The sequence below is a fragment of the Neovison vison genome, chromosome 11, assembly GCF_020171115.1.
Source record: "Neovison vison isolate M4711 chromosome 11, ASM_NN_V1, whole genome shotgun sequence".
NCBI lineage: Eukaryota > Metazoa > Chordata > Mammalia > Carnivora > Mustelidae > Neogale > Neogale vison.
In genome coordinates, this window is record NC_058101.1 from 11708194 (window position 1) to 11780282 (window position 72089).

A 72089-nucleotide genomic window follows, 5' to 3' on the forward strand; every position below is an offset into this window, starting at 1 on the left:
GTGTTGCACTTATGGTACCAACATGTGTGGGGGTTGTGGCTGCAGTCGTGGTGGCAACAGTAGCAGGGGGTGTGTTTGCTAAAGTTGTAGTGACAACTTGAGTGGTGGAACCATCTGTTGCTGGGAGAGTGGCGTCTTCTGCTGTGTTTGCTTCAGCTTCTGAGCTCTCCGTGGTAAAATCGGGTGCTGGGACAGTTGTAGAGGCAGCATCTGTTGCTGAGTTAGTGGTTGATGTCACTTGGACTGTGGTGGCAGCCAGAGTTTCAGGTGTTCTGGTGGTTGCATCTGATCCCTTAGTTGCCGTGGCAGATGTACCAGTTGGGGCAACGGAAGTAGACATTTTGCTATTGGCTGTAGTGCTAGTGATGGTGGCTAAATTAGTAATAGCTACAGCTGTTGTGGTGATTGCATTGGTCGGGCCACCAGTTGTAATGTCTTCTGTTCCTGTTGGCCTTGTGGGACGTTTTGGTTTACGACAGGGTGGCTTATGAGACAAATGAGGTCGGTGATGCTGCTGCTGGTTTGCATGGGGATGTTGGGCACTTGGCCGTCGTTTTGGTGGAAGTGGATAGATTTGATGAGCCGTTAGTAGACACTTATGTGGTCGATTTAGTTGTAGACAGGGATGGAATTTAAGTGGTACATGTAGTGGAAGTGGTTTTGTGACTTTGTTATGTGGGAGCTTTTTCTGTGGACTTTGAACAGACTTAGATCCTTTGCATTTAGATGATTTCAAGGTTTTTTTGGCAGGTATAGATTTCCTTTTTTTTGGTTGTTTTACAGTTTTGCCTGCTACAGAAGGTGGTCTTTTTTTTCCTTTGAGGGGTTTAAGTTGATTTACACCTTTCTTAGGAGGTTTAGGCAGTCTTTTTTTGGATTTACTTAGCCTCTTCTTTGCTGTTAGAGAGGTGGGCTGCCTTTTTTTAGATGGTTTTATAGATTTACTCTTTGCAAGAACTGCTTGCACAGTCCTTTTACCTGCTGTGGGCTTTTTCTGTGTAGATTTCTTTTGAATTTTCTTCTTGGCTGGAGATCTTTTTGGTCCGGCTTGAGCAGATTTAGACCCATTGAGTAGTTTTCCAGCAGCTGGTTTAGATTTTTTTAGGCTTTTCTTTTTGGCCAGAGTTTTTCTGAGAGCTGGAGATTTGCCGCCTTTTGTTTGTTTTGCCTGCCTCTTGGCAGTTTTAGACGAGGAGCTTTTCACTTTATTTGGTCTTTTCTTGGAGGCTGGTTTTGTTTTTAGTACTGATTTCAGTGCGTTAGGTTGATTCACTTGTTTCTTGGCAGGTGAAGTAAAGTTTTTGGGTTTCTTTGACACTTTATTTTTGGCTTTAGATATTTTCTTTTTTGTTGCAACTTTTTTTGGCTGATTGAGCTTTTTCTTGGCAGATGTAGATGCTGTCTTTTTAGGTGTGGTTAGATTTTTCTTTTTGACTTTTAATACTGCTCTCGTTGCTGTTGCTGTAGCTGGCCCTTTTTTGACTGGCGTTAACTGTTTATTTTTTTGTTTCTTTAGACTTTTCTTTTTGGCTGAACTTTTTTGGGGGGCTGCTTTAACTGCTTTTGCCCGATTCTGTTTTTTCTTCGCAGGAGATGGCAGAGTCTTACGAGATTTAGTTGGTCTTTTCTTTGGAGCTGAAGAAGTTTTGGGGGAACTTTTTATTGTCGTGGACTTAGATTGTGTTTTGGATACAGACACGGTTAGTTTATAAGTATTCTGAGATTTCTTCTTAGTTACTCTTCTTTTGGGAGTTGATTTAGTTGTGCGTTGTTTTACCTGTTTCTTAGCAGGCCTAGCCTGGATTTTCTTGGACTTCTGTGAACTTTTCTTTGAAGTTGAAGTTTGTTTTGATGCCTCCTTAGCCACTTTTGGGAGATTCAGCTGCTTCTTGGCAGAGGTGGGCAGGATTTTTTTAGATGCATTTTGACTTTTCTTTACAGATAGAGATGGTTTTGCTGCTGCTGTCCGTTTTGACTGTTTTTTGGCAGATGTCTTCTGATTTTTTTTCGGCTGTTTTAGAGTTTTACTTGTGCTCCGTGGAGTATTTCGTCTTGTTAAACCAGATGGAAGGGGGGTCAGGCCTTTCTTGGCAGAGGTCAATGTACTTTTCTTAGGCCTGACTTGCAGACTTTGCCTTTTTGATGTCAGGACAGGTTTTTTCTTTTTGCTTGATGTCCTAGGATTTAAAGGTAATTGGCTGGCTGCTTTGTGTGGCAGGGCAGGTGAGGCAGAGGCACGAGAACGGGGTTGAGGTTTCCTACTGACTTGCGAGGATGGAGATCTATTTTGTGAGGTCCTGGCGGGCGAACTTTGTACTGGTCGACTATTGATTGTCTTTGTTCTTGGCCGGCGCTGTGACGGCTGACTCTCGCTGAACTGTAGGAGGACAGAATAGAAGATATTACCAAATGAAGTATTCATTCAATTAGTAGAGAAGCTGTTCTGCTCTTTAGTTTAAAACGTGCTTTGGTTTTAAGTGCAATATAAATTTAGAATAAACTGCACTATAAATTTAAAAGAACAAGGCACTATATGTGGATACTTAGAGAAAATATCTCGGTGTTAACTTTTAGTGCTTTTAGTATTTACTAAGGAAATCCAACAATATACAGAAATCTAATTTGGGGAAATTATTGGTTTCATAAAATACCCCGTTAAATATGAAAACTTGTTTTTCGCTTAAAAATTACAGGATGGAATCATTCTCATCTCCTTTAGGAATTAAGAAAAGAATCAAATAATAAGGCAATCATTTTACATGAATCTCAGTGAAAGTACTGTAGCTAAATGCTACTTTAGAATTACACAGAAGTATTTGGTGTTGAATTCAGAAAGTTGGATATTAAAAACTGCAACAAAAAATGACCTTCTCTTGCTTGCAAAAGCTTTATCTGAGGAATTAAATCTCTGAGAAGAATATGACAGAGATACAATAATAATGGCAGAAAAGGAAAGGATCCTTGAATGAAGCATGGTTGTTAAAATATCACGGAACAGATACTTAAAGACCATCTGTAATTCTAAAAATAGTGGATACTATGCTCTGATTAAAGAGAGATGTAAAGAACTAAGTAAGTGGTATATAATTAAGTCAGAGGAGCAGAAAAAGGTAGTTTTGTTTTGTTTTTAAAGTAGGCTCCTCTACAAGCATGGAGTACAATGTGGGGCTTGAGCTCATAATTCTGAGATCAAGACCTGAGGTGAGATCAAGGGTCAGACACTTAACCAACGGAGCCACCGAGGCACCCTGATTTGTTTTTGTTTTTGTTTTTTAAACAAATAAAAAAACACAAAACTCTGCAGGAGAGATAAAAGGGTAAAGCAAAAGGCCACAAAATTCAAAATACCAAAGATCGTTCAAAGATGTACATAAAAACCTACTTGCACAAGCCATGTTTCAGATGAGTCAAATGTGTATAATAATTTCTATTTTAGATATCAATAAAGGTTCAAATTCAAAGGACTAGGAGGAATAAGAGATTCTCAGTGTACTTATTATCTATTGTAGATATCAGTAGAAGAGACTATCTTCTTTTAAATTGTGTTTAAGTCTTGTGTGGAAGAACATGTTGTAGTTTTCGATCATGAGAACATAATAATAGACCCAGAGGTTGAATGAAAAACAAACTTGAGACATGGGTAAACTCACCCTCTTTTTCGCCTTCACAGGGGAATCTCCTTACAGTGGAGGTGGTGAGAGAACAGGGACCAGTGGGAGAAGTGGAAATCTTGGTCATTTCTTCACAAGTTTACTTCCAGTACTCCAGATTTATCTGGAGATTTTCTCCTACCTTATCCTCCTCAATTAGAAGTCATTCTCTACCTCTTCTCTCCCTCTTAATTTCCCTTTTACCTCTCCCTTAGCTTTGTTTCTTCTCCTCAAATTTCAGGTGATTTTTATGGTATTAAAAGTAGAAGACAGTTGTTCCTGTTCCTACCCATCTCATGTGACTGTGTCCTGTTTATAAAAATACAATGCTGAGTGAAATCAGTCAAGCAGAGAGAGTAAATTAGCATATGTTTTCACTTATTTGTGGAGCATAACAAATAGCATGGAGGACAAGAGGTGTTAGAGAGGAGAAGGGAGTTGGGGGAAATTGGAAGGGGAGGTGAACCATGAGAGACTATGGACTCTGAAAAACAATCTGAGGGGTTTGAAGTGGCGGGGGGTTGGGAGGTCGGGGTACCAGGTGGTGGGTATTATAGAGGGCACGGATTGCATGGAGCACTGGGTGTGGTGAAAAAATAATGAATACTGTTTTTCTGATAATAAATAAATTTAATTAAAAAAATACAATGCCATAATCTCACTCTAAACCCCACCTCTGTGTCAGCTTTCAATTTTAGGTAGTTCTTCTTGTATTCGAATGTATAGAATCTTACCGGGAAACAAATGGCAAAGACCAAGATGAGCCCTGTCAGGACTGAAGTCTTCATCCTGTCCTTTTAACCCCTAGAAGTGAAGACACAAGAGAAAAGATTTGTTATGTGCTTAACAATGAAAAAATAGATTTTTCCAAACTGTCTAGTGATACAAAATGAAAATTTTAGTAGCAAGTTTAAGAGTAAGGAAGTTTTATTTTTTTCTCTAAAATTAAGCTCAAAATGGGGATGTGAAATGAATAGATGTCTGTGTATGTTTTGAAAACACTGTCATTATTTGAAACCAGTAAACATCGGGTCTTTCCATTTGGTATGCTAATAAGATGATTATTTTTCTTTAAATTCTCCCTTGAAAGGAGACCGTCATCTTCTATCAGGAGTTATAATAAGAAATCCCTCACCCATCCATTATCCACTATTGCATGTGTATTTACACACACACACACACACACACCGTACTTGTTCTCTTCCCCCAAATCCCATCATTTAGGAAAATCATAGCAGTCGTGACATAAAGAGAGTTCTAGGAAGGCACATGATGTGCTGGGTTGAGTGGCCAAGTTTTGGAACTCATCTCCTATGTGCACTATGTATCGTTTTATTGCTAGGACAGTTTCCATGGAATCCTGAGATTCTAGGATGTTATTTACTTTTGCTCTCCCCTCCCTCATTTTTATTTTTTTGGTCTACAGAATCCTTTACCTGAAAATGTTTTATAAACTCTTATTGTATACTTGCCTATTGATAATTCATTTTTAGATGATGTGCACATCACAATTTAAATTATATATCAAGTCTATTTCTGGCCTGTGTTAGTCTAGTTTTTAAGAACCCCATGTTGTTGGGGCACCTGGGTGGCTCAGTGGGTTAAAGCCTCTGCCTTTGGCTCAGATCATAATTCCGGGGTCCTGGGATCGAGCTCCACATCAGGCTCTCTGCTCAGCAGGAACCTGCTTCCCCCCACCCCCTCTGCCTGCCTCTCTGCCTCCTTGTGATCTCTGTCTGTCAAATAAATAAATAAAATCTTTAAAAAAAAAAAAGAAAAAAAACCATGTTGTTCTTCCTAAAAGAAGACAGTTTTATGGGTGGAAAATGTACAATATTTCCATGATGTTGTATTATTAGGATGAGTATACAGGAAAAAAGACTTGTGATTCCAGAATTTTGTGAAAGGAAAATGGAAAATAAAGGCAGCCTGTACCTGCCTTAGGAATTACCTTCGGAAGCTCAGTATAAATGAGCTGGTCTCTAGTAGCTCATGGATTGTGAGCCTGTGACGGGAGTCTGAACTGAGTCTGTTTCTGTCATCGCCTTCCTCCACAAAACCGTCTCTTCCGTGTGGCCCTATTTTAGTGAATGACACAGCATTCACCTGTGTTAGCTTCAGCTAGAATCCCAAGTCGGTCTCGATTCTTCCTCTCATTCTCCTGAGTCCATCCATCACTGAAGCCTCTCTATATTTTACTTTCTAGACAGAGTTTTGAATCCGTTTTTTTCTCCTCATCTTCACCAACAGCATGCTAGCTAAGTTAGCATCAGATCTCACTTGAGCCACTCCTTAGCTTAGCAAATATTATTACCTATTAAGTAGTAGGCACTGTTATAGAATATGGAGAGAGAGAGGAGTTCAGTTCAGTGTCCCTGACTTATTAAGTTTTCATTTTCGTGATTACCAAATAGTCTCTTAACTATTTTTTATTAACATGTAATATTTTATTTTATTTTTATTATTATTATTTTTTAAAGATTTTATTTATTTATTTGACACAGAGAGAGAGAGATCACAAGTAGGCAGAGAGGCAGGCAGAGAGAGGGGGAAGCAGGCTCCCTGCCAAGCAGAGAGCCCGATGTGGGGCTCGATCCCAGGACTCCGAGATCATGACCTGAGCTGAAGGCAGAGGCTCAACCCACTGAACCACCCAGGCCCCCCTTATTATTATTATTTTTAATTAACATGTAATATTTTATCTGTTTTAGGGGTACAGGTCTATGATTCATCAGCCTTACCCAATTCACAGCGCTGACCACAGCACATACCCTCCCCCAGCCACCCCACCCCTCCCACCCACCTCCACCCCAGCAGCCCTCAGTTTGTTTCCTGAGATTAAGAGTCTCGGGGTTTGTCTCCCTCTCCGGTTTCATCTTGTTTCATTTTCCCCTCCCTTTCCCTATGATCCTCTGTCTTGTTTCTAGAATTCCTCATATCAGTGAGATCGTATGATAATTGTCTTTCTCTGACTTATTTGGCTTAGCATAATATCCTCTAGTTCCATCCATGCTGTTGCAAATGGCAAGATTTCGTTTTTTAATGGCTACATAGTATTCTGTGTGTGTGTGTGTGTGTGTCACATCTTCTTTATCCATTCATCTGTCGGTGGAATTCTGGGCTCTTTCCATAGTTTGCACAGCTTTGTTTTTAATTAACTATAGTCACTGTGATTTTTCTAAAATATAAATCTGATTATCTTAGCTCCCTCATTAAAACCTTTCCCTGGTTTCCCATTGCTCTTATCCTAAAGCCTCCCCCTACCCCGAAAAAACATTCTTCAAGTGGCTCTCTAAGCCTTTTGCAGCCGCACCTCTCACTGATCTTCAGTCCCATCTCTTAGTGTCACCTACATAGTGTGTGTGTGTGTGTGTGTGTGTGTGTGTGCGCGCGCATGCGTGTGAGACAGAGAGAGAGAGAGAGAGAGAGAGAGAGAAATACTCTTCTCTTTCTCAAAGGTCCTTACATATTCTGTTATACAATTCAATGTAAAAGCCTTTTTATTCCACCTGCTGGAACAACTCCAGTCCAAGTTAGCCAGTGATGTGTTTATTGTCAGTCTAATTCTTATCGGACGGAATGAAATTCTCTCCAGTGTTTGAAGGTCCTTCCCTCTTCTCTTGGCTTTTTTTTTTTTTTTTTAAAGATTTCATTTATTTATTTGTCAGAGCAAGCACAAGCAGGAGGAGCAGTAGGCAGAGGGAGAAGCAGGCTTCCTGCTGAGCAAGGAGCCTGATGTGGGGCTCCCTCCCCAGGACCCTGGCATCGTGAGCTGAGCTGAAGGCAGCTGCTTAACCATCTGAGCCATCCAGGCATCCCTTCTTTTGGCTTCTGTGAAACCACCTTATTCTTCCTACCTCTCTGAAGTTTTGTTTTGTTTTTAAGGTTTGTGGGTTTTTTCTTTTCCCTACTCACCCACATTATGATTCAGGCATCAGTCCTATTTTTCTCTCCCTCTTTAGCAACGTCTCTGCGTGATCTCCTGCCTCTACTTGGAAACAGCATCTATCTGTATGCTGACTTCTAAGTTTATTGATCAAAATTCATATATCAAACTCTTTCATGGACGTCTCCATTTTGTTGTACCATTATACCTTTAACTCAGCCTGTCTGAAATTGGTTCGTTGGTGTCTGCTACCCTCTTCTTGATTAAGAAGCCAGATGTTAACAGAGAAAAGATTTTGGAGTAAGAGCACCCTAGAAGCAGTGTCGTTATCCACACAATTACCTTGGGAGGGGTATCTCCTTTGGATCTTGGTGAGAACTTGCTTCGTCTTGACTCAGCAATGCCTCTAAGACTTGATACCTGCAGGTGTAAAGAGAACTAATTGAATCGTTCTTCCATCTAATAAGGCACCACGCCTTCCCTTTGCACCTCCTACTTTCTGCCTATTGGTTGTGGTACGGAGTAGGAGCTAGGGAAGAAACGTGTATAAGGAATTATTTCAATTTAATCTTCAAACATTTGCCCTTTGGATTTTCTGACTTGGGAACATTGAGAATTCTATCTTTTACTTTGAAGAGATGATGATAAAATCTGATGAGTTAACAAAATGCATAAATTAACACTATAGCTTATATGGATATTGTTCATTTTAAGAAAACTGTGGTTCAGTTTCTTACTTGCAGTTATAAAATAATTTATATATCGTCAAATGTTCCCCAATTTTTGGCATTAGAATGACTTTATTTTTGCAGTTTGTTTCAGTATTTCAAAGTGTAATAGAATTGAAGAGGTGAATGTCTGAGAGAATATAATAAGAGAATATAAATAATCTTTCCTTCACTGCGTTAAAACACTTTCACTTAACATGTAAACTCAAAGTGCCCATGTTAGGGAAATTTGTGAACTATGTTTACTCTGCTTTCTTTTAAAAAAAAATTATTTGTCAGAGAGAGAGAGATCACAAGAGACCACAAATAGAGCAAGTAGCAGGCAGAGGGAGAAGTAGGCGCCCCATTAAGCAAGGAGCCTGATGCAGGACTTGATCCCAGGACTCTGGGATCATGACCTGAGCTGAAGGCAGATGCTTAACCTACTGAACCCCCCAGGTGTCCCTCTAAATACTTCTTCAATTGCAGGTGAGGAAATATAGATAATTTCCATTAGGCATACTTGGTTTTATTAATTATATGTAGTTTTATATTATACATTTTTGCCTTTATTAATTTTATACTGGTTTATTTACCACTTTTATGTATTCATTTATATGAAACCACATGCCAGAACAAATGGCAAATCTACTAGCTCTGAAGAAGTGTAGCTGAGAAATCACCAGTATATTTGAGAAAAAAATGCAAAAAAAAGTTTTAAAGGCGATCCTAGAATTCTGGAGAGAAACCGAACTTGGAATCCGGAGATTTAGGTTTATCTCCTAGTTCTGTCATTTTATTTCTGTGGAACTCTGGTAAATTCATTTGCAAATGCCATTTTCACATCTCTAAGATGAGAATCAATCCCGTTCTATTTACCTGCGTGTGTTGCTATTACAATTAAATTAGAATATTCATTTACTTTGTAAGTTCTATAGCACTCTATGACAATATTGATTGTAATCTAACTTATCTGTATATAGAATTTTTATAACTTATTGTTTATAGATGTATTTAATATAACTTTTAATCTCTGCATTACTGGATTTGAAATGGCAGTTTTTAATTACTTGTTCGTTCAACAGAGACTTACTGGACATCCATCTATAGAAGGCATTGTGGATTCAATAGGAACAAGCGAGACCTAGTTTCTGCCCTAAGGGGCTAGGGACTTACTGGAAAGAAATGTTAACACAAACAGTAAAGAGTGACTTTGATCCATTGATATCTGGTTAATAGAGAAGGCACACTTCCACTTAGCCATTTCTTTTGGACAAATTTTCTTCATTCAGTACCTTTTCTTCAAGAATCTTGGGAAGGTCAGAAGTCAGGGTTTGGCTGCACTTGAATAGTTGGGCACCTGCATGGTAATTGATATCATAATAAGGGCTGTGCAATAACAATGCACAATATTGTCTTTTCTGAGAATTGAGATAATCACTTTAAAGTTAATAAAATTATATATACTTAATACTGATACACTGATTTGACTCGTAATAAGGTTGACCTCCTTCTCTCTTATGTTTGTCATTACTTTGGAACATTAAACATAACACTCTCCTTTATGACGTCAGTATTATAGGTGTTCCAATTTATGGTTTTTATTTTGATTGAATATTGGAATATGGTGGAAAGGACATTGGAAGCTAAGAACTTTGGTCTGCCTATTCCCTAAATTTGAGTTTATACTTAATTTTGTAAGGATAGTTCTTATATGGAAATTGCAACAAATAACATAAACTCTGTGTTTATGTAAAAATTATTCATGCCTTCTCCAAGGTGAACTCAAAGATATTCAAGAAGTTTTAGAAAAGTAGACCAAGCTTCTTCCAGTCATGAATAAGATAAATTGCACAGTTATTAACATGTTATTGATATGGAAGAAAAAGATTATTAATTGTTTTATATTTAAACACCAATCAAGATTAAATAAATATAAAGTATCTGCAAATATTCTTTTTTTTTAAATTTTTTAAATTTTTTATAAACATATATTTTTATCCCCAGGGGTACCGGTCTGTGAATCGCCAGGTTTACACACTTCACAGCACTCACCAAAGCACATACCCTCCCCAATGTCCATAACCCCACCCCCCTTCTCCCAACCCCCCTCCCCCCAGCAACCCTCAGTTTGTTTTGTGAGATTAAGAGTCACTTATGGTTTGTCTCCCTCCCAATCCCATCTTGTTTCATTGATTCTTCTCCTACCCACTTAAGTCCCCATGTTGCATCACCACTTCCTCATACTAGGCAGCCATCAAAAGAAATGAAATCTTGCCATTTGCGACAACATGGATGGAACTAGAGCGTATCATGCTCAGCGAAATAAGTCAAGCGGAGAAAGACAACTATCATATGATCTCCCTGATATGAGGAAGTGGTATCTGCAAATATTCTTATGAGGGTCTTGGGTATTAGGATGGTCTTAGACATTTTCCTATCAGGTTGTCTTGAAAAAGTAGGAGAATAATTACATGTGGTTCATATTCAGTAATTAGAGAAGGGAGTTTCAGAACAACTCACCCATCTGATCTAAAATGTAATGTTTAAAAAAGATCAAGACAATGTAACCTTTTAGAAAATTTGAAAGGAAAATAAATATACATGTTTTTGAAGAAAGGATAAAAGTGATTGGATAAATAGAAGCGACAGATTAATTACAAATAGTGGGTAGCCATTGAGAAATAGGTGAAATTTGCAGGTTTCGTGTCCTTTGAGGGACTAAAGTCTAATAAAGTAGAGGTATCTTTATTCTGATATATATGTGCATATACATAGTCTACAAAATAGAATTTTTATTTCAGTTAATTTCAGTGTGAAATGGTTATGTTTTGTGTTTGTAATGATCTGATAATGCTCATGGTTTTTCACTCACAGTCATCATCATTCAACTCAGCATTATTACCGTGAACAACCTCAAAACTATGACCTTTTCAAGGATTGCTCAAGCATGATTTCGTGCCATAGTTTATAATTTAAGGAAGTAAATGTTTGTTGAAGGAATAAATGAGTCATAATTTAATATTTTAACACTTGATATGGTACTTGTTCTGTTGAAAAACCATATTTGAAACACCATACTTCAGTTAGAGTTTTGGAACTATTTGGGCTCTTAATTCAACAGTGTTGAAGAAAATTTACTTACAGTAAAGTAAAATTCACTTGTGGTAAAATAAAAAAAAATCCATCATATTGCCCCAAATTCCTATGACCTTATAATGTACAATGGCTTTATACTATTTTCTTAGAAAATAGAAAAAGAGAAATTTAGAGTTCATTTTTTTGTGTTAATATTGTTATTTGTAATTACAGTTACAGTATCATATTTCCCTTGACAGAAGAATTGTATTGCTGCCCTTGGTTATATATTAATATGTTTTTCCAATCCACACTCTTTTCTTATCATGCCCTTCATACCTAAATATTCATCTGTTCTTCCATTCTTATTTCATCTTGAGACTCGTGAGATAATCAGAGAATGTCTTTCTCCTTTTATTCCATGCTAGTTCTCTCTAGTCAGCTGAATCTAGCAAGAAGTACGCAGGTCAGGAGCTCGGTGAGTCACTTCACACAGGTGAGCCTCCTGGGGCAGAGAGGAGGAGGTGGAGAGTGGAGCTAGAAGTACCGGGAGGAGATTGAGCACAGTCATGAAGTCATGCACGGGCCCTGCAATTTCCAGGTCATTCTGATATGCGTACCATTCCATGTCACACAGAATGATGGTTTTCCTCCTTTTACTTGAATAAATAGCAGTTTACCAAGAGCCAAAGTGACCACGGCTCCTTTATTGCTGAGGGGAACCAGCCCTTGCTCTTAACGCTTGTTTGGAGAACCCAAAGAAGAAATCCTTTGAGTATCCAATAATCAGCCAATCCACAGCTCAGGCAGATAAAAGAACATGGCAGATTTTAAAATAGGAGGAACTTGATATCTAGATGAATTTGAATTAGAAGACACATCTAATTGACATCACAAACAAATTAGGCATTTGGTTTTGATGTTTTCTAAAAATAGGCCCAGGCACATTTCATAAAGAATAATTTTGTAAGGAATGATGGTTTCTAGAGGTGCTACTTTGTAAATGTATAGAGGAAGGATGGTTAGGTCAACTAAAATTTCATAATTATTTAGGCATATCTCTCTATCCCATCTCGGGCATTAATGAACTGGCTTTCTTGTCCACCCGCCTCTCTGGGACTATGAACTTAAAATTAAACTGCAGACAGTAATGGTTAGTTAAGGTAGTTGCTCTGCATTGTCCATTTTCAGTTGAACTATTGTTCTATACTTCAGTCCAAGCTAGCAGTGTTTTGCTACGATTCTTAAAAACTTGGAGTCTCTCATCAATCTATCAATTCACTTTTATATAACAGAATCTTCCACAAATCTCTTTAAGATAAGCTGACCCTAGTTTGATTTCCTGCTAAGACTGCTGAAGAACAATACCTTTAAGCTTTCTAGAAGCTTTATGGCTTGATTAGAAAGATCTGTGAGTCATACACCTAATCTTTTTTTTTTTTTTAATTTAAGTATGGTTGATGCACAATGTTATATTAGTTTCAGGTGTACAACACAGTGATTCAACTTCTCTGTTTGTTATGCTGGGCTCACAAGTGTAGCTACCATCTGTCACCATACAATGCTACTATAAGACCATTCATTTGGCTGTGCATTTCATTCCTGTGACTTACTCATTCCCTAGCTAGAAGCCTGTTTCTCTCACTCGCTTTCACCCATTTTGTCCATTCCCCGCCTCCCTTCCCTCTGGCAACCATCACTTTGTTCTCTCTATTTGTAGGCCTGATTGTTTTTGTTTATTCATTTGTTTTGTTTTTTAGATTCCACATATGATTGAAATCATATATGTTTGGCTTTCTTAGTCTGATATATTTCACTTAGCATAATACCCTCTAAGTCTATCCATGTTGTGCAAATGGCAATATGTCACACGCTTAATCTTTTAAAGGTCTCTCTGTGTAACCAAATAGTACTTGGAAGTACATTTTGCTTTCTGAGATTTTAATAAAACTTTGAAAAAATTACATCCTTGGTTCACAACCGTATTTTCCTGACCATGCCTTGGACTTGAACATTGTTGCATTTCTATACATCCTCAACAAAGAGAATATAAAATTTAAAAATGATTGCCATTTACAGTAGCGTAAGAAATGAAATAAATATTAAATCTAATGATATGTTCAAGTTCTACACTGAAAATCATAAAATCTTATTTTATTAGTTTTCCTTTTTGGGGGTGGGGATGAGGGGCCAAGGGAAAGTGAGAGAGAGAATCTTAAATAAGCTCTGTGCTGACAGAGCCCTATGCAGAGCTCGACCTCACAACATTGGCCTCCCAAACTAATGACCTCCTGAAATCAAGAGTTGGACACTTAACTGAGCCACAAAGGGACCCCCCCAAAACATTAATTTCTTACATAACAGTTCTTAAAATCAGAAATCTGGTACAGCTATCACTAGACTACAACCCCAATGTTGGTAGGCTACATTCCTTTTTGAAATTCTAGGGGAAAATCCGTTTCCTGCTCATTTTGGTTTGTGACAGAATTTAGTTCCTTGAAATTATAGGATTAGGGGACCATTTTCTTTTGGCTGTGTCTGAGAGCCATTGCTAGCTTTTCTGGTCTGATACATTTCTTGGCTCATGACCCCCTCCCTCAGTCCTCAAAGCGATGCAGTCCTTCTGGTGTCATATATCTCTTACCCACTGTTCTTTCTTTTCTACTTGTAGATTTATGTGATTAAATTGGGTTCACCTGGATAATCTGTGATAATCTCACCATTTTAAAGTCCTTAATCATATACGCAGAGTCTCTTTTGCTGTGGAGGGTAATTCACGAGTTCTAGGGATGAAGGGATAGTCATCTTTGGGGCCATTATTCTGCCTATCACAGTTATTAAACAGAATTAAAAATAACCTAATAAAATGAAGCAGTCTAACCATATTCATGAATTGGAAGATGATAGTCTAAAAATGTGGGGATCCTTGGTGGTTCAGTTAGTTAATCATCTGCCTTTGGCTCAGGTCATGATCCCAGAGTCCTGGGATTCAGCCCTGCATCAGGCTCCCGGCGAAGTGGGGAGTCTGGTGCTCCCTCTTTCTCTGCCCCTCCTCACCACTTGTTCTCTCTCTCTCTTTCTCTCAAATAAATAAATAAATAAATAAAATCTTTAAAAGATTACTCTAAAAATGTGAATTTCTATTGTGAATCAAAGCCTGTGTGAGGCCTAAAATATTGTGGAAAAATTTATAAGAAAAGAAGGAAAAGAAGAGAAGAACCTTGGAAAAATGGAGAGTTGTTTGAATGAATTTACACATGTTGTCAAAAGAGAAATCTATAGGAATTGTGAAAACAATGTCATTTCACAAAAAAAAATGATATGAAACTAGGAAATAATGATAATTAAGCTGGAAAAACATAAGAAAGGCATTTGATGAGTCTTCCAAGAGATATTAAAGAAAAAATAATGCTTCAGATGAAGGGACCCAGTCTCAGAAAAGCAAATAATAATATTGTTATATAATCTGTGTTTCTGAATAGTCTTGTTTGGGAAACTGGGTACTTGATGTGTGAGTAGAAGGTCTCTATTATTAGTCTTGGTTTTTAAGAGAGAATCATAGGAGCAAATTCACTGAAAGCAAACAAGTCTGGGATATAATCCCTCTCCTGACTTAGTCTTTCAAGGACACTATGTCCGTACATGTGTTCTGGATGGAAGATACGGAAATGGAAAGGAAGTGCAGGCCTTATTAATCTCACAGATTTAATTCCTCCTAACCTGCTTAAGAGAATTTCCCAAATCCTTCTGTGCTTTCTGTCCTGCTTTTCCTTTGAATTCTCTGCTTACTGTCCCCCCACACCCGCTTCTAATCCAAACAGGTAGTAACTAAGTGTATTCACTTCCAGTGTACAGAATCTTTACAGAGAAACAAGTGGCAGTGGCCAGAATGAACCTAATCAGTGTTAGAGCTGTCATTTTGTCCTGTTAGCCTATATAGGTTTCTAAGAAAGAGAATTCTAGTTATTATTTATGTTCTATTTCTCTTATCTAGTTAGTTACTTATGTTCTGATCCCCTCTCAGAATTACTTTTTGAGGAAACCCTTCACTTTCTCACTTTCTCACTCTTTGCTCTTTTAGTACTTGTGACGATTCTTCATAATGATTATCAAATTCATACGTGAGTGTATGTAATTGTGTTTAAAAGCTGATTTATGTCCTAGATTTTAAATTCTACAAGGGCAGAGATTGTGTTTATTTTGGTTAACAATGCATCCCACTGTGTATTTCAGTGCTTAGTGCACAGAAAGTCGTACATAAATATTTGTGAAATGACTCTTGTGATGTTTATCACTGCAGATATGCAGAAGCCTAGTTCTCTTTCCTCAGATTTCATCCTACATGATGCATAACTAAACTTCTTGTGGGTAATCTGTTCAACTACCTCATCTCTGTTTCTTTCATGGATTTATATTGCTAGCATTTAAACGTGTTGAAAACCTTCCCTGTCTCCATCCGACATTCAAGCTCTGTTTACTGTCTTTCTCTCTCTCTCTCCTTTCCTTTACTGTCCGTCTCCTTAGAAGACATCAGGCAATAATCTCAATTTTAACTTCTTCTTTAACACTCTATAATCTGCTGTATTCCCCACTTCCCTGAAATTGCTTGTCAGGTTTGAAGTTACTTGTCAAATTTGCTTGTGACATTTTTGTTACTAATAAAAATGGGTATTTTTTAGTTTATATTGTAGTTAACCATTTTTCAGTAGTTGATACTTTGACCAGATCTTCTCTTCTCTTCTTGTCCTCTGTTGAATTACCCCTTCCTGGCTTTTCTCTTAATCCTCAACTTCCTTCTTGTTTCATTCCCTTAGAGACTGGTGTTCTATGAGATATCATTGCATTTCTCCTACAGTCTCCTGTAGAATCCTGCAAGTAGTCACACATTTCCTTGGTATTAACACCATCTGTATTGGATTCCTTCCAGGTCTCTTGCGAAGGATTCAGTGGCTTAATGAACGGTTTCTGTTGTTTTTATCATCGCTCTTCAGACCCACTGTGTGCCCCAGTTGACCTCCTAACGTTTCCAGGCCTCTTTTCTCCCCCTGAGGGATTGGTAGAGAAGCTTATAAAGAAATCTGAACCAAGAATGTTCTAGAGCTGGGTTTATCTAACTAGAAATGCTGGTAGCTGTGCTCTCCCTGGATCCTGATCCAGAACTGTTCTTTTTCAAACCTAAACCAAATGTCTTAATGCCTTTAGATGATTATAAGGGACTGAGTCATTTTCTCCTTTGATAAAGTAATTCAGTTTTTTTCTCGTCCCTCTAAGTTTTCTGGGGTAGGTGGATGGTACTGTTGAGGATACAGGACAACAGTTCATGTAGATGAGATAGCTCCAGGTTCATCTCGAAACAACAGCAACCATATAAGTAGGTAATTCCCAAAAAGGAGGATTTTTTCTTTGCATATTCTTTCTCAAGACCATATGAATCCTTGCATTTGTTTAGTATAGAATGTGATAATATTATCTTGTAATTTCTACACTGTCATTCTTTTTTAAAAAAATTCTATCAAAGAAAAACATTTAGTAACATAGTATTAATTATATAGTAATTAATATATATTCCTACAGTTTTAGTACTTCAATCAACTAATTTTGCATATTTTACTTCCATATATTTTTAGTAAAGCTGAATAATCAATGTATGAAAGTAGTCAAGGAGAAAACTGCAATCAAAATTCTTCCAGTTGCTTAAAATGTGTTGGAATATTTTCTTAAATAATTTTATTTGGAAAAATATAGAGAACATCTTTGTCATCAACATGATAGGATGAGCATATCAGAATTATTTTATTAGTAACTACTTTAGAGTTTTTTGAAAATATTTTTAATTTTATGAAGTTTACTTTGCCTAGATATTTGTTATTTTATTCTCATTTACCATTTTTTCACATGTAAATATAAGATCATAAGCCAGGACAGATGGTAAAAAATTCTGTGCCTGAGATAATGCAGGTGTGAGAATTAATGGGTGTATCTGAAAATTCATTGAAGAAATAACTTGTAGTTCTTGGATGGTAAATGAAGCTGTCCTTGGAAGGAGGAATTCTGTATTTTAATCTTGCTGCCACTTAGCAATTTGATGATAGGGAGATCATTTTACTCCATCTGTTAAAAAAGGATGATATTTTCCTAATTCACATTACAAAGTGTTCTTAGATTTAAATGAGGATGTTTAATATTGAATAAAATACATTGTAAAGTTGTTTGTAAATCTGGTTAACAACCCTAACCATTTACATATTGAATTGAATTAGTAGCTGTTCACCTTAATTGACTTGAATGTAAAAATATTGATTATAACTTTAAATCTCATACTTAAAGCATTTTTTATAATAAATCCCATTCATTCATTCAAAAATAGTAAATAATTTTTCTTTTAGGCTGTGACTGGTACTGAGAGTACATCAAAGCCATGATTATGGCACTAATGAAAGATCAAGTGGAAGAGAATAGTCTCCTTTTTTTCAAAGGGATCACTTTTGGTAGACCCAGCATATTTCAACTGGGCAATTCCTCTGCTGTTAGAGGAACATGTCTTCTAATTCACCTTTGCTTCAGAAAGCCTCTTGATTTGAAAGTCTGCTGGATAATTAACAATGTAGTAAACATGTTAGTAACAGAACAATACATAATACTCTCTCTTCATGAGACTTGACATCATCAGTTCAAACTAGAAAGGTCACATACACTTAAGAGTGTTACATTGATTTGACCCATAATGTGATTTGCTTTTTTTTGCTTATTAGTTTTCCATTTGCTTTAGAACACTAATCACTATATATCCCTTTATGAAGTTCATAATTATAGTTTTGTTATTCAGATATTGTGACATAGCCAAAAGGATTGTTGGGTGAAGAGATTCTTGTCAGACATCAGAAACACAAGTTGTTTTGTTTAATAACTTTCTAGAAAAGGTTCTTGATCGTTGCTTTAGCTGTTCCTCTGTGTAGCATGCTTTCTTTAACTTGGGGTCCACTTGGCTAACAATATTTGCAGTGGGAAAAAATCCCTTGTTAACATTATATGTTTATCTTTGTTTAAATATTTTATTATTTCTTCCTTAATGTTAACACATTCAGATATTTAATCAAAGATAACATATTTGATTTCTTATTAATAAAAACAATTAAAATGATAACTTAGAGTTTATTTAGAAACTCCTTAATATTGATGAGTCCTAGGGCTGCTTGTTTTGATGCTTCCGTTTTCTATCTATAATAACTACCTTGCTAATCTCATCTAGTCTCACAGTTGTAAATGCCATTTCTATGGCATCAACTTCTAAATATATAATCTTGCTCCCCCTGACTTCCCGTCTATACTCCACACTTAAATATCCAACTCTGTCCTTGATAACGCTATTTAGATCACTGAGAAACATCTCTAAGTCTGATGCTTTCAAAATGGAGCTCTTAATCTTCCTTAAACTATAATCAACACCTGCTATATTTTTAGCTTTCACCATCTTTTCAGCTTTTCAGACCAAAAACTTGGGTCATTGTGACCTTCTCGTTACCTCATACTTCATATCTAGTCAATCAGGAATTCCTTTAAAGAGTATCTAGGATCTTTCTTCTTTTTGCCTTCCTCATCCAAGCCACCATCATTGGCTTGGAGAATCTGGTTTATAGTAATGGTCTTCTAATTGGTCTGTGTCAGACCAAGTTCTCATAGCAAGGATGTGATAGTTTTAGGTCAAACCATTTCACTGCTTATATTTGCCACTAGTCGTTTATAGCATTCCAAAATCAGAATATAAAATGTTTGTAAAATATCTATGACAAACGTCTTTATATAATACTGTGTTGCTTTCATTCATTTCATGCCTAGGAATCTATCCCATAGAAATGAATTTGGATCCCAACAATGTGTGTCATATAGCTGTTTGTAAAAGAAAATAGAGAATATATATCTACCTAAAAATAAAATTGGTTACATAAATTATGATGCATTAATAATATAAAGCCTTTTATATATGATGTTGTTTAATGTCACAGAACTTGTTCTTATATGTAGAAACCATATTTTATAGCAGTGTGAGATATACACATTTGGATTAGAAGACCATTTTTCCTCCTTCTGGGAGGAAGGGTAATTGTGTTTTGTTTTCCTATTTCCTAGAGTTTCAAAATAAATGACTTCTCTTCAAATAATATTTAAAATTAAAATATAAATGACATAAAATACTAATTTTAGTTTAATCCAGTTATTTAAGATTCCTTCACTCTGGGATTCCTGGGTGGCTGTCAGTTAAGCATCTGCCTTTGGCTCAGGTCATGATCCCAGGGTCCTGGGATCAAGTTCTACATTAGGCTCTTGCTCAGCTGGGAGCCGCCTTCTGCTGCCTTCCACTCCCCCTGCTTTTGCTCTCTCTCTCTGATGAATAAATAAATAAATACTTTAAAAAAAAGATAAAATTTCTTCACTCAAAGATTAACTTGCTTTCAGAAAGTTTTATTGAAGGTAATGAGCACTCTTGAGAAACTTGAAAGTACACTGACAAAATGCAGGGAAAAGTTTTATGGTCCTAAAAATATGTCACATTTATATTGAAGATCATGCAAGATAATAAACAGTATATGTCTTATGGCATTTTTATTTTTATTTATCATTTAAGGTTTAGATATATCTCCAAATGCTTAAGATGATTTTAATTAGAATTAATAAAAAACTATTTTAATAAAGTGTTAGAATACTTGATACATTAGAATACTTGATTCATTCAAGTATTAGAATACTTGATACATTCAAGCATTTAAATAATGGAAATCCAAAGGAAGATCTTATTTATCAAAGTCGACTTAAAGATAAATATGTCATGTATTTTATACTTTCACATAGATATATAATTAAATGTTAAAAAGTAGATAAATTACTTACATACACTTGTGTGTTAAAAAAACATAGACCTCTTTCTTTTTTTTTTTTTAAGATTTTTATTTATTCATTTGACAGAGATCACAAGTAGGCAGAGAGGCAGGCAGAGAGAGAGGAGGAAGCAGGTTCCCTGCTGAGCTGAGAGCCCGATGCCGGGCTCCATCCCAGGACCCTGGGATCACGACCTGAGCCGAAGGCAGAGGCTTAACCCACTGAGCCACCCAGGCTCCCCCCCATAAACCTCTTTCTTAATTTCAAACAAAACATGATAGAATTCTTGAAAGAGCTGTTGTTATACCTTCTAGTCTCTTATGAACTTGTAGTAAATGAGGTGGAAGTGATATTTTAATCAATGGGTGATATCTACTAGCAACAATGTACTTCTTTACTCAATTTATGGCAAATTAAACTAATGTCTACACTAAATGATACTATATTCATGTGAATGTCATCACTTTAAAGTAATAATAATTATCTCTGGCAATATATATAGTAAATAAGTGAAAGTCAATGAACTTGCAAATATGAGACTTTGTCTGAACTAAGACATTTTCAGAAATAATAATTGAATTTAAATTGAAGACCAGTGCTGCTGAATCTCTGAGAACATTTATCAATACCTAAAATGTTAGGTTGAGCTTGAACAAAACTTGGAAGAAAATATAGAAAAAAAATCATGCTTCAATAAACTTAGAACTATTTCTTTATGCCTTTCTATTACTTATGTAGGTTCTTTAAAGATTCCAGTATTGATAATGATATTCTGTTTCTCCCCTCTTATTATATAATATTAAGATACTTAGATAAAAATGACAAGATCTTTAAATGCATGTATTATTATAGTATGTCTATAAATTAGGAGATACTAATAATAGTTCTTAATCTGACATTAATACAGATTTTTTTACTTCCACTCCTGGAAAACTAAACAATTTAGAGTGTGCATTTCTTTTTATATCTTTTCGTCCTCACTACCATATCTTCTTCTGTCTCAAACTACAGTGTTTTAATATTACCTCAGCATTTTACAGTTTTATTGAATAACTGCAAATTTCTAATGATAATAGATTTTTCTAATGCAGTATCACATCTTTCATTATATTTCCAGTATTAGCTACTCTTCTTATTTTTTTAAAGATATATGCACCCTATGTTTATTGCAACATTATTTATAATTGCCAAGAAATAGAAGTAATTTAAGTGTCCATCAGTAGACGGATGGACAGAAAAAATGAGATCTTGCCATTTGTAATGACGTGGAGTAACTAGAGGGCATTATGCTAAGCAAAACAAGTCAAACAGAGAAAGATAATCATCACAAGATCTCATTCATATATGGAATTTGAGAAACAAAACAGGATGGTAGGGAAAGAGAGGAAAAAGTAGAACAAGATGAAATCAGAAAGGGAGAAAAACCCAAGAGACTCTTGATCATAGGAAAAAAACCGAGGGTTGCTGGAGTGGAGGGAAGTCAGGGAATGGGGTAACTGCTGATGGACATTAAGGAGGGCACGTGAGCACGATGAGCACTAGGTATTACACAAGACTGATGAATCACTGACCTCTAACTCAGAAACTAATAATACATTATATATTGAATTTAAACGAAAAAAATGAAAAAGAAAATGGATGGGTAAGGAAAATGTGGTATGTACATACAAACACACAAATGGAATATTATGCAGCCATAATATAATATAATATCTAGCCCAAAAGAGATATGCCATTTGAGACACCATGGATGGACCTAGAGGGTATTATGCTAAGTGAACTAAGTCAGAATGAGAAAGGTGAATACCATATGATTCCACTCCATAAGTGGAATCTACTAAAGAAAAAGGAATAAACAAAAAGTACAATCAGGCCAATAAATATGAACAACTGATGGACGCCAGAAGGGAAGGGCGTGGGAGGTTTGGGCAAAATTAGCTACTGTGTTTAATTATTCAGTGTCATAGTTCTCAGAAGCATTCTCTGAGCTTCATAAAGAATCATGGAAAACTCAATTAATTATTTGCCAAGTAAAATAGTTCATGATAAAATTTCACTCAAGTGAAAAAAAAATATTTACAGATTATAAAATGAAAAGAGTATTGAGCATCTTAACTGACACCAGGAATGAATATTTTAAATTGGACATTCAGGTTGACTGGCTCTTCTGGGCAGTGGACAGGCACGCTGTGGAGCCAGACATACTTGAGTTCCATCCTAGCTGCCCTGCTTAGTAGCAGTGTGAACTTGCAAAAACAGCTTCCTTCTCCATGTCTTAGTTTTTTCTGTAAAATGGGCATGGTGATAATTCTTATTCCATAGGATTGTTTTAAGGATTAAATGAATTAATATATGTGAAATACTGGGATGTCTGGAAGACTCAGTTGTTAAGCATCTGCCTTCGGTTCAGGTCATGATCCCAGGTTCTGGAATTGAGCCCCACATTGGGCTCCCTGTGCAGTGGGAAGCCTGCTTCTCTCTCCCTCAATCCCCCTGCTTGTGTTCCCTCTCTCACTGTGTCTTTCTCTGTCAACGATATAAATAAATCTTTAAAAAGATTATATATATATATATATATTAAATACTTACTATAGTGCCTAGTCCATAGTAAGCACTGTGGAGGTGTTAGCTATTATTATTATTAGAAGTAGTAGTAACATGGTAGTAATGCAGCAGCAGCATATGTTCATATGTTCTGTTAATTGGGGTTTGGAGAACAACAGAACTTTGGAATAATGGCCCTCAAAATTGAAAAGTATATTGGCAGATGAGGTTGGAAAGCAAAGTAGATTTTATGAGATATTATAAATCAGTATATGCTTCCATATAGTCTTCCATAATTATCTCCCAAGTGATGCATCTGTCACATATCTTTTTTTAATGGGGTTGCAAGTATTGCTCTGAACGGTAGTAGAAAATTACAGTAAATTATTTTGTGTGTCAGCAAATCAATAGAGGGTTTAAAATGAAAATTTATTAATTAACTGCTACAGTGCTACATATTTGGGTCTCTAGCTTGGTTTTTTTTTTTTTTTTTAAAGATTTTATTTATTCACTTGAGAGAGAGAGACAGTGAGAGAGAGCATGAGAGGGGAGAAGGTCAGAGAGCGAAGCAGACTCCCCATGGAGCTGGGAGCCTGATGTGGGACTCGATCCCGGGACTCCAGGATCACGCCCTGAGCCGAAGGCAGTCGTCCAACCAACTGCGCCACCCAGGCGTCCCTCTAGCTTGGTTCTTGATATATACTCTTGAGCACACCTTTTTACAAGCTGTGATTATAGCATTATCCACTGCATATATCATATTAAAATATAATCATCACTGGGTTATCACTATTTGGAGATGCAGTGATTGTTTCTTTTTGAAGAGTGCTGTCAGCTTTGAGGAAAATGTGAAAATCTATATGATCATCATCACCATTAGGGCTGAACTTATTAAAAATTTTTCTTTTAAGTAACTATCTGAGGTGATGGATGTGTTAATTAACTTGATTGTGGTAATTATGTCACAATGTAGGAAAGTATCAAATTAACGCATCATAAATTTTAAATATATACAATCGTGTTTGTCGATTATACCCCAGTAAAACTGGAATAAAGATCTTTTTACATTCTCCTTACCCTATTTGGAATTAATTTGCTAAATAACAAGTATACCTTTTTGATAAATCTGATCTTTGAACCATAATAATTAATACAGCATTTTACCTTTTCATATAACTTTGATTACATCCCATTAGCTTGATTATTTCATCTCAGTTTTGTTTTTAATTCCTTATTAATATTGCTTAATTACAGTTTTGTCCCTTGGAAGAGTAATTGGAAATTTTTGGCTAGACTTAAAATTAATTTTTGGTTTTGTTGTGTTCTAGCAAGAGATCTCCACTTGTAAGATTTCTCTGTTTTTAACATGTGGGGAAGTTATATCTGCGGCCCAATCTGTGCCCTGTGGGTACTTGAAATGATGCCATGCTCTCGGTTTTTAGGACCCAAAGGTGTACAATCTAGCTCAAAGAGTTAGAAGAAAGGGGATATGTGTAGAGTCTATTTCAGAGTAAGTTTTTCCCTGCAGACTGACTCTTCCAGTTTTGGTGTGTGGTGTTACCGTCCAACTAGTCATCCAAGCCAAAAAATGATAAGTTACTTCTTCACCACTATCTTACCAAATATACCATTACCAAGTTCTACTGGTATTTATTACTTATTATCTCTCGAAATTGTTCCTTCAGCTTCCCCACTAGGCCTTTACTAGCTCTCACCCCAGGCCTAAATCACATCTAAGGGAATTCTGCTTCTCTTTTCAAACATTTTACGTGATCTCTTAAGAGCAAGTATTACAAATTTAAATGTCGAGAGGACCTAGTTAATAGTGAATCTGTGAAGCAGGCTTGGTGTAGACTGAAGGAGAGTCTGCCTCGTTTATGAAAGCAAGGAATAGCCATTTCTTACTTCAGTTCACTGATACTCAAAGGACGGGTCAGGGATTAGCTGAAGAGCTTTCATCACAATATAGTGCTTTTGTCAGCAAGAAAATCTTACTGCTAAGTAAATGAATGAAAACATGAATAAATCAATTGATATAAAGGAAGCTGAAAAAAAAAAAACTGTGCGCATTAACAACATTGATTTATGTCCTTCACTCTTGACTGGCCTGTAACAGTTTGTGGATTCGTAGCCGGTTTGCAGACAACTCTGAGTAGCCTTGTTGTGGTTGGCAGTTGTCATGCAAGATTACGTGGCTGCAATACCAGATCATTTGTGTTTTGGAGGAAAATCTGGACTTTTATGAGTTCTCCTGTTTTTTTCTAAATGTTTTACTTATTAGTAACTAATTCAGTTGTTAAAAGCTCTCGTGAAATCAGAAAAATTGAGAAAGTGAAACTTCAATCTGTTCTTTAATGTCCAGTTCAAATAGCACCTTTTTCATACACTTTTGCTTTATTTTTTTCCCATGATTGCTGCCCTGGTCTTCTCAGTCGGTAAAAAATTGCCTCTTCCACTTTGGATTGTGCCATCACTGGTTATATACTTATGCTATGTGCCTGCCTTTAGTCTGAGCTCCCTTAGAGCACTGTTACTATTTGGTTATTTTTTTATTTTTATTTTTATTTTTTTTAAGATTTTATTTATTTATTTGACAGAGACAGAGATCACAAGTAGGCAGAGAGGCAGGCAGAGAGAAGAAGGAAAGCAGGCTCCCTGATGAGCAGAGAGCCCGATGTGGGGCTCGATCCCAGGACCCTGAGATCATGACCTCAGCTGAAGGCAGAGGCTTTAACCTACTGAGCCACCCAGCTGCCCCCACTGTTACTATTTGGAATCTTTCTGTATTGTAGTGCTTAGCACAGAGCCTTGCTATTTGTGGATGCTCAAAATATGAGGTTGACTGTATTAATTTCATATATGCAGTTTTCTGAAATTAACTGTTTACATAGTAATGCGCCTTAGACAACACTTTAGATGTATAAAAGTTTTAAGTGCCTAAGAATGAGAATATCACTTAGCAGCTATCTTGTAGATGTATGCGTTCATGGAGCTCTGGAGCAGAGTCAAATTTAAGCCTGTTCTTAGAAGATCCTTATGATATTTCTCACCTATATACAAATTGTCCTCGAAGACTGTAAAAAGAAGGGACATCTTATCTACTAATTTGGTTTGCTTTTATAATACCCATCAGATAGCGAAGGTGTTCCCATCCAATATGAGTACACCGATTTAAAATTTGTCTCTGGGGTAGTCTTGAGAAAGGGATGGTTAAGATAAAAATTGATAAACCTAAAATAGATTCAGCCTTAGGAGAAAAATAATCTTTTTTTTTTTTTTCAATTCTAAATTGCTGTTACATATATGTCATGTGACACCACATTGTAGAAATGAAGAAGGAATTTGTGGTGGGAAATGGAAATACTAAATGTGACTACAGCCTTCCAGGCGATCAGTAGATTGATAGGCCTCTCTCTCCCCCACCGCCATCTCCTTCCGTCTTTCTCCTCTTCTCTCACACAGGTACAGGCCTTAAGAAGATGATTAAGGGGCGTCTGGATGGCTCTGTTGGTTAAGCTTCTGCCTTCTGCTCAGTTCATGATCCCGGAGTGCTGGGACCGCGCCCTGCATTGGGCTCCCGGCTCAGCAGGAAGTCTGCTTCTCCTCTGCCCTTCACCCTACTTGTGCTCTCTGTCGCTTGCGCTCTCTCTCTCTCAAATAAAATCTTAAAACAAAAAAAGAAGATCAAGCCCTTACTTGATTCTCAGAGGATATAGAGGATTTAAGGAAGTGTGAAGGTTTGGAGAGAACGGACAGGGACAAGATTTATCAGTTTCGTGCTCCTTAGTCCCAGTCTGTGACTGTGCGGTTACAGTGGTGGTGGGGGAGGGGCTGGACCCAAAGACGTCGGTGACATTGTCCTTGCAAGACAGCATCTTACCGGATCTAAGAAGCTCTTTCTTGGTCTTCCACGGCTGCTCCAGTGCCATTCCAGCACAGAAATAACTTAGTCTTTTCTATATGAAGATGTATTTACAGACTTCTAGAACCCTCTTGGTATTTACCAGGGCCAACTTCTCATTTGGGGGAAGAAAGCATGTTTATTTTCCAGGTTCTTGAATAGTGTCTCTGCTGCCAGTTTTCTAGTATCCTAGAAATTTCATATCCTGCATAAGGGATTCCTATTGTTCTACAGGTTACACCTGTAAGTGTTCATTACCTTTCATAAAAGTAAAATTCACCAAGTTAATAAATGATTATTTTGAACTCTAAGAGACAGATTTTAGAGGGATAATATAGTGAAAGTCAGGGAATGGAAGATTTCATTGCTTAAAAGGGGAATTAAGAGGATTTGGGGGTTCTTCGGGTGCCTGGCTGGCTTGGTGGGTAAAAGAAAGCATGTAACTCTTGATCTAGGGATTGTGAGTTTTGGCCCTATGTTGGGTGTAGAGATTACTTTCAAAAATATTTTTAAACAATGCAGTGACATTTCTTACAGTGTTTCAAATATGTGAAATGATATGTGGGCGATAGACAAAGAAGAAAAAAGTACAACATAGTATGCTTAAAGAATTACATTGTATTTTCACTGCTCAAATCTTTAGTGTTTCACACCTTTTTAAAATTTAAATTCAATTAGCCAACATACAGTACATCATTAGTTTTTGATGTAGTGGTCAGTGATTCATTAGTTGCGTGTAACACCCAGTGCTCATCACACCATGTGCCCTCCTTAATGCTTTGATTATCGATTGGGGTATTAAGTCAGTCTTTAGGGGTTATATGCAGTAGTTACCCCATGTGGGTTCTGGGTAGTGTTATTAGTGGTAGATTCTGAGGCCTTTTATTTAGGAGAAGTGGCTGCTGGAGTTGAAGGAGTAACAGGGCCTGTGGCATTCGATTCTGGAACGGCAGTGGGATCTTCATATTCATATTCATATTCAGAGGCTGGATCATAATCTTCAGTGCCATAGGGATACTCTTCAGTGGTGGGGACGTCTTCAGGCACAGTGTCAGTGGTTGTACTGGTAGCAGTGGTGGCATCGGGGGGAGCAGAAGTGATAGCGGTTGTACTGGTAGCAGTGGTGGCATCCGGGGGAGCAGAAGTGAGAGCGGTTGTACTGGTAGCAGTGGTGGCATCGGGGGGAGCAGAAGTGATACCGGTCACAAGCAGAGCAGTGCCAAGGGTGGAGGTGTCAACTCCTGGAGCAGCCGTGGTGGTTTTCAGAGCCTCTGCAGTGGCCGCAGTGTCAGTTCCAGTGCCACTGGCACTGTTGGTGCTCACTGCAGTGCCTGTGGGGCTGGTCACAGGAGCAGTCACAGCGGTCTCTTCCACGGTGGTACCACTATTGGTGGTGGTGCTGTCAATTGCAGAAGTGGTTGCTGTCGCCATAATGCCAGTCCCAGTGGTGGCTGTGTCCTCTTCAAGGATGGTGGTCTCTCGTCCGGTGGTGGTGGTATCAGCAAGTTGGGTGATGAGCTGAGATGCAGAGACGGCAGTAGAAGGTGACAGGGTGGTAGTAAGAGCTTTTGCACTCGGTGCAATTTGAGTCGTGCTAGTAGTAATACCGTTCGGACCTCCAGTGGCTGTTGTGCTGATATCCGCAAAGGCAGTAGTTGGTGCTATGTGTGATGCAGGAGTTGCCGCTACAGAATTCTCAGATGGCTGCTTTTTGGGTTGATTTTGACAAGGCTTATGAGGTTTAGATAGAGGAGTTTGAAGCTGAGATGGAGGAGGTTTTATTAGACAAGATACAGGTGGGTGAGATTTGTGCACAGGGTGCTTGGGAGCACGTAGGACTGCTGGATTTGCTGGAGACTGGTTAACAGATTGCAAGGGTCTCTTCTTCCTTGGTTTGTTTTTGGAAGCTGGACGCTGACTTCTGGCAGAACTGCATCCTTGAGACTTGGCTGTGAACTTAGCAATTCTTTTTGAAGTGGACTTGGAGCCTGGTAAATTGTTTGGTGGAGATCTCTTAGAAGAAGCTCTCTTTGTTTCACTCTTGGAAACTTGAGATGTTGGCGGTTTAGACTTAGGAACCAGATGGCTCCTCACTGCACCTTGGGAAGATGACCGCTGTTTAAGCGCAACTGCAGCAGCTGGAGCCTTTGTTTTTTTTGTCTTGACTGCTGATTTTCGTGTAGTTTTGGCAACGGAAGACTTTTTCCCTGTGTGGCTGGAAAATGATGTCTGCTTGGTAATTTTTGACTGTTCCTGCTTAAGCTTAGTAGTTTTCTTCTTTTTTATAGCAGTTTTGGTGGGAAATGGTTGTTTGGACTTAGACTTGTTAGCTGATAACCGCTTGTGTGCAGGCTTGTGGATTAAGTTCTGTGTTTTTGAAGTTGATTTTGATTGTGGCTGTTTTTGTCCAATCTTATTAGCTAAGAATTGCTTTTTGGTAGAGGGATACCTTTTTGCGGCATCTTGGGAGGATAATGAATGTTTGGATGTAGACTTGGAAGGTGAAGATTTTTTAAATTTAGATGCTAGGGATTGGTTTGGTAAAACTGATGAAGATGATTTTGGTTGAGTCTTAGTAAGTGAAGCCCGCCTTGATGGATGCTTTGATGTTTGGGCTTGGGCCTGTCTTAATGCAGCCTCGGCAGGTGAGGACTTGGGTTTTCTGGTTTTGGAAGATGAATTCAGCCTCAGGAGCTTTTGTCTTGACTGGTCATGAGTTTTAAGACTCTCGCTTGTCTGCAAATAAAAAAGTATATGAATTTTTAAAAATGTGTGGCTTTGGTCACAATCAGGTCACATTGATTGAATTTAAAAATATTCACTAGTAAAAATAAAAAAAGCAACCATTTTTTATTTTTTTCAGATTTTATTTTTTAAGTCTACTTTTTGGAGCAGTTTTAGTTTTATAGCAAAATTGGGTAGAAGATATTGAGAGTTTCTATATACTCCTGCCTCAATATATGCAGCCTCCCCTACTTCCAGGATCTCACAGTAGAGCGGTATCTTTGTTACAGTTCATGAACTTACATATGCACGTCACTATTCAAAGCCCATAGTTTACATTAGATTTCACTCTTACTGTTACCTTCTGTGGGTTTTGACAATGTGTAATGGGATGTGTTTTATAGAATGCTTTACTACACTAAAATTTTTTTGTACTTTACCTATTCATTCTTCCTAACTCCTGGTAACCACTGATCTTTTTACTATTTTCATAGTTTTGCTTTTTCCAGAATGTATTATGGTTGGACCTATACAGTATAAAGAAAGATTGGTTTCTTTCACTTAGTAATTTACATTTAAATTTTCTTTATGTCTTTTCATGTTCTGATAGCTCATTTTGTTTTTAAGTACCAAATAATATTATTATTTGGATGTACCACAGTTTATTCACTCATCACTGAAGGATATCTTGGTTGCTTTCAATTTTGGCAATTATGATTAGAACTTCTATAAACATCCGTGTTCACATTTTTGTGGGGACATAAGTTTCTGATTATTTTATAATCCCATTACATGAATATATAGAAAGGGATATAATAATCAGGGTTCATGGTAATTTTTTAAAGCAATAAAACATGCCTTATCCTGGTTACAAACACAATGATATTTTACTCTGAGATTTCTTTTTGGCATAAGATTGATATGAACCTCTTTATCTTTTTCTAAATGAGAAAAAAAAATTACTTGTTGAAGATCACTGAAAACTTACCAAGAAGAATATAGTAAAGTGCAGGATGATTGTAGACAAGATGAGGATCTTCATCTTTTCTTCATAGACTCTAGCAAAGAAGGAAAGGAAAGGAAAGACAGGAAAATGGAAAGGAAAAAGGAAAGGAAAAGAAAAGAGAAAGGAAAGAAAAGGAAAGGAAGAAAGGAAAAAGAAATTAAGAATAAAGACAGTCCATATTTAATTGTGTAAATAGTATAAATTACTTTAGTAAATCATGATATTAAGACTTCTTGAGGAGCAATACTATCACTAAATAATTTACTGTTTACCCAAGACCTTTCTGCATCCTTTATAAAGTTCTAATAACATGAGAATAATTCAAGTAATTGGGGTTAACAGCATAGTGCTTCTTTAAATATAAGGAAAAGTTCATTATTCAAGTAAAAATTATTTAAAAAAAGTTTTAGTTAAAAACATTGTAATTCATACTTTTAGGATGTTTAAGCCAATACTTCCACAGAAACCTGGAAGAGTTGAAACAAGCATTAAAGTTGGCACCCACTTTTTCAGCAGAATGTCTTAGGCAGAATGAAGCATTCCTACTAAAGCAGTTTTTACTTAACAAAGACAAACTTCCTTTGTGATTTTTATTCAAATTACATTTTATCAAAGGTTGCTGTTTGGCCACAGAACTTGAGTAATTCATAGGTATAAGCTTTGATTAAACTGCAGATAAAGTGAAACTCTGTCTTTTGATGGTATATGAACAGTTTCCATAGTAATTAGTATAATAATGTTAGAAACAGTTCAGTTTGTCTTAAGTTAGAAGACCCTTTCAATGATTAATTTAACTATACATTTGTGTCCAAACTGTGTAAAGCCCAGAGTCTAATGAAAAATCAATGTCCCAAACTCTTATCCGTGTTATATACCTTAGAAAATTCTCCTCTGTCTTCTCGTCAGATTTTATCTTCTCTTAACCAAGCTGACTTCTCTAGTAGACGTTGTCTCCAAATGAAAACTGGTAAGTGCTCTTTGAATAAATAAACCTTCCATCCCTGGATGTCCCTCCTACTTATTTCCTGTTGGGGAGAGAGGCTGAGAAATCTCTAATATCATTACTGTTGGCAAGGGTTAACACTGATTAAAAGAAAGTCAAATCTGTTGACAACATCTGTTCTTTCGTGGATTCTTTTTGTGGAAATATGTTTCACTGATAAATTTTAGAAAAAATAATTTATTTCTTACAAAATTTTTATTATTTTTACTATTACTTGAAATTGTTAAGTTTAGGGGTGCCTGGATGGCTCAGAGGTTTAAGCCTCTTTCTTCAGCTCAGGTCTTGGTCTCAGAGTCCAGGGATCTAGTCTCATCTGACTGTTTGCTCAGCAGGGAGCCTGCTCCCCACCCCAACTCCCGCTCTGCCTGCCTCTCTGCCTACTTTTGATCTCTCTCTCTCTCTCTCTCTCTCTCTCTGTGTCAAATAAATAAATAAAAACTTTGAAAAAAATTGTTAGTTTAAAATTTATTATTTCTACAGCATGAAATACTTAAAGGCTTTATTCATTAAAGTTCTGTCTTAACATCCCAATGATGGTTGTAGGTGTTTTGTAGTGAATGATTCAAAAGAAAGATTTTTAAATTTGGAAAATAACTATGTTAATGCCAAATACTAATTTTAAAGGAATGTATAAGAGCTTAATCTTGCCTTAAGGAGTTTCTGGGATTTTTCAGTGTATTCCAATAAAATATACACATAAAAGAATACATTAGATCTTTTAAATCTGTTTTTGTTCATCAGCCGGACTTTATAATTATGATTTCAATAATATGGGCACTTGGCCACTACTCAAGTGTATTATATTAGGAGGGGAGCATGCCACCATCTCCTTCTTTTAAGTAGTCTGCTAAAGTTAAGATAATATGTAGTGTTGATACAGCAATTTAGTTATCATTCTGTTGACATTCAGCTTTCTTTCCTTGAAAACTGAGAGTAAGTTATAAAAACATTCTCTCTGTATACTTTTATATTGCTGTGATTGGTGATAATGATTTACAGTAATTCTCTTTTGAGTTTAAACTTGGTTTAATAATATATCGCTCACTGGCTTTGGTGTCTGATTCATGATCACTAATAAACTGCTAAGGTCAACATTTATTTTTCTTTTAGATTTTAGCAAGTAAAGTCTAGGTTATTTAATCCTCTTAAATGGGTATTTCAACTTCAGTCATTAACCGTCCACTTATTCCTTTATTTACTTATTTGTTTAACAAATGCTTGCTTAGTATCAGGCCCTACTTTGGAGAATGTAGTTGGTGGGCAGAATATGGTTCCTGTGTTCCTAGGTCTTATAGACCAGCAGGAAAAGTAGACATGCAGAGTTTGATGAGTACTAAGGGGGAAAGAAATGGCAGGGACAGGACGCTGTGATAGTACCTTAGTGGGTCATTTGATCTTGGAAGTTCAGGAAAGGTTTTCTTAAGAATGTGATATCCAGTGAGTGGCTGGGTGGCTCAGTTGGTTAGTCATCCAACTCTTAATTTCAGCTCAGGTCCTGATCTCTCAGGATTGTGAGATAGAGCAGTGTGTCAGCCTTTGCACTGAGTGTGGAGCCTGCTTAAGAGTCTCTCTCCCTCTGCCTTTGTCCCTTCACTCTTCTTCCCCCTCACCCCTCTTGTTTTCTCTCTCTCTTTAAAAATAAATAAATAAAGCAAAGCTATGTGGATTCAAATCCCAGCCCCACCTGGGGAAAATTACTTCATTTCTCTTGTGTAACAACAGCAGCAGGAGCAACAACAATGACATGTAAGCCAGGGGCCCATATTAAGTGAGTAAATATATGTAAACAAATAGAAGATTGACTGGTCTATAGTATATATTGTATAACTATTGATTGCACATTATGATTAAATATCATTGTTCTATACCCCACAATAATTCTTATAGTACCTTGTACCTAGTAGGTGATAAATGTTTTTTTTTTTTTAAATTAATAAATAAATTCTACCTCTTCCACATTGTTACTTTGTTTTTCAAGAAATGAATGGTTATTAATGGCCATAGCAAATGAAGCTCAGCCATACCTTGCTCCTGTCTATGCCTCTCCTCCAGACTCTAGAATTTGAGTGAGAGAGCTGGGGAAAGGCTACAGATCATTCCTAATAGCACATGTGTTGAGAGTTTCAGGAGAAGATTAGATGGGTGACAGGTCAGCAGTTTGTAAGGGTTGAGTGATTTGTATTTTCTCTGACAGGAAGGGTTAAATATGGAGCCAGCACCGAAACCACCCATTTATTTACCTTGCAATATGTGTTTAAGGGAAAACCCTATTTTTGGACTTTGAGTATTCACCGATGTTTGTAGACTGGACGACCTCATTTCCAGAAACTTCCTGTGTGTGTGTGTGTGTGTGTGTCTGCATCACATGCTCATGTTTATGTTTGGACAGATGTGAGACTATAGCTTCCAGTCTGGAGGAATCTGGTCATGTAGGTCTAGTCTCCATCAACTTCTGTAATTTTGCCATTATCTGTGTTTGTAGTTGTGGTCATCTGTAGCCTCCCTGTGCCCAGAATTTACTCCCAGGAATGATACAACATTAGAACTACATTGGAGCACTTAACTTTTACCTTAACTCCAGAGTTTCCAGGGCTCTCAAGGGTCACATTGTGGTCCCTTGGATTGGAACACCATAGCTTAATTCTTTTCTGGTTCCAGTGACTTAGTTGCAAGTTTAAATGTTCCAGGGTCATCCTGGAGAAGATGTATTTAATCACTGTTTGTGGACCACTTTGAGAACTGGATAACATTATGAACTTTGTCCCCAGATAAACTTGTTTGCTCAAACTCACACTAAATTTACCTTGGAAATATATCCACAGACTACTCAATAAGAGATCCCCTTGCATTCAAATGGCTTTATTGTGCAAGAAACAAAAAATTAAATGTGACATGAATGTAAAATTTGAGGGGAGAAGAGAAAGGAGCCAAATCCATCAAAATCACATTCTTTCTTGAATGAAGGAAGATGAATGACCAAAGGAGAGTTTAGAATAATCATTTGGTTTCATCAAGACCTATAAAAAATGATGACAGTTTAGAGATTTAGTTCATAGTATGTTAACAGTTTTCACGTACATTTTATTTAAATTATTTGTCGCTTATGTCTGTATCCAAGCCATTTCATCAAATTAAATATTTAAACTTAAATATTTAAAATTGTCTTATAGTAACTGAAAATAATTGACTTTACCTAATATTGACATCAAGACAATGTCCTTAACATGTTTCTTTATAAGTGATATTATATACTGGTTTTAACTTAGAGATCTAGTTTCATTAATTTTGAATAATTGTAACTATTGAAATAATGATCATTTCATTAAAAGCATAATCATGTAATATTTTAAATCAATGCAATATCTGTTACTTTCTTTCATGTTGTCTCCATTAATTTTCTTATTAAATTTTAGTAAGTTCCAAATTTCCCCAACATCTTATCTTTTTTTTCCCCTACCACATATGTCCTATTAAAGAGCAAAGAAATAGTACAATTTACAGATACCTTGACCTAAGGAAAACATAGTGTGTTTTCTGTATATTAGACAGTCCATATAGAAGTAGACAGCATAGTAATTACACTTTACTATCCAAAACCAGACAAGTTTTATTTGGTTCCCAGTTTTGAACTTCTGGGCTGTGGTAATTTACTTAAGATCCGTGGGACTATTATTTTTCTTTTGTAAATTGAAGATAGTAACATGATCCATATGGTTGCTATAGAAATATTCTGAGATAACTATATAAAGTTTTTATCATTTAGTAAGGACAGGATACTGTTTAAAAGTAAATTTTGGCAATTATTGATTTTATTTTTTTCATACAGTTTGTGGGCTGACCAATTTTTACAGTCATTTCACAATATGCATTGTAGAAACCAAAATTAAGAGAAAATAAAAGTTCAGAAAGAGTAATGACTTACCTATAGTCACAAGATAGAAGAAACAGCCCTCTCTGGTCTAACGCTATTCCCCTGTATCACAGGTCAGTGTGTTGTATTTCAGATTATATAATAATATAAACAATGTGATGCACTGAAAATATTTATTGCAAAGAACTCAAAATTTTGTAACTTTCTCCCCAAATTATTGCACACTCCGGTCACTTTCTATTTTATTGAGCTTTCTTTTTAATTTCTTTCTGTAAGTTCAAGTTTTTAGACTTTGTCATTATTCATTGATCCAAATAATAAATGGAAATGTTGGCATCATGTCTAAGGTTCTGAAAACATTTTTAAAAAAAGATTCTGAAAGTATTCTTTTAGTGTGTATGTGCTTTTTAAATTAAAAATTACAATTCTTCCATGGGCTCATCTTAGAATAGTAATTTTGAGTGCTTAAACTTCATGGATCCTTTCAGAAATGATGTCTGAAATAAAGAAATGCATGGGAAACATTTCCTTTTGCTTGATTCAAGGCAAAATTAGAGTGTAAGAACATGGTTAAATGTTTAAAATGTATTTAAAGTCATATTCTATATAGATAGTCTCAGAAAATTTATTTTTGAGATAAGAAAAATCACAAATTTAACATAGTATTTTACTCCATTTTCTGTGTGTATGAATAAGAATGAACTAAAACTAGTAGATTCTAGGAGTGTTCCAGTGGTTGAAATAAGATTTGATTAAAAAAACTCTAATTTTTCTGCATTTTGTAAAATGAGATGTTTCATTTCTTATTGGAACAGAATCTAGTATATCAATGCTATGGTACCATCAAATTAAAATTATAATGAACCCATTTTACCTGCTCCTATAATGGGCTTAATTTATCTATTATACTAGTTCAGATATTATGATTGTACTGATAAGTCCATGAATCTTGTCTGTACTATTTGCTTTTGTCTTTTGCTCACTTACCTGTGTTGTCTTCTTTGACGTTTCCTCAGAGTTTTTAGACCGTAGATGAGGTAACTGGAATTGTGGTAGTCTCAGTTGTGCTTGTGATGGTGAATTCTGAGGAAGCATCTGAAGTGACTACAGTGTTCACTGTTGGTTCAGTGGTAGGAATAAATGTAGGCTCCACAGAAGCAATAGTATTGATGGTAGGGATGCCTGTCTTATCCTGAATCTTCTTTGGGGTAATGGTAATAAGTGATGGATGTAGGTGTGGGGGACGTACCACGGTGGGTGGGAAGGCATTTGGCAGTACTTGCCATTGAGGAATTTGGGCATGAGGCCTAACTGCAACTGGTTTTGCATAAAATGGATAAGGCACATACTGATGATTAATTGGTACAACTGGTATGTGTGGGTAGTAAGTAGGCTCGTAGCGAGGATAGTTATTCAGCACATAATGAAATGGGATATACTTGGCAATTTTCTGATTGAACAGGCTTTCATCATTCTTGCGGCACTGTAAAAAGAATACATTATGCAGATGGTATTATTGTAGGCTAGAATATAGAGATATCTTAAAGTATGTATTTTAGTGTTTGACATTGAGTAACTACAATATTGGAAGTAGTGAACTCAGCAACTGTATTTTTTTTTATAAGACACAGATTTGTACACTTCCCTTCTATTTTTTGATTTTCAACAAATACTAAAAATAATATTAGTTTCAAACAAATTAGATGAGGTAATCCATGAGGTAAAACCTCGTTGCCTAGGTCTTGACATACATGAAAAGTGCTGAGTAAATGTTGGGCATTATAATAAGAACAACAGCTAGAATAATCTCATAGAGATTTTTGACCTATGGTGCACAAACATAGCACAAAGACAGGAATATATGTGCATATATATATTTTCATATATTTGTGTGTATGTATATATGTATTCTTACTACATATTTGTAAATATTTACAAATTTTATTTATCTAGAGACTAGGCTGAGGGCACATTTATTTTTTTTCTAAACTAATTATAGCAGAATAGTAAAATAATGTGATGTGGGAGGATTCCTGGATTTGTGCTTTGGATTCTTTTCAGCTTACGTTATTCACTAAAGATCAGTTAGGGAGGGGCGCCTGGGTGGCTCAGTGGCTTAAGCCGTGGCCTTCGGCTCAGGTCATGATCTTAGGTCCTGGAATTGAGCCCCGCATCAGGCTCTCTCTGCTCAGCAGGGAGCCTGCTTTCCCCCTCTCTCTCTGCCTGCCTCTCTGCCTGCTTGTGATCTCCATCTGTCAAATAAATAAATAAAATCTTAAAAAAAAAAAGATCAGTAGGGAATTTACCATTTTTATTTGTCTCTGTTGGTTGTGTGCATTTATACAAATACGTCATTAGGTCTTTCCAAAAGTAAAACAAATCAACAAAATTATACTGCAAAGCAAGTACTTCTCATGAAAGGAGACATAAGTAAATGTGTTCTTTCAAACATATGTATGGAACAAGAAGAGGAAGTAAATGTAAGTGTATGAGAAGTATTCAGAGACGGATCAGAGAGGGAGCTTTCCCCAAGTCTTCAGTGAGGAGAGATACTAAACTTTACATTTGTTTTCCTTTATTCCCAATGTTAAACTCTGGGATAGGTTTCTCAGGCTGCAAAATATACATGAAAACCAAAAGCACATGATTTGGGTTAGAAGAATCCAAGATTTTCATATGAATATTGAGGTTGATTCATATGATTGGTTGCTAAAGTGGTATTTTTTTCAATGATTATTAAATTATTTTGTGGGGTTTATTAGTTTTTAGGCAGAAGGCACTTAAATATCATAGAACTTGGTATAATATTATCCTTCAGAGTTCATGTCTCTTCTAGAAATAATTAAAATAAACTTACAGTTGGTTGTTCCTGGTTTTGCACCTCTGCGCCCTGCTGAGATCACAGAAACAAGAAATAAGTTATAAAAAAGCTTTGGGCAGAGTCCAGATTTTTTTTGTAGTTTTAAAAATCTTTTGTACAAAAGACAAAACATGATTTCTTTGTTTTTATTTTGATATTATAAAATATTATAATGCATTCTCCATGGTTATTTAATCTATAAGGCTTGTGAACCACTCAAGCAGTGACAGCAATAAACTAATTAAAATCTTTAAAATCACCACTGTGGAGAAGAAGAATTTAAGTTTGAATATAATATGATCGTCTGACTCCTACGCAAAAAATATACACGACATTTGCCTAAATGAAAAATATGAACAACATATTTTGTATTGAATGTACATTGGAATTTTTTTGTTTTTTGAATATGTATTGTTAAAACAAAGGCACGTTGAGTATATTTTTATCTGCTCTCCTAAGATGACATATGAGGTTTATCTAGATTTTTAAAAATTGCCTTTCACATAACATTAGTGTATAGATATTATATAGATAATAGTGTTTTTTAAATCATCTTTCATTTATTTTTGCAATAATTCTGGATCACAACATGTATAGGGAATCGGGAGTGAGAAAACGATTTACGTAAGCATCTATATAAAGCTTTCAAAACTCACAAAGTCTTTGTAAAGTTTTGAGATGAGGTCATAATGATGTGGGAAACAAAAGCAAAAGAAAAATTATTAAATATTCTTACTACTTATAGCCCATTGACAAGTTCCCGAAACAGGCAGAGTGACATTCCTGTAGGGACTCAATTGCCTCAATGCTGACACTTTGTTAAGGGCAAAAGGCAATCTTAGCTTGAACCTCAGGATCCTGTAAGTCTACTTTAACATATAAAAATTCCTTTGGAATTTCTTTTGTCACTACTCCTCCAAGATTCATGCTGGCAGTCATCCCCCAAGCATATAACCCACTGATATACATTGTAGGGTCTTATGACTAAGGTTTTATTAGACAGTAATAAATTACCTTTTCCCAGAAATAGCTAGCCCCCCTCAAAGTCCTGAAAACTTTGTTTCCAGAATTTCTTAGAGACGTACACTATCCCTAACCCCCTCTCAGCTTGAAATGACCCCCGTGCAGCTCTTCCTGCCAAGTCCTGTCCTGATGCTTTAATAAAACATCCTTTTGTACTAATTTGTCTCAAGAATTCTTTCTTGGCTTTTGACTTCAAACCCTAATGTCTTTACTACATCAATAACATTATTATTAGTTTTTTAAATGATCTAGTGTAGGACTTTCACACATACTCTTTGGTCTGAAAAGACTAGAAACCTTTTAGAAGATGTAGGTACAGAAAATCAGAAGTTTGATAAAATATTAAAATTCAGGGTATGGTGAGATAGAGATTTCTTTACTCTGAATGTATTATATTACTAGTTAAAAATTTAAAAAGTCGGTCACCTGGGTGGCTCAGTTGGTTAAGCCACTGCCTTCGGCCCAGGTCATGATCCCAGGGTCGTGGGATGGAGTCCCGCATCGGGCTCCTTGCTCAGTGGGGAGCCTGCTTCTCTCTCTGCCTCTGCCTGCCTCTCTGCCTGCTTGTGTTCTCTCTCTCTCACTCTCTCTCTCTGATAAATAAATAAATAAATAAAATCTTTAAAAATTTTTTAAAAAGTAATAGAAATATTATAGAAAGTTTGCCTACACTCAAAAATTCTGATAATCTAGACATTCATCTAGTATCAATTTGTACATATGTTCCTGGTATATGTTCATTTTAGTGCAATTCAAAAAGCATGATCTCATATTATTTTTCAATTTTCCTCCTGTTTTATTATAGTTGAAAAATGAGTAATAATTATGTCATGAAATGTTTATTGCTAACCATTAAGCTTCTTTAAAAAAAAACTGTTCTATTATAAATAGATGAATAACATCTTTATAGCAGTGTCCTTTTTAATAGTTTTCATAGAGTCCTTAAGATAGTTTTTAAAAAATGTAACTTTAGCAGGGGGGGACAAAATTATTTGATTGGGATTATCAGATTTCTCTACCGAAGAGTTGTGCTGACTTATAATGCCTCCCATAAGCTGTAAGGGTGTGCAACTCATTCCATAATTGTTAATAATAAATATTGTCCTGACTATATTTAGAGAGAAGGAATAAATTAACACATAAGAGATACTATCACAAAATACATATAAATTTGACTACTCATAAGATTGAATGGTAAAATCTATAAACTTTCACTGTTTTTTAAATTATGTGTTCATGTCCCTGGGGCTTGAAGCCTCTGTGAAAATGGGAAGGAGTGGGACGCCTGGGTGGCTCAGTGGGTTAAGCCGCTGCCTTCGGCTCAGGTCATGATCTCAGGGTCCTGGGATCGAGTCCCGCATTGGGCTCTCTGCTCAGCGGGGAGCCTGCTTCCCTCTCTCTCTCTCTGCCTGCCTCTCCGTCTACTTGTGATTTCTCTCTGTCAAATAAATACATAAAATCTTAAAAAAAAAAAAAAATGGGAAGGAGTGTTCGGGAGCTAGAGCAGGCTCAAGTTGCTCAGAAAGAAGTTGCCATAGAGCAGGCAGTTGTGGATCATGTGATACAGTGATTTATATTAAGAAATATATATTTGGTCTTTAATCTAGTTTCTGGACAATTCTGCTCCTAAAACCCTTGTAATTTCCTAAGTGATGGGAATGCATTGGGGAAGAAAGTATCTTTTATTATGTTAATAAGGTGTCATTTGGACCCCACCTAAGGATGTGGGTCAGTTGTCAGAGAAACTAACCACTTGATTTGAAGGTTGGGACTTTTAGTCCCATCCCTGATCCTCCAGGGACAGGAAAGAGACTGGAGGTTGAATGGTTCCCAGTGGTCAGTAAGTCATCCCTATGTAATGAAACCTCCTTAAAAGCCCAAAATGATGAGTTGGGAGAACTTTCAGTCTGGTGAACACATGGACATTTGGGGAGAGTGACTTTCCTGAAGAGGGCACGGGAGCTCTGCACCTCTTCCCACATACCTTACCCTACGCATCTCTCCCATCTGACTGTTCCTGACTTACATCCTTTTATGATAAACTGGTAATCTGGTAAGTAAAACACTTCCAGAGTTCTGTAAGCTACGTGGCTAATTAACCAAACCCATGAAGGAGGTTGTGGGAACTTCCCATCTATAGTCATTCTTCAGAACTACAGGTAACAGGCAGGGCTTGCAACTCATGTCTGAAGTGGGAGATGTTGTAGGTCTGAACCCTTAACCTGTGGAATTTGACAGTACCTCTGGGAAGATAGTGTCAGAATTGAGTTGAATTCTTCAGCACTCGTGGTGTCCAAAAATTACTTGGTGTTGTATGAGAACCCACTGTCCCCAATACATATTAGAATTGTGTCTGGGAAAATAATTTTCTTATTTAAATTTTAATTCCTGCCTCCCAAAGAGAAAACCCAAGTTTGAAATGTGCTGGTGGCCACAATAAAATGGAATTTCAAAGAATAAATGAAATAAAATAAATTTGAAAGGCATAATCCAAATTTTTAAAAAGTTTGACTCTGAGAATTTACCTGAAGAATTACTTAATAGATATTGAAAACAAGTCTAAATTCAGTAATAAATGAATTATGAAACAAGGGCTAGTGCATTTCAAAATTTATAATCTAAGAAATGGTCATACAGCTACTTCTGTTTGTCTTCTTGCTCTTGCTATTGGCAAATAAGTGCCTGGGATCCCTGAATGAACATGAAAATGAAACAGAACAAAAGCCAAAACAACAATGAAAGCAAGTAAAAGAGAAAAAAAAAAGTCTAAATCCTTTTCCTTAATTCCATGGCTTTAACATACAGCATGTAATTCAAGAAAATACCTGAAAACCATAGAATTGTTTATGGATATTATCCTCGGGGAGGAGTCAGTTGACATTCATGGGAAAAGTATAACAAAAGACATAATATTTGAATGGTGAAGGCAGATGTGTCAAGGTCTTTGATACTGGTAGAAAATCTTTAACCAAGCTCCTTAAGTTTTAAGGATTTAGTCCCTAAAGAAAATGGATCTGTGTAAGATAGGAATTTAAAGGAATTTCTGATCCTGAACTATGATTTATATATTGATTCTTTAAGAATTATTTTAGAGCATTTTATAACTTAAAAATATTTCCACTATTTTTCCCCAAAATGTATTTTCTGTATAGTATGAGAATTTTAAGGGTTTTTCATACAGAATAAAGTGTTATTTAATTCCTGAGAGCCAAAAGCATATGCAGAAGAATATGACTTTAATTTTGTAATATAAAATAAATAAAGTTGCTTTGAGAAAAATATAGCTAGAATGCATTTTTTTTGTTCCATGAAGTGTAACTGCACTTATAAATTTGCATAATTAGAATTTTTAAAAAAATATTTGATGGAGAGGAAGAACAAGCAGGGGGAAGAGCAAGTAGAGGAAGAGGAAGAAGCAGGCCCTCCCTCGCACAGAGTGAGCAGCCCAACGTGGGGCTCAATGTGAGGTTCAATTCCATGACCCTGGGATCAGGACCTGAGCCGAAGGCAGACCCTTAACAGACTGAGCCACCCAGGCGCCCCAATTAGAACTTTTAAATAAAACTTTCTTAAAGTCTTACTACAAATTGATTAGATGAAATTAACTCACCAAAAATGGCACGGCTAATGCAACAATATTCACAACTAGGAAAAAGCTCTTCATCATTGCACCTAAAATAAAAATTAAAAAAAATTTAAGTTAAAAAGCTCTTTTATGGGGCGCCTGGGTGGCTTGGTGGTTTAGGCCTCTGCCTTCGGCTCAGGTCATGATCTCAGGGTTCTGGGATCGAGCCCCACATCGGGCTCTTTGCTCAGCGGGGACCCTGCTTCTCCCCCTCTCTCTCTGCCTGCCTTCTGCCTACTTGTGATCTCGGTCTATCAAATAAATAAATTTAAAAAAAAAAGCTCTTTTATAATTTAAAAGTGAGTTGGGACAATTTTTATTTGTTTGTTTGTTTTTGCTGAAAGGGAAAAAAGCTAGATTTATGGGTAGATTTAGCCAATGTGGAAAATCTATTTTATCGTAAGCTTTAGAGAAACCAAACGAGATTATCAGGGATACAAACTTCTTTTTATTTAAGATTGTTTGTTTGTTTGTTTGACAGAGAGAGAGACAGCAAGAGAGGGAACACAAGCAGGGAGAGTGGGAGAGGCAGAAGCAGGTTTCTTGCTGAGCAGGGAACCCAATGCAGGGGCTCCAACCGAGGACCCTGGGATCATGACCTGAGCAGAAGGGAGACCCTTAACGACTGGGCCACCCAGGTGCCCCAGGGATACAAGCTTTACTAACACCTAGCATCAATTTTAGGAAGAGAGTTACAACATACACAAATCAGGGCAAAGGGAAGAAAGTGGAAAATGCCACAAGTGGTTTTATGCAGATAGAAGGTATCAGTTAAGAGAATCATCAAATTCTCTGTGTAGGAGATGGCATATAGATGGGATTTGTCCATGGAGAGATAAATAGAGACAAAATGTTTCCAAATGGGGGAGAGGAGAGAGAGGAGAGGAGAGAGCGGAGGCAGCCTTGGGGATATCCATGGACATTTTGAATGGAGTGAGTTTTATAAGAAGAGAAAGATAAAGTTGAAAAGAAAGTTTAGGACAGGAAAAGAGAGGCCTTGAATGCCAGGTGAAAGAGTTGGGCATGGTTTTTTAAATAATAGAAACTAGTTGAATCATTTTAGATTGGAGAGTGTTGAAAGTGTACATCCCTTTGGAGGACTGCATTCTAGCCCAGGTCCTATCTGCTTGTTTAACTTTGGCCAAGTAATTTCCCTTGCCTGGACCTTCTCTTTCTCAACTATAAAATGAAAGTTTAAGTTGTTTCTAAAATTCTGTAATTCCTTGATCGATCTAATGGGAACATGTAAGGGGGGGAATGGATCCTTAAACTGCATTCTTTATAGTACACTTCTGTAGTAATCATAAATGATGTTATTGATGGTTTTAATAAGAAATGTAGATAGGACGATTACGGTAGCTTTGAATATATATAAAAGAATTAGCCTTGGGGCGCCTGGGTGTCTCAGTCGTGAAGTGTCTGTCTTCTGCTAGGGTCATGATCCCAATGTGCTGAGATCAAGGTCCCACATTGGGCTCTGCTCAGCGGGGAGCCTGCTTCTCCCTCTCCTACTCCCTCTGCTTGTGTTCCCTCTCTCGCTGTCTCTCTCTGTCAAATAAATAAAAAATATCAAAAAAAAATAGCTTTATCCTTAAAAAGGAATATAGGATTGTCACACCTGCTTATTTTACCCTTTTTTCAATAAATTATCTTTTTAGAAAGATTTGTGTAATACTTCAAACTTTTAGTATTTAAGCACATACTGTACTTGTGAAGCAAATACTAACTACATCTTGTTACAGCTCCTGTTACTGCCATACTTGTAATAGACTTTAGTCCTGCAAACAGAGTTTTACAAAAGAGGGTCACACAGGCTTGGAAAGGGGAAACACATTAGACTCTATTTGCCTCCATTCCCAGCTAATAATGATTAAGAAGGCTGTCTACTAAGCTGACTTCAAACTGTCAATGGGTATCATGGAACTCATAGAATCAAATCCATACAACCTACAACAAACTCAAATTTCATTGAGAGGGTTGGGGCTCCTTAGCAATTCTTTACTTGCCAGTTAACTTTTTCATTGAAATATATTTGACATATAACACCATAAATTTAAGGTATACAACATGCTAATTTGATACATCTATATATTGTAATATGATTGCCATTGTAGTGATAGTTAATACCACCACCATGTCCTATAGTTATTCTTTCTTTTTTTTTTTCTTTTGGAATGATTAAGACCAAGTCTTAGCAAGTATCATGAATATAGATAGCAATTTTGTATTATAATCACCAGATAACTTTTAAAATTATAGACTGAACAATAAATTTCTATGGCAAGTAGGACTCCTGTCTAGATCTCCCAAAATTATAACACACACACACACACACACACACACACACACAAGCAAATGTGCATACAAAAAAATACTCTGTAAATGATTATAATTCCTTCCTTTTTAGCATAAACAGAAACCAGAGAGGTAAGACCGTACCTTACTTATCATCTATTTAAACCAATTAATACTTGAATTTGCCTTCATCACTTGGGAAGGTAGAAATAATTTATGAAATAGTAGAGCTATTCAGCTTTCATAAGGATATAAAAGGCATGTTTTAAAACAATAATTATAAACAAAATTGTCACCTTTACATAGAATTATATTTGAAACTAAGGGATCAACCTGGATTGTTACTACATGTCATTTGCTGAAAAGTTAATCTTCCACATTTGTAGAAATAGGTTCTTTGTCTTAAATACCTTCTTTTTTATTTAGTTTCTATGATTTTTTTTAGAAGTTTTAATCTAAATTCCTGTTAACAAGTAGTGTAATATTAGTTTCAGGTGTACCATATTTTGACTCAGTATTTCTATACTTGTATTTCTACAAGTGCACTCCTTAGTCCCCATCGCCTATTTCACCCATCCCCCTCCCACCTCTCCTCTGGTGACCATCAGTTTGTTCTCTAGAGTTAAGAGTCTGTTTCTTGGTTTGTAGCTCAACCTTCTTCTTTAGAATTTACATTGTCTTTACTAATTTACCAGTATCAAAATTTGACCTTTACCCCAAAGTGAAGTTAAAAATAAATTTGATGATAACATCATTCAGAATCTAAGGTTTAGGTTAGAAACTAACGTCAAAATCAAATACGACATATTCAAACTTAACGATAAAAGCTAAGAGGAAGAAAATGTACTTCTATAATAACTTTGGTGATACTATTACTGACTTCTGTCTGGGTGTTTCAATATGATTACCTTTCCTTGTGCCTCTCAGGTCTTGCTTGGCAGTAAGTTGAGTTGCCCTCTAGGGAAGACCCAAGGCAAATAACCGAAGACTTATTAAAGGGTATTAGTGCCTTGCACCACGTGATTTATTTTTCCTCCTATATTTCACCGAATAGGAAGATGACAAAAAAGAAAGATTTGATGACAGCAGGGTCATCTTTGGGTCAATCTTAGTTAATGAAATTCAGAAGGGGAAATAGAGTTGTCATTCATAAAGGTTGAAAAGAAGACTAGTCACACTTTTTAAAGAATAAATTTTTATGTTTCTTAAAGAGATAAAGAAGAGTTATAAAAAATTAATTGCATTCTTAAGTAATCCAACCTATTTGAATTTAAACTGAACTTAAACCTATTTGAATTTAAACTGTTTGAATTTAAACTATTTGAATTAAGTAATCCAACCTATTTGAATTTAAATGAAAAGTAACAAACCACAACACTCCCATATTTTGAAAATTTTTTTCACTTAACTTGTGTATCAAGTGATACTACGTATATTATGAACTCTAGTTGGTCTTTACAGAGTTACCTCTATTGATTTCTAAAAATTAGAAAAATGATCATTTCTTATGCACCCAAGGACAATTTCTAACAAGTCAAATCTACATGTGAAATATTTTAATCAATATAACATATTCATTTGCATCTGAGCTACAACATATAGTTTTCAGTCAGTTCATGATATAAACATTCAATATATATTTGTTGATTGCTTAAGCTCTTATGAACCAAATTTTATTTTAGATTTTCAGAGTTTAGTAATATAGGTAATACTCTGGATATACAAAAGTAAATTATTGAGTTGAGGATAATTGTTCTGTTTCAGGGATAGCTCATTCTAAAATAGGTAGTAAGTGTCATAAAACCATGAATATGGGAGACATTTTGGTAAAATACAGCTAACCGAATAATTTGCCTCAGAGAAGGGTATTTTCTTTTGTTTGCATTTCTCTGGGGGAAAAATTGTTAATTGTGCTATGAGGTCTTGGCAAGACTGAATCAAGGTAAGACTGCCGGAATACAAGAAATAATACTGGCATTGTAGCTCTGCCTGTATTCTTGTCTTTTTCTTAGAACTGTTTCATGTCTTAGAAAGTTAGGAACGGTATTCAGAATCTTTGAATGAGTGCTTATTGAGTTTGTACAGAGTGAGTTGGGATTTTCTATTTCTCAGAATAGTTGGCTTCTGCTGTTTGAAGAAAGATGGCAGAGATTCAGACTGCTCAAACAAGCTGCTAGAATAAGAAGACACTGGCCATTCTGTATGGACTGGTCAATCTCCAAATCATGAGAGTGTTCCCTTCTACGTGATAATTTCTCAGTCATTGGTTTAGGGCCATAGAATGATACTGATTTTCAGTTGAGTCTTTAATTTAGAATTACCAGAACTTTATTTATTTAAATTTATTATTATTATTCAGAAGCGTCAGAGGCTCAGAACACCTTTAATAACATTGTTTTAGTGGGAAAATATATTTCAGTAATTCTGTTTCATCTGGGAATGCTAGGAATCCTTACCCACACCAAGAGAAAACCATTTCTACAGTGGGATCACCAATCCACCTCAAACAGTAATCTGACCTTTTTTTTTTTTTAATTGAAAAACTGGACATTATTTGTTGAACACTTATATGAGCTCAGGTACTGTTCCAGCCATTAGGGATAAAGTAGTTACCAAAGCAGGCAAAGATCCTTGCCCTTGTAAAGCTCATAGTCTAGCATTTACTTGAATACCAGTGACACTGAACATTCCCCGTGTATGTGTTGACCTTAGGCAGTCTAGAAGAGCTAAAGAGTTTTGAATGACTGATGTAGATGGACTAGGTGAAGTCTATGTTGGAACTGTTCAGACCCCCCGGTGTTTTCCAAAGAAAAACAAAAGGAAGATCAGAACTCCCATGATGTGAAATCTCTCAGGTAGCTGGGATAGTGGTAAACAAGGTCTTAAAACTTAAGAGTGTTTGCAGTTTAAAACTAGACCTGATGTAGTCATATATTCAATTCAACGGTCACAGTCTACTCCTGAAACATCCCTGGTCTGTAGGAGGAGGACCAGGAGGGCTTCTTAATCAAGCTATGGCTTCTTCCTGTTTAGGTCCTAAATCAGTGTCTGTCTGTGTAACTGCATACTGGAGCTGAGTAAGAGGTGATTATGGTTCATAAGTTCACATTCCAAGCACTATGAAATAATCATTTTCTGATAGGTAAGGTGGTGATTATTGAAATCTGTGCATTCTTTTATCCATAACAACTTTTTGTTCTCTTAGCGTCTTAGCGTTTTTCACATCTGGTATGTACTTTCTCTCTCTCTTCTTTTCTTTTGGTGGCATTCACAGCATGTGTTTTTATTTTTTTCTGCCTCATTGTATTTCTCAGCTCCTTTATTAGTACCAGGCTGATGTCAATACTCTATCATGTGCTTGAAGTACAACAATGTATTTTTGACACTAGTTGCAATGTAAATACCTAATACAACTTCTACATGATTAATTCATAAGGCATCAGAAAATTAATATTTTAATGCAGAAATTTGTATGCTTTGGAAACCTTTGCTATATGTGAAAATTCTGGGAAAGTAATGCAAAATGCTCTTAGACTTTTTCAGCACTAGCAAAATGGAATATTGCTATTTTGCTCTCCTAAAGACAATACATTTAAATAAACTGTACACACATACACAGTTATTAAAAACAAGACACTTTGAAGAATGTAGTAGTCAGTCACAGTCTCTGCTTGCAGAGAGCATGTACAGAGATAATACTTTCTGTTGGACATAAGTAGGAAGACCCTTTTGAGGCTTTAAGAAGACATTTGATACCATCTGGAGCCCAGAATGAGTGTTGTTATGATTTTAGCGTGCACATATAAATTTATGCTTTAGTAAACTTTAGAATTCCAAAGTTTCTGGGTTCACTATAATAACTCAGATTAAAAAATAAAAGGTAATAAAGAAAGCTTTCAGTTTTGTAAAGCATTATATATCCAATATGACCCCAGGACTCTCTGTAACTCTGTGCTTTATTTACTCCAATAGGTCTTTTATTCCTCTCATACCATTCAAAATACTTAGCCAGGTCATGACTTCTATGTAGCCAAATCCAGTGCAAATGGATTTGAAAAAAAAAAAAAAAAAGGAATGCAAAACAAACAAATAAACAAACAAAACCCAGTGCAATTTCTTTTAATCAGTCTCTGGATCTCTGGAGCCTTTGGCATGGTGATTGTTACTTCTGAATTGTAATGATTTATTCTTCTTCTTTTTTTTTTTTTTTTACCTCTCAAATTACTGGCTGCTTTTAATTTCTCTTTTGCTTCCTCTTATGTTTCTCAAACTCTTAAATTTGGGAAAACTTTAATAATTCTTCAAGAGTTTACCTCCCTTCTCCAATTTTTCCCTCTCTCTAGTATCATTATAGTTAACCTACTCATTCCTGTAGTTTTAAAAGTGATACACATTCTCTTCATTGGACTACAGATTCAGGTGTCTGGCAGTTGCTTTAGCCTCTCCATTTACGTTTGAGATGGACAGCCCTCGTTTATCATGAACAAAACACTGTTTGATTTCCAGACACATTTTTTTTTCTCATCCAAGTCCTCTACTAGTTTTTTCCTTTTTAGTAAATGACACCATGATACTCTCTGTGGCTGAAGACAAAGTCCTATGAGTTATCTTTTGTCCCCTCCTCAACAACCCGTTGGAAGAGTTATAAACCCTGTTTTAACGATATACCTGGAATCTGCCGGCACTTTCTACAGTCTTACCTTTATTGCCCTAATCAGTCCCAGACAGACATCCCACACTTGACCATCTCAGTACTTTCTGGTCTCGGTACTTTTATTCTTGTCACCTTACAAACCTTCTTTACACAGTTATAAAAGTGTTATTTTTTGAACATACACCTGATATGATTATTCTCCTGCTTAAAGTCATTCTGGGGCTTCTAGCACTCAGGTTAAATTCCAAGCATTTTTTTTTTAGATATTTATTTATTTATTTGACAGAGAGAGATCACAAGTAGGCAGAGAGGCAGGCAGAGAGAGAAGGAAGCAGGCTCCCTGCTGAGCAGAGAGCCCGATGCGGGACTCGATCCCAGGACCCTGAGATCACAACCCGAGCCGAAGGCAGCGGCCTAACCCACTGAGCCACCCAAGCATTTTATCAGTGTCTATTTGTTTCTACATGATTTATTGCCTCTCTATTCCTCTTTTCTCTCACTCTGTGTCAGCCTCAATAACCTTTCTGTTTCTAGAAGGTGCCATATTACTTGTGTTCATAGTCTTTGAAACTTACCCTAATTCTTCTCAAATAGTGTCTCCTTTATATTAAGTTTCAGCTCAGATGTCCTCTCAGAGATATTTCTTGGTACATTTTCTAGTCCTTTCTTTCCCTTCATCACTCCATTATTTTCTCTTACTTTTTCATAATCTATTACAACATGAAATTATTTTCAAAATTTATATACTTTCATCTGCTATTCTGTCTTCTTTCATTAGACCCTAAGCTCCTTACTGCATAGAGTCATGTCTGGCATATTTTAGACACTCAAATGTTTTTTGCACAAATTATTAATTATCTGGACATTTGTTTAAATTGCAAATTTTTATGTCACGACATACTATTGAGTCAGAATTTTTAGAGGAGGAGTGTCACTAGAAATCTGCATTGTACATAAACACCTCAATAACTTTTAATACACTTGAAAGTTTGGGATTCACTACTTTATTCTGGATGATGTCAGAACCTGGGCATGAAGAGGCTGGACGTAGGTGGGTGTATTATCTGTTTTCCCTAGAATTCTGATTTACTTCACTGAGGAGTCAAAGTATGTGGATAATACACGAGTGTTCTAGGATTGATTTTCCGGAGAGCATTAGAACTGACTCCCCTCTGATGGTGGAGCTGAACTCTCATTGCTGTTAGAGATCAGCGTGCCCCCGGTTGTATTTCATTGCTCTGCTAAAGTCTTGGATCGTTAAGAGAAATGGGATGCATTCTTAAGCTGTTAGAGGGGGGACCCTTTAGCTGCCAGTACCTTACTTTTCACCTTGTTCTATTGCAGCTAATTTCTTTCAACTGTCTTGATTTGCGTGAACTTCAGCCAGAAGTTTAACCAGAAGAAAAACTCTGCTGTGGTGTTACTAAATTCATGTGGAATTCTGGAGGAAATACTACCTCCTGGACATCTTCCCATTTACTAAGGAAAAATCTCATCAGGTGATATATGTTCTCTATATCCATATGAAAAATAAGCAGAAATGTTATGTACGGAACAAGAATATAATATTTATTACCTTCTCTTTTTTCCCCTCAGGTCAGAGGGTATTCTTAAGATTAAGAGAAATGTATATTAATTTTTTATTCATTAGAAACAGGTTCTAAATGATTTTATTTTCCATCTTCTATTCTCTTTTACTTTGACCAACGAAGACAAATGGCATTAAAAATACTAATTTGAGGGACGCTTGGGTGGCTCTGTTGGTTAAACATCCCCATCTTGATTTCAGCTCAGGTTATGACCTTAGGGTCCTTGGATTGAGCTCTGCTAGGGCTCAATGCAGACCCTGCTCGAGATTCTCTCCCTCTCCCTCTGCCCCTCCCTCTGCACACACACATGTTCTCTCCCTAAAATAAATGAAGAAATAATATAAAAAAAGTACTAATATGAGTAGAGTTTATCCATTCAGTAGACGTTTATTGAACATTTTATTTGTGCTTAAATACTTGTCAATTACCTTTTTTTATCCATTAAGGTTCAGCTCAAAGTCATCTGTGGGACCTTGCCTAGTAGGCAGAACTAGTTTCCTTTCTGCTTTAAAAACAATCTCTCCTGAAAACACAGCAAACAAACAAACAAAAAAACCCCAAAACTACCCCAAACCAAAAAACCCCAAAATAACTCTGTGAGTACTTTATTGGAACACTTACTACATTTACTGTAATTGTATGTATGTTAATCTCTTTAAGATCCTTAAAGGTGGAAAAAAAACCGATCATTTTGTCCAAATCCCTAGCATTTAGCACAATGAATGACACAAAATAAATATTTAGTTTTTTAGTGAATGAATGAAATCTGGAAGATTATGTGGGAAAATATGAGTATTCTCCTCAAAAGAACTAACAGAATAGTGGAGATAAATTTAGATTTGCTTATTTTTCCATAAAGCCTTTTTCAATAATTAGTATATATATACTCTATGTGAATGTGGTACTTAGTGTCTCTGTAGCTGGTCACATTTTAAAATAATATAGGTGTCGGGGCACACTAATTTTATTAACTGTTTTAGAAGAGATGGGGATCATTCTGTTGTCAGTTTAGTTTGGGAAGAATAGTTAAGCAAATGATGTTTTAAAGAATCTTCAAGAAACAGACTTTGGGACACAGTGCTTCTGTGGATCTTATCCCCATAAGTCAACATGAGATTACAAAAGAAAATGGAGATTAAAAAAAAAATTAGAAATGAAAAGAAAACGGCTCAGGTCCTGATCCCAGGGTCCTGGGATCCAGTCCCGCATGGGGCTCCTTGCTCAGTGGGGTGCCTGCTTCTCTCTCTGCCTCTATCTGCCACTCTGTCTTCTTGTGCTCTCTCTCTCTCTGACAAATAAATAAATAAATAAAATCTTAAAAAAAAAAAAAAAAAGCCCCCAAACAAAAAAAAAAATACAGTAGTTAAAAGTAAATGACAGTTTCTTCTTTTTTTTCACTCAAGGAAATTACAGTGATATAATTTGAGGTGAATAAAATCTGAGAGTTAAGGACGTATATCAAAGACTTAAGCAAACAAAGTGAAGGAAAGACAGTAAATTAGAGATTCATCCTTCCCAAACTTTAGAGTAGCCAAGCTTTGCCTTAGGCCTCTTTTCAGAGCTTTGATTTCCTACCTTCATTTTCCTCCATCTTGGTTTCCCTTGACTGCCTTTTTCCTCAGTATTTCAGTGGCCTCCAATCTGTCGCTGTAAGGCTGGGAAACAATTGTTATAAAATTTGTTTACCAAATTATATTAAGAACAGTTTGGTCCTTTTGCTCTCCCTCCCATAGTTTTAACTGGGATCCCTGACTTTAATACCAAAGAATGAATATTTAATGTTTGAGGAACTTCTGACCCTGAAAATGACCAAGGGAGACAGCGGTTTCCCTATTCAAGTTATGCCAAGAGGCTCATTAGGTTGGCCTTGATTTGTAGTCAACTTACAGGTCATGGCAGAGTTTCCCTTATTGATGTTAGGTTTGTTAGCTATGAATAATTTTAACTTGGAGTAGAGAAATGTAATCTTTGTGCTAAGAGAATTTTTCTAATTGCCTGACCTGTGGAGACAAAGGTTGCCATTGTGACACAATAAAAGGCTCATTGTGCAAGTAGGATCTTATTGGATGCTTTTTGTCTTTTACTGTAAGAAAGCCTATTTTCATCACCACCTGCTACCTGTTCTTCCTTTAGGGGTTTGTTTCTAGAGTTTCATCATGAGATTTATGGAAACTGAATGATCAGGACAAGTTGTTCTTCAATGAAGTTTGCGAAATCTTTGCTGTGTTCATTTACTTTATATGAAAGGGAATATATATTTTGTTAAATAATATCTGAACTTGGTTTTTCATGGCAGACAAATGTTAAATCCTGTGAAATTGTGTGTGTGTGTGTGTGTGTATCCTCAAATTGCATGTATAATTATATGTATATATATGTATATGTATATATGTATACACACACACACACACACACAGTGATTTTTGCATTGTCTTGTGACAAATAATGTTATTCATGACTTCATATTTTATGGACCCTACAATTTCTGTAACAAAGTATGGAGAGATGCAAAGTTACCCAATTCGTTTTGCTAATGCTATAATTGAGTAAGAGAAATGTTATGTTACCATTGATATATTGATTTTAATAAGTTTTTTTCCACAAAAAAATAATCTGCTAATTTCCATGTTGATATAAGTCAGAGTATGAAAAAACTCTTTTGTTTAACATTAGGAATTTGAAAGTTTTCTTAATATATTTTATTTATCAAACATTCACTGTGTACCCTATAGTCAGCTTAAGTAGTTGGGGGTAGATATATTATTGTGTTACTGTAGGAACTTACAGTCTTCTTGAGAAGGATACAGAAATGCAAATGGATGATTTTATTAGAAATTATAGTAAGATTTATAAAAAGAGGAAATAAAACATGGTGGAAGAAGGTCAAAGTGATGAGTTATTGTGTTTGGAGAGATAGCAGAAAGTTTTTCATGAAGGTCACGATATTGGATTTGGATCTTGAAAGATAAATTTAAATAGTGAAACAGAGGAATGGACATTGCATAAACAAAGCCATAGCAGTGTGAGAATGAAAGCCAGTTGTGGGGAATGGCAGTAGTGTCTTGTAACATCTAGGGCCGTAAGAGAGGATGGCTGATGCCATGGGAATTCAAAAAGAAGCTCAAGGTTAGTATGTAAGAGGCCGTGAATGCCATGTGGGGGAAATGGATTTAAGGTGCAGGTAAGATGAAGCTTTCCGAGGTATTTGAATAAGTCAGAAATATAAATCAGTGTTTCAAAAGGTAATTCTTTTGATGGTGTGGCATCTGGATTAGCAGAGAAGGAAGTGTATGGCAGTTATCTTTATTAGTAGGGGTTTGATTTTTCCTCTAGAAATAAAGTGAAAACAGATGGACTTAACTAGACATTGGTACTGCCATTGTGGAGTCCTGGACTCAGAATTTATTTTAGTATATAGGCTGCTAGCAAAAACATAGGAGTTGGATAATCTTGGTTTGTATTTCTTTACTGCCATGTTCTAGGTCTATGTGTAGGTTCACAGGATTCTCATGATCTTTAGTTTCCTCACATAGGAAATGTGATTACTGAGCAGAGATCATGTGATGATTTGGTGATATAATCATTCAAAAAAGCACCTTGTAGCCTACAGGCATGATATCAATGCTGTTTTTAAGATCTTACTCATAAGTTTTTTGAAGTTAGAGAAAGTACTTGGTTGTTTTTTATATCCTTTGCCTACACATCAAGTTTATATCCTACAGTATATAATTACAGTCTCAACTGAGTAATTGAAACACAATTACTCAAAATTTTTTTTAATTAAATTGACCTCTGGCTCTTGTTAATACAATTGGTGCAGTTAATATAGTTGGTGTAATACAAATACCAGCACAGGTTGCTGTAAAGAATTTTTTATTCAAGGTACTTCCAGGACAGGTTGATTTTGATCATCTCCATCCCCATATTTTCCATAGACTGGTTAGTCATCAAGCTATGTATATTAAGGGGCCCCTGAGTGGCTCAGTTGGCTGGGTATGCAGTTCTTGATTTCAGCTCAGGTCATGATCTCAGGGTCATGATATTGAGTCTGTCCTTATGATTCTCTCCCTCTCCCCCCTCCACCAAAACTACTGGCTCACACACTCTCTCTCTCTCTCTCAAAAAAAAAAAAAAAAAGAAAGAAAGAAAGAAAGAAATGTGTGTTAAAATCTGTTAGAATTTATTTTGCATTTCTACCAGCAAAGCACAGTTAGACAATAGGAAACCAGGTTCTTCTCTTTTATTTATTGCAGCCCACTAAAGATAATCAGCAAGAGAATACTGTATGCTATTTCAATTACATTTATTTTATCTTATTAGCAGGAATGTTGATTCTTCAAGGAAGTGGCTCACATTCCATTTTACAGTGACCTGAAATAAATGATAAGCATTCAGTTATTAATCCCAATGGGTAATTTGCTTGTGAATTACTTTTTTTTTTTTTTTTTTTGCTTTTTAATAATGACTATCACTTCAAAAGTAAATCTGGTTCAAGGACTGGGAAGTTTTCCACTCAAGAAGACTGAGTAGGTTCAGGAAAGATGGCAGAGACCTTTAGTAGTACCTATTAGCTGAAAGTTTTTTCTTTCTTAAAACAGCCCTCTGGGTCCTAATGTAATCTGTAGTCTACATTCCTTCAATTTATCTGGTTGCTTTGTTCTTGATAGGAGATGACAGGGGCCTTTTTATATATGAGATAATTCAACTTTTAGGATTAATTAAAATGTGACCATCAGAAGCTAGGTTTGAGGTTTTAATATTAATTAGAAAAACACATGATTTTCTAAGGAATAGGCTGAAGTCTGCCTAGACCCTAGGTCCAAAAGTTTATTTATGGTGATATCCTCTTTGGTTGAAATTTTACTTCTTTTAGACCTCTGACTTAGTGCAAATATGCACAAGTGTTGATGATAGTAGAAAATATTTTAAGAGTTAGAAATCTTTTTTTTTTTTTTTAAAGATTTTATTTATTTATTTGAGAGAGAGAGACAGTGAGAGAGAGCACGAGCGAGGAGAAGGTCAGAGAGCGAAGCGGACTCCCCATGGAGCTGGGAGCCTGATGCGGGACTCGATCCCGGGACTCCAGGATCACGCCCTGAGCCGAAGGCAGTCGTCCAACCAACTGAGCCACCCAGGCGTCCCAAGAGTTAGAAATCTTTTAATGAAAAAAGGAAAGGACTTATTTCATAGCAAATGAGGTTTTTAAACTTCTTTGCCCCCTTGATCATGGAAAGACTCAAGTGCCTCTAAATAGAGACCTAGGGCACCTGGGTGGCTCAGTGGGTTAAGCCTCTGCCTTTGGCCCAGGTCACGATCTCAGGTTCCTGGGATCCAGCCCCGCATTGGACTCTCTGCTCAGCAGGGAGCCTGCTTCCCCCTCTCTCTCTCTGCCTGCCTGTCTGCCTGCTTGCGAACTCTGTCTCTCTCTCTCTGTGTCAAATAAATAAATAAAATCTTTGAAAAAAAAATAAATAAATAGAGACCTAACAATGTCTACCAGAGAAAAAGATTGAAACAAATTATAACTTAAAGGGGTAAGTGGGAACATTGTAACATACTTTTTACAAGGAATAATATAATTCACAGACAACTTAAAAAACATGCTTTGTATTGGACATACTTACCACCTATTTCATGTTAAATTGTAGTGGAACTTTTCTTTTTTTACTGTCCATTAGGAGGAGGGCCATTGAAAGGTATTGGGAAAGGAGGACAATATCTCCACCATGGAAATCTTGGATCCAGGAATGGTGGATATGGGCCAAATGGGCCATAAAATGGTGAAGGTGATTCATTGCTTCCACTGGCCTGTTGAAAGAAATTAAAAAGGCTTGTTTTACTCTTTATGACTGAAAGAGGTAAAATAGCCTTTTAACGTGGGTCTTCACTTTTAAGGAGAGGTTTTAGAAATTCTGGGATCATTTACCTTTTCTAGACATACAATAAACAGGGATTAATTAATTTACATCATTTTAGAAAATTTTAGGAAATTACTTAGAGATACCCATATCTTTGTACTTTTCTACTCATAGCCCAGTTTTACTGATAACTGCTTTTAACTGTAAGACCAAGAGGGAGGGGGATTGATGAGGTGACATCATATTTCTCCCTTTGCTTTTATATAAGATCTTTACCCAAACCCTGTGTTAGATACAGTCTCCTCTTCATCTCTTTTCATTCTTTCCTCTTTCCCCCTCTGTCTTCTGTCTATATCCCTATCAGTTTTGGTATCTTTAACACTGTTTATAGTTTTGACTCCAAAATAATGCTTCCTTCCATATAGTAAGATTTCTAGGAGTACAAATGAATCCCTAAACAAGAACCTCCCTCTTCAAATTTTATTTTCTTTTTCTTAAAAATTTTTGATTAACTGTTTAGACCAAAATAATCCTTTAGTGACTTTGTCCCTGGTGGGATCATCAGAGCTGGTCCACATCTCCTAATTCTTAAGTTTTAATTATTATTATTATATTTTTACTTTTTCTAGAATGAGTTTTGTAGAGTTAAGCAGAGTGGAGGCATGAACAATTATGAGCCTCTATTGGGTTAAATAATTTTAACAAAAATATAATAACCTGTTATCACAGAGTGATTCAAGTTTTAGTTTGGGTCCCACTCTTACCTGAGATGCTGATAAAATTTTCTTTTTACAAACAAAGACCAAATTCTTGAAGTTTATTCTGTGGAGTGCTAATAATACCTATACTCTTTACGGTTTTCTCTAGAATATGATAAGGTTGGATAAAGGAATTTAAACCACAGTTATGGATATTTTACATGGAAATCTTACACGGAAAAAGAGAAAATGTAACTTACACTTCGTTCTTCTCTTTCCTGGTTTTCAGAGACCTAAAACTCAAACAGTGAAATTAGTTCAACTCATGTTGATAAAACATGCAAACTGAGAAATAGATGTATTATGTGTGAAGGAAATAATTTATCTACTACCTAATATTATTTTATACTATCCATTTTTTAAATCTAGAATCTGAGTGTCTAGAAAATATCATAGTAACCATTTTTCTGCAGAGTGTCAGTATATTTTCTAAATGATTAATATTCACTACTACAAGCTATATGGAATTGAAGTGAGCACAGAACAATATATGATTTACAGTATTTTCTAGAATATCATGTTAAAGGGGCAGACATCAGGCCTGTTTATAAAGTAGAAATACAGCATGTGGAGGAAAAAAAATCCCTAAGATTCATGAATTAGAAAAAAAAATCATAAATACTCTGGAATATAGAAATGGATACTTACCGGGAAACCAGCAGTAACTGCTAAGATGACTGTGATCAGAAGGAGAACTTTCATCTTACTCAGAAACATCCTAGAAGTTGGGAGAAGACCAAATATTAGCGTAAATTTGGAAGATCCAGTTCTAGTACAGATTATGTTCTAACAACTCCTTGGCTTAGGTAAATTCCTTAATCTTAGGGTATCAATCTATTTATTAATGGAGTACATTGGTGTTTGGATAAAATCAAAGATACTTTGCAACTTTATAACCATGTTACATGAATCCTTTTAAAAATAAATTTTGCATGTCATTTCAGAATAATCTCTTTATATGGTAATAGTAGTTTCTGGAATGAAATACAGCCTCAGGGTATACAGAGAATGGTAGCGTGGGGGTAAGCAGTTATTTACTGAGCTCAGGAAGTTCAAAACAATGTAATAATGACTATGAAATTAACTTAGGTGACACAAATTTGATTTGGTTCTCAGGCAACTCCCAAAATTCCATGCTGTTTAGAGGGTCCTATTTTTGACATTTGGGAAAGGACATTTCCAAAGCATTTCATTTTATATTTTAATTTTGATTGTAGCCTCTTTATCTTATGATACAAATTGTTATAATGCACTAGTTATAATTGCTAGTAAATTTTTGAGAAAAATGAGCTAAATTATTTCTACAATTTTAGGTCAACACATTACAAAGTTTTCTGAAGATTATTTAATTTAAACTTTTATATTCAGGAAAATGTCAATTGCTGATGCTTCCTAAATATCTATGAGACAGAAAAACAAAATATAAAAGAAAAATTATAATCAAGTTTTGAACTCTGTCTTTTTTTTTAGTTCATATTAATAAAAAATCAAATTGGGATTTAAGAAAATACGAGATGAATGTTATAATTATATTAAGATAAAGGATTAAAATTCCAGTGAAGCTCAGAATTCTATAGAAAGACTGGCAGAATAGGCAATTTTACATACACACACACACACACACACACGCACACTCCTCACAGACATAAATAAACACACACAAAGCATATCTTCTCAGCCTGAAGCATTGTACTAGGTACTGTCAGGGGTAAAATATTAAAGCATAATACCCCCAAATGATTATTTAATTGCTAAGTTTACAAAATCAAACAACCATTGTGTACAGTTTGAGTAATTTTAATTTTGACATTTTTTTCATTTTATTTCTTTTCAGTGTTCCAGAATTCATTGTTTATGCACCACACCCAGTGCTCCATGCAATATGTGCCCTCCTAATACCCCCCACCACGCTCACCCAACCCACCTCCCTCCCCTCCAAAACCCTCAGTTTGTTTCTCAGAGTCCACAATCTCTCATGGTTTGTCTCCCCCTCCAATTTCCCCCAACTCACTTCTCCTCTCCATCTCCCAATGTCCTCCGTTACAGGACATGTCTGTCTGTCTATCTATCTATCTATCTATCTACCTGTCATCTATCCTAGTTCACAATATTTTAGAGCTCTCTTACCTCTCAGACTTTGCAACCAGTTCCTTCTCTTGGATATCTTGTAAGAAACAGGCAGTGTCTGTCCCAGGAATATTACAGCTATTATATATACTCAGAAGTGAATGGAATGGAGAAGTTTGTGGCTTGAAGGCCTCTCCCTGGGATCAGTTATTAATCAGTTGAATCATCAGCTATCACAATGTGTTGAAATTGAGAAATAAGCAACATTTACAGTTTCATCGAAACTTTAGATGAGTGACTACCAGATACATCTATCTGTGGTTTCTTTTCAAATTTTATTCATGTATATTCAGAGCTTTTTGTTTCACACGATGTTGCCCCATGCTCTTATTTTTTAAAAACTTAATTTCCATCATTAAAAATATTTTGTAAACATCCTATTGGCATTGATTATGACCTATTGGAAAACATATTTGGTAGTATAATTTTAAGAAAATAAAGAGTATTAAGGAACACCTGGATTGCCTCAGTTAGTTAAGCATCAGACTCGATTTCAGCTGAGGCCATGATCTCGGGGTTTGGGGGACTGAGCCCCACATTGGCTATGCTGAGTGTGGAGCCTGCTTAAGATTCATTCTTTCACTGTCTCCTTCTGCCTCTCCCCTGCTCTCTCCCTCTCTCTCTCTCACAAATAAATACATCTTTTAAAAAATAAAGTGATTATAAAAAAATTATCTCTGGAACTGGTAATGAAGTGAAATGAAATTTATAAAAGTCATCATGGTGTCTGACTTCACAAATGATGGTTTCACGAACATCAGGGCTGAAGATTTGAGTAAGTGAGACCTATTCCTGCCACACATCCTCAGAGTACCATAGATAATTATGTTCCTCAGCTAATGTAAAGGTGTATGAAGACACATTACATAGTAATTGGAACCAGATTAGGGGCTTCCTATGTTAGTTAAGTCTGAATGTAAGTAGTGGAATTTTGAAACCTAGCAGTATCAGGAGGGAATGATTGTTCTTTCTGATCAGTGATCTAATTTCACCCTCCACATCAACCCACCAAGCTCTGAAAAGCTGCAATTCTGGATAAATTCAGGCCATAGAAGCAGTCTTACTTTCATGTGTTAAATCTTACGTTCAAATGACTAGAATCTAATAAACAGAAAACAGCTCTGCCTAAAAGAGCAAAAATTATATATACAAAAATTCCCTCTGCAGTGTCTTCAGCATGCGGTTGTCTTTCAAAGGGCAAGGTTAACCTAGGGAAGAGCAACTAGGATGTTTTGCTTAGAGAGAGGTTGTGAGTGGCTTTCAGAACCTGGACAGGTTGGGGATACCTGGGTGGCTCAGTGGGTTAAAGCCTCTGCCTTCAGCTCAGGTCATGATCCCCTGGCATCAGGCTCTCTGCTCAGCAGGGAGTCTGCTTCCTCCTCTCTCTCTGCCTGCTTTTCTGCCTACTTGTGATCTCTGTCTGTCAAATAAATAAATAAATAAATCTTTAAAAAAAAAGTTTAAAAAATTATGGGACTCCTGGGTGGCTCAGTTGGTTAAGCAGCTGCCTTCGGCTCAGGTCATGATCCCACCGTCCTGGGATCGAGTCCCACATTGGGCTCCCTGCTCAGCAGGGAGCCTGCTTCTCTCTCTGCCTCTGCCTGCCTCTCTATCTGCCTGTGCTCACTCTCTCTGTCAAATACATAAATAAAATCTTTAAAAAAAAAAAAAAGTTAAAAAAAAAAAAGCTGGACAGGTTATCATGAAAGAGAGCTTAGGTTTATTTATTTATTTTTAGGGGGTTATCAGATGGCAGAAGAAAATGAATATATCAAGATATTAATATGAAAACAACCAAAATACCCATTGATGGATGAAAGGATTCAGAAGATGTGATTTGTGTGTGTGTACACACACACACACACACACACACACAATGGAAACTACTCGGCCACAAAAAAAAATGAACTCTTGTATGGATGGACCTTGAGGGTATTATGTTGATACAAGTTAGGCAGAGAAAGACAAATACCTGTGATTTCACATATACGTGGAATCTAAAAAACAAGCCAACAAACAAAATAAAATCAAACAGAAGCAGAGAACAGCTTGGTGATTGCCAGAGAGGAGTGGCATTGGAGGGTGGGCAAAATGGGAGAAGGGGCTCAAGAGGCACAAACCTCTAGTCATAAAATAAGTAATGGGAACGTAATGTACAGCGTACAATAACATTGTACGGTATCTTACATAACTTAATATGGTGATGGGGAAGCGAGGCTTACCGTGGTGATTAGTTTGCAGTATATACAAATACTGCATCATTAGATTTTACACCTGAAACTAATATGTCAATTATGCTTCAAAAAATATTAAAAATAATCTGTAAGGAAAAACGTTTTGAAAGTTAAAAAGACCTATCTATCTCCAGGTATTCACGGAGATGTAGAGTAACTATAGGCTATGGTGTAGAAAGCAGAGATTTTGGAATGGTTAGATGACCTCTCTTGTACTTTTTCAATTATAACACTCAGACTGGGTGGTTAAGTGGAGATGAGAATACCTACGGGAACAGGTTTAGGAGTTAATGCAATAAAAAAAGCCCCTAGGCTTATTCTCATTAAAGGATTACAATTAGTGGTAGGGAAATGCACATTTTACGCCACCCTATGAGAAGACTTATCAATGGATTAACTCAGTAAGAAGCAGAGATACCTACTTCCACATCTTGTGGCTCACAAAGTTTGTAGAAATTCAATACATACACATTCTTTAGGCATTTCTGTTCTCTCTCTCTTTTCTTGTCATTGAAAACCATAAGAAATGACTATAAGAAATAACCTTTGATAGACTTGCATACATATTCGGTACTCAGGAGGAATTTTTTTATTTGAAAGAAGACTGTGACATTTTACTTCTAAGAGAATGGATGCAGATAAATCTCTGAGTTATCTTCAAAGCCTGTAAGTGTTATATATTCAGCTTGAAGTGTCCCTAGTGACTATGATTTTTGCAAAAGGATTAGAATCCTATTGTCAAATGTTGTAGAATCTCAGTGGTTGTCAATTCCACAATATGCAATGCACACATAACTTTCAGTTGTTGAAAAGGAAGGGGGTCAAAAAGTTCTCATGCCTGAAGTCAGCACCAGCAAGTGCCAGAGTCATGGCCAGACAGCCCTGTGATCACCATACTGTTCCTTGGAGTGGGCCTAGCTTACCATGGCAAGAATTATACGCTTAAGAAATACTTATTGAGTGAATAATTTAGGCTCATTAGAAGTTGCTTTGGATACTTCTTTATGCTCTTTTTCAGTCATAACAGCTTGAAACTCAAAAGACCCATAGCTGAAAAGCTCCATTAACTGTCCCCAAACTCATGAGACATGATTTTATCAGCATAATTTGAATTTTATGCCAAATTCTGTGGATAATTTGATATTTTTCACATGACTCAAATGATGGAAATTGCCATATTTGGAATATATTACAAAAAGCTTAGGTAGCCATTCTGCCTGCAGAATACATTACCTTATTTTCCTCAGAATCAAACCAATTTTGGTTAAATACAAAATTTTAAAATGAATGACTTCCTTCTATGAACTATTACATTTTTCCTAAAATGTTTGAATAAAACCTAAATATTTTGATACAAATCATGGTTTACAGTGCTGCTATCCTGTCTGTGTTACACAGAGCTCTGTAGATACTGCCTGTGGTTTCTCCTAATAGACATTTCCTCCTGACACATGCTCTTCACGCAGAGATTAAGAAAGTGGCCTGTAGAATCACGAATCCAGGATCTGAATCATGCCCTTCCAATTACTTGGGCAAATCGGTTAACCTTTTATAACCACCCATTTATTCAGCATTAAAAAAAACATTAACAACATTTTTCCTGTTTGTCTCCTAGCTTAAAAATTTTAAATAAAAATCACGTTTTCTATGTGGCAGCATATTGAAATCAAAAGTTTTGAATTTGAACCACTTGTTTCCTTCAGGTGTATATCTGATCACCATGTTCATGGTCCAGAGTTTCAAGTTTTTTCCCCCTTTACTTTTCTCTCTGAATTATTAAAATATGAGAAGCCTTTTGTATTTAATAGAAGTTCTAATTAGACTAAGTTCTAAGGGATATAGTATAATTAGAAAATGTTCTATTAGTTTATATTATTTAAGGTAACATTGTCAGAAAATGCTGATGTGTTAGAAGCTGACAGATCCTTTATATAAATACGTTATATTCATCATAGTCCTATAGGATAAACTCTGTAATTATCCCCATTTTACAGATGAGGAAAGTGCAGCTTGGAAAGTTAGATTTCAAAAAAAGAGAAAACAAAAAGAAAAAAGAAAGAAAGTCACTTAACGCAAATCTAGGAAACTGTGGAACTGGAATGAAGAGTTGTTTCCTAACCATAACACAAGTAATAAGAAATGAATTAGAGGAAAAATCCACTTAGTGAATTACAAGGTGGCTATAGAGATTTTAAATAGCTACATAATCTGTAATTTAATTTATTAATTAATTTATTATGTATTTATTTATTTAAAGATTTTGTTTATTTGTCAGACAGAGTGAACATTCAGGAAGAGTGGCTTGTAGACGAGAAGCAGGCTCCCCGCTGAGCAGGGAGCCCAGTGTGGGACTCAATTCCAGGACCCTGGGTCATGACCTGAGTCAAAGGCAGATGCTTAAATGACTGAGCCACCAGGTGCCCCTAATCTGTAATTTTAAAAACTGTTTTTATATCAGAAGCGGTTATATGCCAACCCCTTTGGACATTAGGCTACAACATATAACAAAGATGGTCTTTTAATTTTATATACTTAAAAGTATAACTGTATATCTAAAAAGATAACTTTGATATGGACAAGGGAAGTTTTGAATCATCCACAAAAATAATTTTTATAACTGGACAACCTTGAAGGCAAATGTTAAATTGTTTTTAAGGTATATCAAATATACATAATTATTAATAGAAATTGATATGATAATCAAAATGTGTTGATGGCATTTTCATGTCTAATTTTTTGAGGAAATAAGTAAACAAAGCTGCTCATCTCCTGGCTTTTGCCATTTAAGGTATGAAATTATCAATGGAGGGAATTAGGTTGTGTTCAAACTAAGTTATAGTCATTAATTTACTAATTTATTAAGCGTTTATTTTGCTGTAACAACAAATCAGGCACTGTGGAAGTCACAGGCACTCTGGTTCTTGGTAGCAAAGACACTGTTCATGACTTACTAGAGCTTACAGCTTGTTAGACAAAATACAAGTAAATAGAATTTATAAATGAAATGATTAAGGGAATATGGATATTGTAGAACTACAGAACAGGCACCCCAGGCTAATATAAATGATTTATTAAAGAGTAAACCAGAAAAAGTAAAGACCTAAGTGATACAATATTAGCCAAATGAAGAAAAGGAAGAGTAATATTCCAGGGAGAGGGAACAAAGTGTGAAATTTTAGATATCAGGGTCTCATGGCTTATTTTATGAAATGTAAAGGGGTTTATTTTGGTTGGAATATAATGATCAAAGTGTTTATGACTGATATATTAGCAGGACCAAGTAATATGAACCTTTAAGCCAATTAAGAGAGTTTAAGTAGAGACCGATGGGAAGGTGTTGCGTGGTTTTAAGCAAAGGAGTAACATGATAGAGGTTCCTTTTTTGAATGAACACTCTGTTTTGGTGGAAACTAATATGGAGGTGATAATATATTAATCCTTATAAGAGATGATTATGGCCCTCTGGAAGGTAGAGACAGTAAAGATAAAGATATTCAAAGATATTTATGATGGAAAATCTGAAGAATATAAACTACCTTCTGTGACAGAAAAGTTTATATTGAACTAAACCTCCTCCTAATACAATTACATAAACTCTGGATATAATATGAAAAACAGTAGTTGGAAAGCATTGGTGAGTGACCAAAGCAGGTAGAAACTTAAGGAAATTAGACTCTTCCAAGAAAGATTGAATATACATTTAAATCATTTTCCCTCATAGACACTCTTCATCTGCAGGGTGTGGCGTTGGAGGCTTCCTGAGTAAGAAAATGATAGTCTCTGAGACATCAGAGAAGGGAGTTTGGGGATGCCAAAGTGGGGAAGTCCCATAATGAAAGGAATGTCTGAAGTGGAATCCTCAAAATATGTACATAAAGTCTTTTTCAATTCTTGGCTGACTACTAAAATATGCCTATGCAAAGCAAGACATCAAGGATCCCAGGGAAAAACAATAGCTGGAAAGTTGAAGATCAGAGTAGAGATTTCAGCAATTTCCTTTTGTGGTGGACTTGAGTTAGGAATTAAAAGTTCCATTACTTAGAGGAGCTTGATAAATATAAGTTTTCTATTCAAGTACTGTAAGGGTAAGCCATAGGTGTAAAAACCATGTTGATAGGACTTAGTTTTGCCCTAGCACTGAAGATAAAAGTGAAATGAATATATGAATGCTAAAGAAAAAAAAGCCTCCACTAAACCAGTGTGGATCCTCCACTGTATTAACTATATTAGCACAAAATTTATTCTTCAAGGGAATATAACAAAAGGTAGAGCCTCTACTATATATCATTTACAAAGTCAACATATAATGAAAAGATTACTAAGTATGCAGAAAAAATCCAAATTATATTACTCAGAGTTTTCCAGAGAAATTGAACCAGTATAATATATCTCTTTTCTGTATCTACAGTAGATCCTCAATCAACATGGGTTTGAGCAGCATGGGTCCACTTAAATGTGGATTTTTTTAATAGCAAAGTACTGTAAATGTATTTTCTCTTCCATATGGTTTTCTTAATAACATTTTCTTTTCTGTTGTTTATTGTAAAAGTACAATAAATAATATATATAACATACAAAATATGCCCTACTTAGGTTATCAGTAAGGCTTCTGGTCAACAATAGGCTATTAATAGTTAAGTTTTTGGGAAGCCAAAATCATATATGAATTTTTTACTGTGGGTAGGGTTGACACCCTAACCCTCATGTTGTTCAGGAATCAACTGTGTATCTAAATCTATATATCTTTAATGAGAATTATTATGAGAACTTGACTCAAGTCCCACAATCTATCATGTGCAAGCTGGAGACCCAGGATTGCAGTGGTATAATTCAGTTTCAGTCCAAAGGCCTAAGAACCAGGAGAACCCATGGTAGAAGTACCAGTTCAAGAAACAGAAGATGAAATGAGATGTCCCAGTTCAAGGAGTGAGGCAGAAAAAAGGGGAAAATTCCTCTTCATTCTGTCTTTTGTTCTATTCAGGCTCTTAGTGACTTGGATGCTGCCTACCTACATTGGGCAAGGTAATCTACTTCACTGAGTCTACCAATTTAAATGCTAATCTCTTCCAAAAACACCTTCACAGACACACCCAGAAACATTTAATCTTAGTGCTCTGTGGCTAGTTAAAATGACACATAGATTAACCACTACACAAGGAAATCAATCAGTAGACCCACAGATGAGTTAGGAGTTGAAATAAACTGGTAAGGATTTTAAAATAACTAGAATTGAACATGTTGGAGGATTTATGGGAATATGATTAAAATATTGACTGAAAGGTTTAGTAATTTCTGGAGAGGTAAAAAAAAAAAATTGCTAAAAAATCAAATAGTAATCCAAGACCTTAAAATTTAAAAAAAACTTAAAATAAAAACTCAATGGATGATATTAATAACAAAAGCAGATTGACTATAATTGATAAAAAGGACCAGTGATCAATAGAAAATTTCCAAACTGAACAACTGAGAAAACTAAAATTAGCAAAGGCTCACTGATCTGAGGAATAGTATCAAGTATGTATATTATTGTATCTATAGTATAGATAGATCTGTAGTATCTAATATGTATGTTATTGAAGTTCTAGAATGAGAGAAGAGAGAAAATGGAACAGAAAAATAGTCAAAGAAATACTGAGAAGATATTTCCAAATTTTATCAAAAATCAATGCAGATCCAAGAAACTCAGTGCAACAGGAAGGTGGGTTAATACAAAGGTAACTACATTTAAGTCTGTTGCAGTCAGCTGCTAATACCAAAGATAAAAAGAGAATCTTCCAAGCAGCTTAAGGAAAGAAAGACACATTGCATATTAAGGAAACATCATAAATGATAGCTGGTTTTTCACCTGAACCAATGGAAGCTAAAAGATAATGTAATAGGCATTGAGTGGCTCAGTCGGTTAAGTGTCTGCCTTCAGCTTAGGTCATGATCCCAGGGATCCAGTCGCACATCATGCCCTCTGCTCAGTGGGGAGTCTGCTTCTACCTTTACCCCTCACTCTGTTTTTTTTTTTTTTTTAAAGATTATTTATTTATTTATTTAACAGAGAGAGATCACAAGTAGGCAGAGAGGTGGGCAGAGAGAGAGGAGGAAGCAGGTTCCCTGCTGAGCAGAGAGCTCGATGCGGGACTCGATCCCAGGACTCTGAGATCATGACCTGAGCCGAAGGCAGCAGCTTAACCCACTGAGCCACCCAAGCGCCCAACCCCTCACTCTTTTTTGTGATCTCTCTCTCTTAAGTAAATAAATAAAATCTTAAAAAAAAAATAATGTAATGTGTTTAAAATGTGAAAAGGAAAAAAAAATACCAATTTAGAATTCGACATCCAGAAAAGATAATCTATAAAAATGTGGGCATGTAAACATGATATACACATGTATTCCATGATAAAGGAATTTTTAGGTTATAAAAACCGAAGGAATTCACAGTTGCCAGACACAAATTGAATAAACTTTAAAGAAGGTTGAGGCTAAAATGAGACTACACCAGGTGAAAATTCAGAAGGAAGGAAGGAAGGAAGGAAGAGCACTGAAATTACTGTGTAAGTAAATATAGGTGTGTTGTTTTCCTTTTTAAAATGCTTTAAGAGTTAATAGACATATGTGGAGGCAAAATATATGAAAGTATTAGCACAAAAGACAGTAGAATGTAAATAGTATTATATAAATTGTACTATAATTGTGTTACAGGAAAAGAGGTAGTATATGAATTCTACATAGCCTATGATGAGTTAAGGATGCGTAATATAATCCTCAAAGAAAACCCTAAATGATATGAAATTTTTAAGCTAAAAACCCAATCAAGGAGATAGAAAGGAAAAATAATAATATGGGTTTAATTTAAAAAACAGAGGGGAAACACCATAGGAGAAAACAAAAAGCAAGTGAGTAGACTTAATCCCAGTCATTATCAACAAATTCACTAAATTTAAATGGACTAAATATTCCAACTAAAAGATAAACTTTGAGGCTGGATAATAAAGCAAGAGCCAACTAACTGTGTGTTGTTTATAAGATACATACTTTAAATAAAAAGACATAGCTGAAAGTAAAAGGATGGTAGAGCATGTATCATGTAAACACTAAGCATAAGAAGTTGGTATATCTTCATTTAATATTAGACAAAGTAAGGTTCAAAATATGATGTATTATTGGAAATAGTTAGGGTCATGACATAATTAAAAGATCAATCCCTCAAGAAAATATGAGTCCCAGATGTTTATGCATCTAAAATCAGAGGTTCAAAATATGTGAAGCAAAAATCGACAGAAGCAGGGAAGAATAAACAAATCAGCCATCACAGCTGGACATTTTCACATCTGTTTTAATTGTCAAAATATAGGAAATTTGAATGAAACAATCAACCAAATTGATCTACTGGCATTTGTAGAACATGGGACCCAGGAACTGCGTTATATATGTTATTTTTAAGTGCACAGACAATAGTCATTAAGACAGACCATAGTTTGAGGCAGTGACTGTAACAATAAATTTTAAAGGAGTAAAATGATATAAAATGTCTGGTAGAGGGAACAGCCGCTGGGTATGTGTAATGTTCTTTTCTGAGGAGCAGCCAGCAGCATGACAGAGTGGGCCAGGCACCGCTTACACTTGAGGTGGACTGTGGAACAAAGATGGAACTTCAAGTCACACGTAGAAGGACATCCTTACTGAGCAACCAAGAGTGTCAGCTGTACCTAAGGTGATCTCAGCAACAGCAAGTACCTGTGGTGGATTTCCAGGTGGAGCTGAGACAGTCATTCTCAGCTGAGACACCAAGAGATGGTTGAAGCAGTGTTGGAGTATCCAGGTAGCTGGTTTCCAAGGGGAAAACCAGGTTAGAGCTGATGCAGTCATGGTCAGTAATAAAGAAGGAACGGGGTGTTTCAAGGCAACTTAATTGTTTGGGATATGTTCAAAGAATTTTTTTTTCCTTAAAAATTTCACATGATAAACATATTGCAGAAAATTAAAAAAAAATAAAAGAACAGGACCTTGATGTTCTTACCCTGACACTTTTGTCTATTATTTTGCTGTCATTGTTGTGCATGCTTTTTATGCATACTTAATTTCCGTTGAGTTTCAAATTAACGTTATGTGAATGTACTTCATTATAAATGTCTGCTGAATATCCTGCTAATGAATGTTTTGCAGTTCCCTTTTGTGGGGAGACTTCTTTTGTTTTGTTTTGTTTTGTTTTTCTGGTAGTTTGATAAAGTTTCAGTGAATTGCTATGCATAACAGGATCATTTCCTTAGATAAGCAGGTATGAAATAAATTGAATCAGGGAATGTAAACTTAAGGTACATTTTATAAATTATATTGCAAAGTACTGTATTAGTCTCTCTGTTGCTTTGAGAAAATGAACGGCTAGTTGCAATACACTTTCACTGCATTAGTTGTTTTAATTATGTATCATTTGTGCCTACTGAGTTATATATAAATACATCACATTCATTATCAAAATGATGTGAAATACTTTCCCATGCTTATTTACTAACTATTCCTTTTATGTTTAGTCTTTTTCTCACTTCTTTTGTTTTTAACAATGTATTTGAATCAGCTAACAATATAATAAAAATATCTATAGAAAGAATATATTTTCCTGATTTCAATGGGTATATTTTAAAATTAATAATAACATATACTAAAAATACTCAAACATTTAGATACTTAAAACCATCTCTTGATAATGCATGAATTAAAAAAGCAAGGAATGATTAGAATTTTATATCTTTAACATTTATATAAGAATAAAAGAAATGTTACAATCAGTGATCTAAGTTAGCGGTTGGCAAATTATAGCCTGAGGGTCAAATATAGCCCACGTTTGCTTTTGTCAATGAAGTTTTATTGAATCACAGCTATACCCAGTCATTGACATTACATCTAAAGCCAATGTAAGAAGAAATAAAAAATTGAGGCAACCTTGTATTTAATAAAGTATAATTAAAAACTTTCACTTAAAGAAAGCTCTGGGCCCAAATGGCTTTACTGGTGAATTCTATCGAACATTTAAAGAAGAAAGAATACCAATAACATACAGGCTGACTCAGGAAGAACAGAATTTCCAAACTCTTATTATGAAACCAGCAAAAACTCAATATGTAAACTGCCAAAGATATTATAAGAAAAGAAAATTGCCAACTAATAGCATTCATGGACAGAAAAGTGAAAATCATTCATAGAATATTACTGGGTTAAACCCAGTGATTAGAGAAAAAGCTCTCTAAAGGCCTGATATTTACAGGAATCTATTTTAGATCTCTTTTCAAGTCAGCATGATTATATATAAACTTTATTTAAACCAAAAGCCGATTTATGGCCCACCAAACATACAAACATACACTTAATAAATGAGTAGCCTAAAGGAAAACCATCTAGTCCTTAAGATACTGATCAATGCATTCCTTGGCATTAAAGAGTTATTCCTACCTATATGTTAATCTATAATCTTTTGAGCATTTATAAGATGTGAGAAGGCATATTATCTTGTAAAACTGTTCATTCTCTGAAGCACTTCCATCCCTGTGAAGAGCATGTTTCCTGGGCAGGTGTCTTAACTTAAGACACTTAACTTAACTTAAGCTCTTATAATAAAACTCTCTTTCTTACTTTTAGAGATTCTAAACAGTTTGTTCATTTTGTGTTGATACCAGCAATATTTTAAAAAGATATTGCATTACAACAAATTCTTTCTTTTTTTTTTAGGAATGTAAGGTTGATTCAACATTAAAAAATTAAACTTTGTAATTCACCATATAACCAACTCAAAGGGAAAATTAATATTATTTCAGTAAATGCACAGAAATCATTTGACAA

The 72089-nt window shown here is 35.8% G+C and overlaps 1 protein-coding gene and 1 pseudogene across 1 annotated transcript; one reads left to right on the forward strand and one right to left on the reverse strand.

Moving 5' to 3' along the window:
- Positions 1 to 36265: 36265 nt before the first annotated feature.
- Positions 36266 to 42791, reverse strand: CSN3 (casein kappa). Its single transcript, XM_044225286.1, has 3 exons — positions 42738 to 42791; positions 38102 to 38134; positions 36266 to 36727 (listed from the first exon to the last, which is right to left on the reverse strand). The coding sequence occupies exons 1-3, from the start codon at positions 42789 to 42791 to the stop codon at positions 36266 to 36268; spliced, it is 549 nt and encodes a 182-aa protein (XP_044081221.1).
- A 27057-nt stretch (positions 42792 to 69848) lies between these two features.
- LOC122890164 lies at positions 69849 to 70135 on the forward strand (annotated as a pseudogene).
- Positions 70136 to 72089: the final 1954 nt, after the last annotated feature.

Coding starts and splice junctions, on each gene's coding strand:
- CSN3 (XM_044225286.1), bottom strand. CDS start 42,791: ATGAAGAGCTTTTTCCTAGTTGTGAATATTGTTGCATTAGCCGTGCCA. Junction 38,135..42,737: donor CATTAGCCGTGCCATTTTTG/GTGAGTTAATTT, acceptor TGATCTCAGCAG/GGCGCAGAGGTGCAAAACCA. Junction 36,728..38,101: donor AAAACCAGGAACAACCAACT/GTAAGTTTATTT, acceptor TTCTTTTTACAG/TGCCGCAAGAATGATGAAAG.